The 68,385-nt window shown below is 65.6% G+C and overlaps 1 protein-coding gene across 4 annotated transcripts; it reads right to left on the bottom strand.

Annotated features, from left to right (window-relative positions):
• Positions 1–16,754: 16,754 nt before the first annotated feature.
• On the bottom strand, positions 16,755–63,503 carry KIF26A (kinesin family member 26A). 4 transcript variants are annotated; one of them, XM_046008383.1, is made up of 18 exons: positions 63,373–63,503; positions 62,514–63,161; positions 61,424–61,563; positions 54,570–54,815; positions 43,290–43,742; positions 36,895–37,085; positions 29,348–29,537; positions 25,022–25,231; positions 24,419–24,512; positions 23,868–24,130; positions 23,584–23,749; positions 23,290–23,452; positions 22,847–23,009; positions 19,676–22,496; positions 18,873–19,078; positions 18,725–18,745; positions 18,205–18,355; positions 16,755–17,989 (listed from the first exon to the last, which is right to left on the bottom strand). In XM_046008383.1, the coding sequence occupies exons 3-18, from the start codon at positions 61,454–61,456 to the stop codon at positions 17,808–17,810; spliced, it is 5,553 nt and encodes a 1,850-aa protein (XP_045864339.1). In that variant the 5' UTR covers positions 61,457–61,563; positions 62,514–63,161; positions 63,373–63,503; the 3' UTR covers positions 16,755–17,807. The 4 variants fall into 4 exon arrangements, with proteins under 4 accessions (XP_045864339.1, XP_045864338.1, XP_045864340.1 ...); XM_046008382.1 differs by lacking the exons at positions 61,424–61,563; positions 62,514–63,161; positions 63,373–63,503 and adding an exon at positions 55,158–57,502; XM_046008384.1 differs by lacking the exons at positions 18,725–18,745; positions 61,424–61,563; positions 62,514–63,161; positions 63,373–63,503 and adding an exon at positions 55,158–57,502.
• Between the last annotated feature and the right edge of the window lie 4,882 nt (positions 63,504–68,385).

Below are 68,385 nucleotides of genomic sequence, written 5' to 3'. Positions count from 1 at the left end.
CGGAGCCTCCCCAAGGCCCCGCCCTCTCTGCCCTGCTCCCCGCATGCCCTCCCCGCAGGCCGGGTCCCAGGGGACGCAGACGCAACCCCCGCACCCTGCCATGCCGGTCCAGACCGGCCTCCACGAGCCCAGCCCCACCAGCTCCCGAAATGCGGGGGACCAAATCCCCTCCCTTCCCTGCCCACCCCAAACCAGCCTTTTGCCAAACACAGTCCATAAATTATTCAGTTTGCAAAATGCCATTATGTGTGAGTTTACTTAATTGAATAGAATAATTTATGGTACAACCTGGGGAAAGAAAGATCGATGAGGAATGGCACAGAAGAATGATCGAGTTTCAGTGCGGGCAATTTGATTTTTATCCCTCATTATAATAATGTTAAGGGGAAAACACCAACTTGGCTCAGAATCAATATTTGCAGAGCGCCTGGACCGTGAGTGTAAGCCGGCGGTGGCTGGAGGCCGGCAGAAGCGCCGATAATTTATGCGGGGTCTGCGGCCACAAAAAACAGCTGGTTTGCGTACAGATGCCCGCCACCCGCGGGTTTGCTGGTGACCATAAAAGATAATTCAGGAACAAGTCTGTTCGCAATACGTGTGTAACAACCAGACATGATTCAGGACACACGTACACGTCGGTTTCCCTACAAATCACCTGGGAGACAAATGGCTCAGAGTTCCCGCTCCTTTCCTCTGCGCCATGCCTTCATGTGTCCCCGAAGACGGCACCCCGGCCAGCTTGTCTGCCAGGCCACCTGCCCACAGAAGGCAGCTCGAGGGGACAGTGTGCCCGGCCATGAGAAGCATGGACCGGAGGCTCAGCCACTTGCCGGCCGTGGGACCCTGGGCTCGTCCCGTTGGCCAGGAACCTCGGTGTCCTCCCCAGGCATACAGACAGACGCCCCTGCCTCTGTGTCTGTGAGGACAGCGAGCCCCTGGTTCTGCGTCCGTGGCTGTGCCTGACCGGGTCTGCCTCTACCTGTAGAGTTTCCTGACTTGGCGTATTCGCCTCAGACACCCGTCTTGTGATGTCCACAGGCAAGTGTGGAAGGCACCCGCGGCCCACGTCATCATCGGGAAAATCTCTGGCTTGAGTCCTGCAAGTCTGGGAGGAGCGGAGAGACTCACTGAGCCATAGTCCCCAGGCTTCGCGCATGGCCCTGGAGCCTCCCCGAGCCATTCCAGGGGTCCCTGTGTGACCCATGATACCCGCCCACCCATGGGGTCGGCTGCAGGAGCCTGGGGCTATGCGCACGTAGGTTCGGGAGAGCTGCCCCAGCTCCTAGATAAGAAAACAGGCTCAGGAAGGTTGAGGGACTTGCCTGAGGTCGCTTGCTCAGGTGGCAGAACAAGGCCTGCGTCTGCCTGATGCCAGTCTCCCGCTTCAGATGACCTTGGCTCCCTGCGGGGCTCCAAGTGGAGGCAGGATGAGACAGACATGATACCACAGCCCCCGAGGCCTGGCAGGGAGCTCAGGACACAGCCACCACTCTGGATCCTTTTGGGAGTCGGGGATATCTGCTCCGAATGGAAAGCTATGGCCAGGGGGTGTTTCCAGCGGCCTGGGCTCACTGGTGACCTCGGGCATGATCTCCCTTAGGGCTTCTCCAAAACCATAGAAACAGAGAGGGCAACAGAGAGGCGGGCTGTGGGGATCTACCCTCTCACAGGCAGCCTCGAATGACAACACAAGAATCCCCAGAGTTGGTGCCCTGGCGGGGGGCCACAGTGTCCATCCCCCCATCTCCCCTGGAGTACAGGTTAGCCAGAGTCGGGCCGTAGCTCCGTGGAGATCCAAGTGGCTTGAACAATTTAAGGTCTGCACAGACCCTGCAAACACATTCACCACAGATGCTTCTCCTGCAAGCTGAGGGATCTCCAAGACCAGGGACTGTGTCTCCCTCGTGTCTGTGCCCCATCCCAGCCCCGAGTCTAGCATCAAGTAGCCCTAATTACGGATTACTGCTGGAAGAGGGGGTGAGAGGATGGCTGGCTGGATGGATGGTTGCGTGGACGGACGTGTGGATGCATGGATGGCTGGCTGGATGGACGGATAGAGGAGTGGATTGCTAGATAGATGACGAGTGGATGGTTGGATGGATGGATGGTTAGATGAGTGGATGAGTGGTTGGGTGGGTGGATGGATGGATGGATGGACAGATAGAGGAGTGGATGGTTGGATGAGTGAATGGACAGGTGGAGAGATGGATGAATGGGTAAGTGAATGGATGGATGGATGGATGGACGGACGGACGGACGAGCAGAGGGACAAGTGGCTGGCTGAATGGATTGGTGGAGATATAACAAATAGTACATAGCTGGACACATGGCCAGGCACTGAGGACCTAAGAGACAGCAGAGACAGGAGGGGTACGGTGGTGAACAGAATGAGAGAAAGGGACGACAGCTGAGTGGATGGGCGGGCGGGCACATGGGAAGTAGGTGGCCCAGGAGGGTAAGGACCGGACCTGGGCCAGTTCCTGGTATTCAGTAGATATTTATCGAATGGGTGAGCGAGTGGACACGTGACAGTGGGTCATTGGGACCGCAATTTCACCCTCTCTCCGTATTGAAAAGACACCAGGAGGCCAAGGCTCTGAGCTTGATGCTCCTCTCAGCATCATGGAGAGCAAAGCTGGAACCCCCGGGGCCAGTACCCCAGTCTCCATCTCATCCAGTGGGACGATGTGTCCACACCCTCCCTTGCTTCACACAGAGGTCCTGCCTCTCTGTTTGACCGTGCTCCTGTGGCCCAGGTTTCCATGTGAGCAACAAAGCTTCTGGGGTCAGCTGGAGGCAGTGACCCCGTCCACACTCCTCCTGTGGGTCCCCTGCTCCAAGCAGGACCTGTCTGGTGTCTGGAGCCATCAGTGGGCGGCCCCGTGGATTGCACTGCCAACTGCCCCCTGATTGCCAGGCGCATCGATGTCCCACCACGGCTGGATGAGCGCAGCCGATGTCCCGCCCCATCAGGGTGCTGCACGGGCGCAGCGGTCAGCACGGCGACAGGCAAAGGTGTGCAGAGGGAGGGCGGGCGCGAATAAAGGGGGACGGGTCGCTGCCACCTGTCACAAATCAGACGGAACATGCTTTGGGAGTGAGCCACCCTCGTTCCACGAAGGAAATGCAAGCCGTTAGATCAGGGCCCCACCACCGCCGGCCCTTTCTAGCCAGAGCCGGGGCGGGGTGGGGCATTGCCTCCTCACCCTCCTTCCCCAGCCAGCCATAAGGCCACCTCTGCCCCCAGGTCTTGGCCCCTCTCCTTGGCAAGCCATGTCCCTGACAGCCACCACCCACCCGTCCTCACTGTCTCCTTCCCCACCCGGACGTCCCCCCAGTACGCCCTCTCTGGCGCTGAGAAGCCCCGTCCTCCAGCCTGCCCCGCAGCTGCGCTGTCAGCGGCCAACGAGGGGCTCCAGGGAGCCACGACACACGCAGGGGCCCCGTGTGTTACACACGTCACCGCGATGAGAATGCGTTCCCACAACTTACAGGTGACAAGCGAATGTGCTGCACCCCAACAGCAACGTCCAGCCAGCGGCGGCTCCCATGCGGTCCCCACGCGGCAGCTCGGGAGCTAACAAAGGAAGGGTCGTCCCCGCCGCTGACGGTCTCTGGTCATGGTAATGTCATTCATTCCACGGGGACCGCTTTGGGCTCAGGGTTAGGACCACGCTGGGCGGGCCACTGGCTGGCGTCCCCTGTCATCCCAGGGGCTGGAGCACGTGTCCTCCGACTGAGTGACAACTCTGCTGACCAACCAGCTCACGAGGTCCCGCAAGCTTGGCCCGGACTCGGGCTCCCAGCACTGTCTCCACCCCGCCCCCCGCTCCCACGCGAACGAAGAAGAACCAACCCAAGCCGAGGAGGAACAAGCAAACTCTGTACGCAGGCAGTCCCGCCGTCCCGGGCCTCCCACTCGCCAGGCTCCTGGCCGCGAGCTGCAGCCCGCTGAGCGTGAGCTCGGCACAGGGCCCCGTGCCCCGGCAGACGGAGAGCGCTGGAGCCACGGGGCAGGCCGCCCCCAGGAGGGAATGAGGTCTTGGGACTTGGTAAGGGCACCCCCACCCCGGCGCCCTGCAGCCGAGGCAGCACAGACATGGAACTCCTGGCCTCACCCAGCAAATGCCCCGCAACGACGGGTTGTCCCTTCTGCCTGTCTGCTCCTGTCTGCCCCACTGAGAGCCTTCCTTTCCAGGAAGCCTTCCTGCAGCACCCCGGCCCCAGGGGAAGGACCTCCCTTCCTCGGAGCCCCCCACACACTTTAGCCTCCGTCCCCTGCCAGACCGTAGGTCACTGGCTGGAAGGCAGGTCCTGCCGTGGGGACCCGCGGGCTCGCAGCCAGGTCCGCAGTGAGACAGCCTCCTGCCGCGGGGTCAGCACCGTCTCATTCCCACGCTCATCAGGTTTGGGGGGCACAGCCTGGGTCTCGGTGACGTTGGGCCCCCCGCCACCCCACCTTCACTGGTCCTCCAGCGCTCCGTGCCCGGAGCTGAGCGACAGAGAGCCCTGTGTAACCCCGTGTTTCTCTGCAAGGATGGAAGGTGCTCGGTACATCCCTGAGGAAGGCACCCGACTGGCCGCGGAATGCGGTCCTTGTCGGGAAGCAAGTTGGCAAACAGACCAAAACAGACTAAAAGGAGCGGACCGGATTCCCCAGGAAATAAATGTTCTTTGTCTTATTCCATGTTTTGTTTTGTTTTGTTTTAAGACTTTATTTGAGAAAGAGAAAGTGAGCACAAGCCGGGGGATTGGCAGCTGCGAGAGTTAGAAGCAGGCTCCCCGCTGAGCAGGGCACCTGAGCAGGGCTCGATCCCAGGACCCCAGGACCAGACTCCGAGGCAGACTCCGACTGATCCGGCCAGGCTCCCTCTCTGTCGTGTTGTTGAGTGAAATGCTGAGTCGTGACCAGGAGGACCTTCTAGCCTGACTGCTGGTGAGACGCCCCTTGGGTCCCTCCTTCTGCCGGGACAGGGGGCCTGAGTGTGGCCGCGGGGACGGGCCTGGAGGCATCAGGAGCCCCGCTCACACCCAGCTGGGGGATGTGCAGTGAGAGGTGGATTTGGGGGAGCACAGATTTGAGTCCTGTGGGTCTGGGGGAGTCAGAAGGTCACAGGGCAGATGCAAGGGTGGGGAACAGCAGAATCACAGATCTGGGGTTTGGGGACCCCAGTGTCTAGAGGCAGAGAGAACCCACACCTTTCAGGGGTGGGGTTCCCAGCTTCTGTGGGGAGCAGCCCCTTCCCCTCCAGCTGAGCCCAGGCCCGTCGGTGACTTGATGTCAGGAGGGTGGGGGAGGGGCTGGCAGGCCTATGCCGGGTGCCCCCACCCAGCCTTGGTTTCCCCTCTTGCACTGGGATGATTGCACAGTGAGCAGGGCTGGGGTCTCACCCTGGGGCCCGTTCCAGGCTGCGGGTCCATTTGCAAGTCTAATCACCCTGTTTCAGCGCCGTCGTTCACACCCCATATATTGGCACCCACAGCTGTGATGCCGCCTGCCTCCGCTCGCGGCTGTCTATGAGCTCGCAAGTCTGTGGGCCCCTCCCCGCCAGAGAGCACGGGGCCAGGATGGTGAGCTGCAGACAGCCGGGGTGGGGGGGGGGGGGGTGGGTCATCCCAGGCCCCACTCCTACCCTTGCTCCTGCCCCTCGCTCAGAATGAGACCCCAGGGCTCAGGCAGGAAGGCAGGGGGAGAGGGCCTGGGCAGGGCTGGGGCCCGGGGGCTTCCTGGAGGAGGGGGCTGGGAACATGCGGGGCTGTGTCCCCACCTCCACTTCTCTACATCTCACTGAGGGCAGCGGGCGCATCCCCTCACACTGCCATAGGGGGACCCCACCCTCCAAATCTCAGCCCCTTCCTTCTCCCCTGGCCTCCGTCCTCCAGCTCCTCCTCAGCCCCCCTGACCCACCACCAGTGGTCAGCCCCTGCTTGCTGCCCCCGCCCCTCACGCCTTCCTGCAGCCGTGTGCCCCCCGCCACAGTCCTCTGGACGGCCCGGCCCCAGATGGTGAGCTGCTCTGGGGACACGAGGCCCCAAGGATCATGGAAGACACAGGAAACCAGGCTCCGGGGGAGCCCCTCGGGACTGACAGGTGTCAGGGGAGCCAAGCAGGAGGGCGGCCCTCGGCCTTCCCCTCCCAGGGGCCGACGCCTCTCCACCCTGTACACCCCAGGGGCAAAAGCCTGATTCCCGGGCCCTTGCCATCACCCACAGTCACCCCAGAGGGGGCACCGCCAGGGGACCCCCGCCCAGACTCCCCCATCCATGGCGGGCCTCCCAGGCCAGGTTCTGAGCCGCTTGCACACTGGGGACAGCACACACCGCCCGTGTGGCACGCAGACACGGACACGCAGGCCCAGGCCCTTCACCAATGTTAGGTTCCTTCCGGAGCCCTGGGGGCAGGAGAGACCGTGTGTCCCCGTCCTCCAGAGGAGCAAACAGGCCCAGAGAAGTTCAGCACCAGGCCTGAGGTCACACAGCCGGCAGGGTTTTGGACTCTGCCAGTCTGGCTGGGCTAGGCACTGAAACTAGTCAGTGACCCTGTCTCCCCGCGACCCTGGACGAGTCTCAGAGGCCCCTCTCGCTGCTCCGACTCGGAGACAGGCCTGTCCGACCCAGCAGGTCAGCACCTACAGCCGCCTCCCTCCGCCTCTGTGCTGGAATCGGCAGCCGTGCGATCCACGAACAGCCCTTGGCCTTCCTGTGGCGGCCCCGCTGGGGGACCGACCCTGGGAATTCCGCGGGGCCTCCCCCAGACAGAGACGTGGAGAAACCCTGGCTCAGGGCCCCTCCTCCGGGGACGAGATTCCCACCTGCATCTCCCCATCCCCGTCCCGCAGCCCCCGGCCTCTTCCGCCCACAGCCTCTTCTGCTTTCTCAATGGGGGAAACCAAGCCCTGGAGGGCTAAGGTCACAGGCCAGAGCCAGCTCCAAAGCAGAAAGATCAAGGGTCAGTGGCCGTCCTTTCACCATGGAGAACAGTGATGACCAGAGATGGTTAGGAGCTTGCCTAGGTCACACAGCAGCTTTTGATGACACCCTGGAACGGGAAGCCTGTCACCCTGCCCCTGCCAGAACCCCAAAATCTGACCCGTGACCTCTGGATCCAGCTCACTGGTGGGAGAGAGGTGAAGAGGCAGAAGGGAGGGACTGGGGTTCTTGCCCGGCCCCCAGGGCAGCCAGCTCCCGGCGGAGAGCAGGTAGGGCCCGGCTCCCCCAGGGCCAGGAACTGAGAGTCGCCAGGTGGCCACAGCTGAGCAGGAACACGAACATGAGTGGGGGCCTCGGGACTGCGCCGGTCTCGGCCCCGCCCCCTCCCCTCCATCCCTCCAGCTCCACCCACATCCCACCCCTGAAGCCTCCCTGTCCCTCCCCCGATGCCCTTCCCCCATCTGCCTCCACGGGACCTCCAGCCCACCGCCTCTGGGGAGGCTGTCCAGGGTCTGGGCCAGGCTGCCCGGGATTCTAGATGAGGAGTCCACAGGCCACCCGGGGCTCACCTGCCCCTTGCGTGGCCTGGCTGGTGCCAGCTCGTGGACAATCACGGCCAGCAGAAGCTTCTGAAGGGCAATATTTGTACCGAACTCCAGGTTTCCAAGGCCCTGAGCTAGACCCTCAGATCCCCAGACTCTCGGTTCCCTAAACCCTCCTGCCTCGCATCACAGACCCTGGAACCCGTACATCCTCCTTGTCTCAGGCCCCCAGACCCTCAGAGGCACCGACCCCCACTCAGGATGGTGTCAGTGTACCGGTCGGAGCCAAGTCCCCAAGACCCCAGAGGAATGGCTCTGCCAGACTCCCAGGTCAGCCTGGGATAGGAGCTGAGAGCTCGGAGTGACAAGTCTAGAGCAGAAGAAAAGCTTCTGGAAGATTCTGCCACCATCCAAAGGAACAGCCCCCTCCCTCGGGCCTCCCTCAGACCTCACCTTCCACCCTCCTCCTGCTGGGGCAGCCAGTCCTGGCTCCAGCCCTGGGATGGGGGACCCAGCAACCCTGCTGGCCCGAGGGCAGGAGACACTCCCCTGAAGCCTGAGCCCCAGTTCAGGAGGGTCTCTGATGAGGGTCCAGAGGGTGGGGAGGCCAGGGCCCCCAGACAGCTACGGCAGAAGGAGGCTGGTTCTGAGGGAGGTGGGGAGACCAGTCGCCGGAGCTGGAGCCGACCCCACGGTGCCCCCCTCCCGCCCCCCTCCGGGGAGAAGCCACCTTGTGATCACGATGCCAGGACCAGGCCAGGAAATCAGACTCATGGGAGTCGCTGGTTGTCACCCACGGCCGGGCATGGGGGTAAGTGACCAAGGCTTCCGAACAGGCTGGGGACAGAGCCAGTCAGTGAGGGACAAAGAGACAGAGGAAGCAGACACAGGTAAGGGGACAGGAAAACTGGGGATGCTGGGGTCCAGTACTGACCCCTCAGGCTGCCCAGGAGGCCTCGGCAGTGCCCACCATTCTGCGCCTCAGTTTCCCGCTCCTTGATGAAGGAGGGTTCCCTGCTGTGGCTCCAGCCACCAGCAGGATGAGGGAGGGAGCAGAGGGCCTGTGCCGAGAAGGCTTTAGTTTCTCCAAAGCGAGCTCAGGCCTGAAGGAAGGCAGATCCGGCCTCACCCAGATGAGTGCTGATCTGGGGATGCTGCCGGTCAGGGCACGGGGACGGGCCGAACCCCCGAGACCAGCCGCACCCCACCCTCTCCAGACCCAGGCACCCCTCTGCCCAGAGAGGGGCTCTGGGGAGGAGCATTTCTAGAGAAACAAACAAACCAAGAGAAAGAATGTGCAAAGAATCACGTTTTCAAAGGTGAGCGGCCCAAATCAGCACCCAGCCCGCCAGCTGGACGCCCTCACCCCGGTCAGTCCCACGCCTGCCGCCTCCCACGTCCTCCTCCTGCAGGCGCCCTAGCCCCCTCCTCCCAGCCCCCGGGCCATCCCCCGCTCCCAGGGGCCTCTGGGAAAGGATAGCTCACCTCACCCAGGCCGCCGGGAGCCTAGACCCCCTCCTACCAAGGGACTGTGCCCACCCCCACGTAGAGGGAAGCTGGGCTCCTGGGCCGGCGGGGGGGGGGTCAGCTCGGATCCCATCAGCCTGGGCTGCCCATCAGGTGGACTCTTCAGTGGCACTTAAGGACCCCCTCCTGCTGGCCACAGCTCAGGATGGTCTGGAATCTGGACTTGCGTCCAGACGGCCCCAGATGTCCAGCGGTGCTGAGGTCAGGATGCCCAGCCAACCCCCTCTCTGCTTCCCTGTGACATGCTCCCTGCTCCAAAACTCAGCACGTCTGTCACTGGGCCCCAGGGAGGGCCGTCCCACTAGGACCCGGGGGAAGAGGCCAGGACTGGGGCTCTGGGCTCCACATCCCCTCTGGGCAGCAGGGAGCCGTCCCACCCAGGGGCCCCCAGAGCTCAGGGAGCAGGTTGGCTCTGGGAGCCCAAATGTGTGGGAACCAACCCCAGGGTCCTCCCCAAAGAACTGGAGGTGGAGGGCTGGGGAACAGGACCCCTCCCCCCACACCGGGAGTCCCAGGACTTCGATATAACAAGCACCGAGCACGGGGGCCGCCTGTCCCGCACACGCGTGTGTGTGCATGTGTGTGCTCGTGCGTGGCCATGAATGCACTCCGATTCATAAATCTGGTCTTCTGGGGCAGGCGTGCTTCCCGCCGAGGTCTGTTTGCCTCTGCGGCTTATTAACAAATTGCATGGCCCAACACACATTTCCCCCTGGGACTCCATCCCTCCACAGATCAGCAGGGCGGGAAATGAGTAAACAAGACCCCCACTTCCCCAGCCGGCCCCCTCTTCGCCCTGACCCCATGCTCCTGCCTGGTCCCCTGGGTCCTGCCATGGGACTGAGTCTCCACCCCCTCCCTGCCCCCACCCCCAGAGGGCTCAAAGCAAGCCAGGCTCCCTTCCCAAGCTGTCTGTCCCAGGACGGCCCCCCAGGAGTCCCCGTGTGTTCCCTCACACAACTGCCAGACCTGGGACCTGCCCCCAGCAAGACCCCCAGCCACCCCCGCCCCATGGGTGCGGCTAACTGGGGGGCTTCAGGGGTGGCCCTGGGGACCACGGAGGGTTTGTAAGGAAATAAGGAACTCAGGAAGGCCCTGCCCGCTGCTCACGGGGACGCTCCCTGCCGGGAGTCCCGGAGACAGCTGCCCCAGCGCACCTGCTCCCCAGCCCAGGCAGAGGCCCCCACCCACTCGTGCCAGGACACCCCACTCGCCTCCCAGATCCGCAGTGCTCCCCCTTCTGTGACCGGACGGCTGTCCTCTCCTCCGCCAGCAAGAGCACAGCAGACCGGCAGGGTGGCTGCCGCAGGGAGACCAGAGGACAGGGTGCTCCCTGACACCGGGGACTCTGAGAAGGGGTCACCCGCCCGGGCCGGCCAGCTCAGTCTTCCGCTCTGCTGCTCTGAGGCCCCCCAGAGCCTGTGGACCAGGGTGTGCCTTTGGGGGGCCTCCTTCAGGCTGGAGGCTCCAGGCTCAAGGGTCCGGAGGAGGGGAGACCCCAGCGGGAACTGGCCAGGCACTTGACTGGGCCCAGAACATTCTCCTTGGGAAGTCCTGGGGATTTCGCTGCTGCTGTGCCCCTCGGAGTGGACCCATGGGGGTGGCCAGGGGCTTACGGGCACTGGCTGGAGACCTAGGAACATGTAGGCACCGCATCTCTGAAGCAACCAGTCCTGCTCGGCCTCCAGCAAGCCCTGGAAACCCCCAGAAGCCTCCAGCAACACGAGGCCAAAAGCCGTTGTGGGAGGCGAGGGCGCGAGCTTCCTTGGGGGCTCGGGTGTGCGTGGCGGCCAGAAGGCGGAGGGGGCTCAGGCCGCAGACCAGCCGCTCCCGCGCCCCGTCCCCACCCGGACCCCCGCCCCTCCCCCGACCCGACGCGCGCTCTCAGCCAAGGCTCCTCCTGTCTCATCACGATGCCGGCTTGCCTTGCGCCAGCACAGACAGGCCCACAGAGCGGGGCTGGCCACTGGACTTAGAACACCCCGCTCTGCCGGCCCATCAGCTTCCCCGGCCGGCCACCGAGGGCTGCAAGAAACGCAGCCTCATGTTTCTGCGGCCGGAGAACCAGGAGGGATTTAGTCCAAGTCCGGGAGACCTGTGTGCGGTGTCTGCGCCGACTCGGCACGGCCAGGCGGCACCTTCTGCAGGAGGGGACAGCCAGGCACAGAAGGGGAGGACCCGGACCCACAGGGCACAGACCGTCTGGGCGCCTTCCCCAGGGGTCCAGCCTGTGAAGCCTTCCCCTAGGGACCTGGGCCCCCGCCGCCCAGCTGTGCGGGGCTCCCTTCAAGGGCCCCCAACTTGGGGGCTTTCTCTCGGCAGGCACACGTGTCTTCTTCAGGGGACAGGTGAAGTGCTCTCATTCCCCTAGACCGTGGTGCCCGGGACGGCTGTGCCCTGAGACTGGGGGGAGCAGGGCAGACCTGCTGAGGAAGCAGGGGCCTGGCTGTCCCGGGGCCGGTGGCACATCCCAGCTGACATCATACTTCCCAAGGGATGACAGCGTCAAGGCAGGGATGGGGTGACCTCACCTGGCGCCGCCCCGGGGTTCTCAGAGATGCCACTGCCTGCTCTCCAGCCCGGGGCGGCAGCTACGTGGGGCACAGCGGCCTCACCCCTGCACTAATGCGGCCCTGCACCAACCAGCCAGCAGGCCGCCTCCCACACACCCCTTTCTCCCCGGCAAAGCCTGAGTCCCCTGGAGGCTGGAGCCTGGCCACCCAGCCGTGACCATGGAAGGGCTCAACCTGGCCTCAGGCAGCCCCCAGGGACCCCTTCATCTGCTCCAGACTCCTGGTCTTCTGGGAGGTCTCCCCAGCTGCTCAGAGGTCAGGAATCAGGGAGCTTCCTGCTCAGAGCCCTGGGCTGCCTCCCTGCCTCCCGCATGGTCAGGGAGCCCCAGGGAGGGCCCAGGCCGCCTGCTCTCCCCTCCACCTGGACACGGAGACCGCAGCCCCCTGCCGCCCAGGGCCTCACAGCGGTCAAGTCAGAGAACCCGGGCCTGCGGGCTCCAGGGAGGATCTGCAGAGAGCAGCCCCGGCAGGGACCCTGTGCACCACAGACCAAGTTGTAGGACCCCCGCTCCATGCGGGGCCACCCTGGAGGGCACGGGGTCCCCCCATAATCCTCAAGGACCTGAAACACGGTGCTGGCCAGCGACAAGGGCTCCCAGGGGCCCGAGCTGGACCAACTCTGTAGCAACAGGAAGCTGAAGCCTGGCCTCAGTGTCCGCACTCACGGAAGGCATCGAGGGGGGATGGAGAGAGAGGAGTCTCCTGTGGGGGCTCCATTAACCCAGGGAGGGGCCCCCGGCCACGCGCTGTTCCGGGCACCCTGGACCAGAGGGACACGAGGCAAACTCTGCATAAAAATTGGTCTTTGGTTGCTGACAAGTGACCACTACCAGGTCGGTCACACCCCGCAGGACGACAGCATCAGGGAGACGGAGTGTGCGGTCCAGAGAACCCCGTGCTAACTCCGTGCTGCCCTCAGACTCTTCTGTGAGTCCGGGAGAACGTTTATGTTAAGAGGCGATTCTAAAACACATAAAAGCAAAAGGCTGAGGTTTGATGGGGCTGGATGGTCGGTGTGTGTGATGTTCTTTACTTGTCCCGGGGGCCTGTTGCACAAGGTGAGGGAGGGGAGAGGAGGGGAAAGGGAGGGAGGGGAGGAGAGAAGGGAAGGGGAGAGAAGGGGAGGGGAAGGAGAGGAGGGGAGAGAGGGGAAGGGAGAAGGAGGGAGAGGAAAAGGAGGAGGGGAAAGGAGGGAGAAGGGAGGAGGGAGGAGGGAGGGGAGGAGGGAGGCAGGGACACATACACGAAAGCTTCCCAGGGCCCTGCTATGTAGCAGACATTCAGAAGGCCGAGGCGCCGAGGGGCCTGTGTGGTTTAGTCTCGAATGGGGTGACCAGGCGGGAAGGGCTCTGGTGCCCAGGCTACAGCTGGACCATGAGCCTGGCGGCCCTGGACAGGACCGTGGGCAAGGGAGGGAGGGCCCAAAGGACGGGCTCCAGGCACAGACCAGGTAGGGGCCATGCCCTCCATCCCCAACCCTCCCAGAAGGCCCTTCCCCCAGACCTCAAGTGTCCCTGCGCTCCCACTTGCCCCCTGGGCCAGGCCACCCTAGACTCCGTAACCCTCGGCCATGTCCCGGTCTTACGGGGCCTCAGTATCCCCAACCACAACACAGGATGGGGTCTCAGGACTTGAGGGCCCCCAGCCTTGAGTTGTGGGTGGGGAGGCTTCTCTCTTGGCAGGGCTCCCCCCCCCCCCCACACACACACACACGCACGCGCGCAGACCTGGCCCACAGGAAGTGGCTCCTTGGCTGGCCCGAGGAATTCCTTCCCAGCCCCCTCCTCGCCTCCCAGGCTTCCTGTGTGGAAATGGGGCCTGGATCCCGCCGGTAAACACATTACCAGGAGGGGGAAGTCACCCTCCGGGCTTCCTGTTTGCCACAGCGGACGCCAGGGCCAAGCCCAGCCCCCCCAGGACCCTCGGGAGCCCTGCTCCTGTCTGCAGCCCTGAGACCAGCCCTCCCCCACCCACGGCCGCAGGGAGGCCCCAAGGAGGGGTGCTCAGCCCCCCCCGGACGGTGCACCCCCAGGCAGCCCATGTGCCCCTCGATGGCACCGGGCAGCTGGAGGCAGGTGGGGGCTGGCACCAGGGGAGACCCAGGGCTGGAGAGATCCCCACCGCGAACCCACTCTCCAAGTCTGCGGAGGAGACGGAGGCACCCCTGCCCTCGATGCCTTCTGGGCCCCAGACCTCACTCAGCAAAGCACCCAGTGCCCTGACGGGCGGGGGCACAGGCCCTGGACGGGAACCTACTATTGATTTTGGACACAGCACCTTGAGCCGCCGCCGCCAGGCTGCAGGGCCAGGACCCAGTGGGAGCCCTCGGAGGCTGCTGGTGTGACCTCATCCCTATTTCCCTGAGGGTCATAGGTCAGGAGGGGACAGGGCCCCACAGCTGCCCTCACGGGGCCAGGGGCCAGGAGACAGACGGCCCCCCGGGCACAGAAGGGCCCAGGCAGACAGAAGTTCCAGAAGCTACCAGGCTTACCCATCCCTGCCGCTACCCTCCCCAAGATCCCTGTTGCCACGGTGATGACCCCGCCCTCACCATCCCTCCCGCTGTCACCCACCAGCCAACCTCCCCCTCCCCGTGGCCTTGGCTGTGATCCAGGGGTCAGAAGAGGGGGCGCACAGCCAAACACTCACTCTGGAAGCTCCAGGTCCCCCACAGGGAGGTCATGGTGCCCCTTTGCCCAGAGTAAGGCCCAGGAAGGAAGGGGCAGGCTCTGGACCCCGGGGGAGTCACTGCCTAGGGGCTGCAGGCCAGGCCCTCTGTTCCTGTCCCAGCCGCCCGCCCCCACTTTGGCTCTGGCCTGTTCCCAGCCACTCCTGGTCGGTGTCTGAGCCCCGGGCCGCGGTCATCCAGTCCTGCCTGACCTCCACCTGGCCCCACCTTCCTAGGTGGCTTCCCAGTGCCCGGGGCTGGGGCGGGCAGGGCGGGCAGAGCAGGCCTGGACCCGCAGAGTGAGTCAGGCGGGCACCTCATCCTGGGGAGCAGGCTGGCCGGACGCCAGGCTGGCCTCGGAGACCAGGAGAGATGCCACCTGGGCCGCTCCGGTCCTTGTCCCCAGATGGCCCGGGTGGGCACTTCGGCCCCCTGCACGGTGGGCTGACCCTTGCCCCCCAGAGAACCCTCTCTGCCCGACCCTGAGAACTCTGCACCCCACACCCCACCCCCGTTAAGAAGAAAGAAGGCAAAAGTGGGAGCCGGAGGCGGCCGCGCCCACACTGGGGCTCGAGCAAGATGCCCACAGACCCCGGACAGGGGCCCTGACACCGGCTGCCTCAGCTTTGTCAGAGCTGGGTCCCGGGCGGCAGCAGCTTTCCCATCCATAAAATGGGCACTCCCCAGCTGGGTTCCCAGCCGGTAATGACAGGGCTGAGGGCTTTGATGTCCCAGATGAAAGGCGCCCCCCCCCCCGCCCCGCTCCCAGGCTGCCCCCAGGACAGGGGTTCCCATCCCGAAGAGCAGGCACCGCCCTCCCAGAGCCTCCCCTGGACTGTGGGAAGTAGGCTCCAGCGGCTGGCCCCCAAGGTCAGCCATCTCCAGCCTGGGCCTGCTCCACAGAGGCCCCCCCAGCCAGGACAGGGGCTGGGGTGGGGAGTTAGAGAAGGTCAAGGGCAGAAAGGCCTCCTCCAGGAATGGAGGGGTGGGAGGAGGAGCAAGGGACGTTCTCCGCAGGAGGGAGGGACCCATGCGGCATCCCCTACCACAGCTCCGGCACGGCGGGCGGTCCAGGCAACGTGGCCGGTCTCCCCAGACCCCAGCATGGCCCTGGTCTCTCAGGATGGAGGGGGTCCCCAGGCCAGGCCAGCGCCTCCACAGAGCAAGGTCAGATCGTGGGTCACAGCGAGCGGGAGCAGGCCCACGGGAGCCTCAACCGGGTGGGCTTCTCAGCCTGTCCTCAGATATCCGGTCCCAAAAGGCTCTCTCTCCCCATCCCACACGGAGCTCTGCCACACCCGCCTCGACCCCTCAGACCCTCGCAAGTTCAGAGGTGGAGAAGCAGGCTCGGTGGCCGTGATGTGGGGCTGGGCTCCTGCTGGGGGCCAGACCCAGCTCAGAAGAGAAAGGGGGCCCCCCTGGGGCTGGTCTGGGCCTCCCAGTGCCCCAGAGGACATGGGGCATGGGAGGGGTGGGGGTCGAGTGCTGTTGGCAGCAGGGAGCAGGAATGTGGTCTGGGGCAGGGGGCTCGGTGTGTTAGACTCCAAGGACGGGGGGTGGGGGGGGTCCAAGGAAGCACTTTGCAAACTGTCAGACGCTCTGGGGTCTTGGACCGGCCTCTGCCCCTGGCTGGACCTCCCCCTTGAAGAGAAACTCCACTCACTTGCTCATTCATTCATTCTTTCCTCCAGCAAGTGTCCCCCGAGGCCCCACTGAGGCCCAGCCCTGCACCTTATGGGGGGAGCAGCAATGGCTCAGACCGTACCCCACGCTCTCAAGGCCCCGTGGAGGCCAGGAATACAGGCAGAGGCCACACGAGGTGTGGTGTGCCGGAACAGGAGTCCCAGACCTCACTAGGAAGGGCCCTGCCGGCTGCAAGGGGCCACGGTGCCCGTGCCAGAGTCTGGGGGCCCCCAGATGGGGTGGGGACAGCAGCCGGGCTTGCCCGGGACCCCGGTTCGAGCACCAGCTGGAACAACAAAGGCCGGCGGGGAGGTGTGGGCAGGCGGGGTAGCCACGCCCAGCGTGGGCTCCTGCCAGCTCCGGGGTCCTGAGCCCGATGTGTCCAGTGTGTCTCCTCACCCGTCTCCTGCAAAGACAGGCAGGGCCGAAGGAAGGAGGTGAGGCTCTGTGGGCGCTGCTCCAGCACCTGCCTTCACTTCCCCCGTGAGCACAACCCCGGGAAGGGCCCGGGAGCCCACAGAAAACGCTGCTGCCCACCAGCCTGGCCCCAGGATCCCTGCCTCAGCCTGGGGACCCCAAGAGCTGTTCAGATGGAGGAGCTCAGGGAGGGGATCAGGGAGGGGATGAGGTGAGAGTCCCAGCCTGGCTGGAGGCCCTTCCTGCCGTCTGTCCATCACGGCTCTGTCCCCGCTCGCCTGCAAGGCTGGTCCCCGCTGGGCCAGCGGGCAGAAGGCAGGTCCCCTGCTGTCCTGAAGACATGTCCCCAGTGGCCTGAGGCCCCGTCGCCCTAGGACCCTCGAAGGGCAGCACACCCAGAGAGCTCAGGAGCCATTTTAACAACGGATGTGTCTTTTATTCACAAATAAAAGCCATAGCAAGACGTTATCTACACATTTGTACAAAGGTCTGGGAGCCCCTAGAAAACGCACAAGGGTCAGAAAACAGAGCCCATTGTGACAGGGACACACATACGTCGGCAGGCGCCCTCCCGGTCTGCATCTGGCAAGAAGAGCCCCCCACGGACCCTGCCCCCACCGGGCGCCCCCCAGAAAGAGCCTGGCCTGAGGGATACCTTCCATAGAAAACCATAAAAACATAGATCATTTGTCTCCAAATTCCCACTGCAAATACTGCATTTATAGGCAAAATGATACAAAAATATGAACCTAACGGAACCTTTAAAAAACCCTTACCCGCCCCCAGTGTGTGTGTGTGTGTGTGTGTGCGCGCGTGTGTGGGTTTTGTTTTTTGCTTGTGGTTTTGGTAAGAATTCCTGCCGTAGAAGAAGGCGCCTTGTGGGCGCTGCCCTCTCTGTATCCTCAGGACAGAGCAGGTCCCGGGGGGAAGGGAACGTGGGCCATCCCCCCCGGAGGACCGCACGCCCCACGCGATCCACAGCAAGGACGCACACCGTGGTCTGGTGACCCCCGGGGCCGGCTCTGCCGAGAGGAAACAGCTGTAAGGAAGAGTCCTGCATCCTGACCCTTGGGCCGGTGGGGCCCAGAGCAGTCCGGCTACATGAAGCTGCTTGGCTGGGAAGGGGCCCGGCCTGGCCCCGGACGGCCCCCTGCCGCTGCCCAGGCCACAGCCCGAGCACCGTCTGCTGGTGTCTTGAGTCCTTAGCACCAAACGCAAAAAGAGAGAAGTCGATTCAAGGTTAAAGGCACTTGCGTTGCTGTCTGGGTGGTGACCGTCTCGTCTCTGGCGCACTCACTCGCTCCCCCCTCCGCCGTCCACTCCGCCTGGCCAACCCCTCCCTCATGCTCATCGTCTCGGAGCCCCCCACAGCGGGCCGGCCCCTGGCCCTCCGCACCCTCATCCCTCTGACCCCCGCCACGTCCTCGCTCCATCCCACGTGCCCTCCCTGCGCCCCGGGGCCCAGCCTCAGACGTCCACCTCCTGCGGCGCCGGCGGGCCGGCGGGGGAGGCCGCGCTGATGTCGAAGCAGGTGACCATCATGACGTGGGCCTTGCACACGTTCACGCACTGCTCCAAGGCGGCCGTGGCGTGCTCCAGGGCCGCCAAGTACTCTGCCGACTCGGGCTCCAGCTCTGGGTCCACCTCGACTGGGGAGGGACAGTGAGCGGTCGGTCAGGGGCCAAGGACAGGCGTCTCTCCCCGTCCAGCGTCTGGGTCCCGGTCCAGGCCGAGGGAAGGAGGGCGGCCGGAGCTCTTGAGGGAAGCGCCTGGCTTGGGGATGGGGAGCAGGGGAGGCGAACTGGGGCAGAGGGCAGAGATCAGGGTCCCTCAAGCCTTGCCTCCCCGGGGCCGGGGGACTCACACTGCTCCAGCCAGCGGCCGGGCTCCAGCATCAGCCGGCCCTGGGTCTCCGCCAGCTCCCCGCACAGGTGCTCGTGCTTGGCCTGCACCTCCCGCAGCCGCTGCTGCCTGCGCTCCGCCAGCCGAAGCTTGGCGCTGGTGCACACAGGACCCTGGGGGACAAGGGGCAGGCAGGGGCGCTCAGGCCTATAGGACGACGGGTCTCCCAGCGTCCCGGGCTCTGGCCGTGGCACCCTCCTCCAGCCTCCAGGCCTGGACAAACATACAGTGGGGCCTCAAAGGAGGGCAGGGTCAGCCCCGGGTCCCAACAGGTGAGGCTCACACCAGGCCCTCTCAGCGGAGCCTGCCAAGGCCTGCCTGGGACCCGGGCCCAGGACGAAGGGACGCAGCTATGGGAGACCCTCAGCAGGGCGGCTCCACGGACAACAGTGGTGAGCTCAGGCCCCTTCCGGCTGCCCACTTCACCCAGGGTGGGCATCGGTGGCCCCCCTGGCTTCAGGGCTAGGAGAGCTGGTTCCTACCTTCTCCACGTCCTGGGAGGGCTGCGGGCAGAAGGGGAAGGCAAGCTCAGCTGGCTGCTGGGCCGACCCCCAGGGGGCCCGCCCTGCCATCCCAGGACCTCTCCGCACCGGCCCCCTACCCCAGGCCCCAGGCCCCGCCGGCCCTGACCTCAGCCGGGTCCTCCCTCGGCGGTGGCCGGTGCCGCTGCAGGCGCTCCACGTCGTCGATCTCGTACACCTTGATCTCGAAGGGCTCCTTTAGGGAGCCGGCCAGGGGTGGCGGCAGGTCCACCCACTGCCCAGGGAGGCCGGGCTTGCGGCCCAGGGCAGCAGTGTCCGGCATGGGGGCCGGGATCAGCCGTCTCCGCTGTGGCCCTGAAGCAGAGAGCCAGGGTGCTGGGTGAGCAGGGGCTGGGGCCCGATCCCAGGACTCAGCGCCTGGCCAGGGGCTTGTCCAGAAACCCCCAGGCCCCCTCTCGCCTGGACAGCTGCCCCAGCGGCCCCACACAGGGGCAGCCTCTTGGCCGGCCTTCCCTGGAGCAGCCCTCAACACCCCGGTCACACCGAGGCCCTGCTCAACACCCCCTGCTCCCGCCGCCCCCAGGACCGGGTCCTCAGTCCCCCCACCAGGCTCCCAGGCCCAAGTGGTGCCCCTGCCACGTCTCCCAAGACGTCCCTCCCTGCTCCCGTCCCCAGCCAGTGGCCCACTCCCCCCACCACGTGCACAGCAAGAAGCTGGCCCAGCCCACTGGGTCCCTCCACACTGGCCGGGGGGCTCCCAGGCAGCCAGACCCGAGTCCAAGGGACTCCCGGCCGGGTGCCCTACACCCAAGGCCTCCCCTAACCCCCTATGCCCCACTGGGGTGACCGGCAACGCCAGCCCTCAGCAGCTGGCTCCGACAGGGACTGCCCAAGCCTCGGGGACAGCACGGGGGCAGAAGGGGGCCCAGTGGGGGTCACACCCACACCCACCTGTGGCCCTCTTCTTGAGGGACCTGAGGCTGCGGGAGCGGGCGCCCGGCGAGGCGGCCCCGCTGTCGCTCATGGAGTCGGGCGCGGATGAGGCGCTGCCGGTGGCCTCGCTGTCACGCAGCACGCTCTCATAGCCGCTGCTGCCGCCGCTGTGATAGAAGAGGGCGGTGCGGCCCATGGCGGGAGGGAGCTCCCCGCTCAGCACGCTGCTGTTGTCGCTGCCGTGGCCGCTGCTGCAGCGCTGGGGCCGCCGCGGGGCCGTGACCTTGCTGTAGGGGGAGGGCAGCGCGGGGACAGCGGGTAGCCGCTCCTCCCCCACAGCCACGCCACTGTCGCTGTCCGAGTCCGCCGAGCCCCAGGAGGGGCCGCCTCTGCCGGGGGCACCACTGGCCGCCAGCTCGTTGACGCGGCTGTGGGCGGCCCGGAGCGCCTGCTTGGTGCCCATGATGGTGCCCCGGCTGGCCTTGGCCCCGACACCGGGCATAGCCCGCGGGGCCGCCCGGGGAGCCATCACAGGGCCGCCGGGGGTCCTGCCCACCGCTGGGGTCAGTGGCTTCACGGGAGCACACAAGGCCCTCGACCCACCCACTGCTGGACCGCGGCCCTTGCTCCCGCCGGCCGGGGGCTTCAGGGCCCCCACACCTTTGGCCGGGCTGCTCCTACAGGCTGGAGCAGGCCCAGGCACAGGGCTAGGGGACGGAACGCCCAACCTGGGCACAGCCCGGGCCCTCCCGGGAGCCTCCCTGGCCTTGCCGTGTGCCAGGCCTTCGCACCGCTCCAGAGAGCCGTGGGTGCTGGGCCGGCTCGAGGCTTCCACCTTGCCCGCCCGGGCCTTCAGGCTGGACGTGGCCCTGGCAACGGAGTGGTCAGCCCGGCTCCCGGTTCTGGCCTCCTCCTCCCCTCGGGGGAGGGCAGCAGGCGCAGCCCGGGTAAGGCCCCCACCCTGGGGAGCAGCCAGGGCTGGGCTACTCTTCTGTTCCAGGCTGGACTTGCGCACAGGAGGGGCCGGGGGGGCCGCCCCGCCAGGCCTAGTGAAGAGGCTTCCCTTGGGAGCCACGCTCCGCTTGCCGCTGGGGGCAGCCTTCGGGTTGCCCAGACAGGCGGCCGCAGCAGCCAGGGCGTCCCTGCAGGATGCGGCGGGGGTGGTCACACCCAGCGTGGTAGCCCCCCTCCGCAGCGGGGGTATCTGGGCCACGGCCTCTGGCCTCTGCGCCGCCCTGGCTGCCACTTCACAGCCGTCCACCACCCTCCGGGCACAAGCCAGCACTGGGGCTGGGCTGGGGGTCCTGCCGGCCGAGGGCCCCTGGCATGGGCCACATTCTTCTGCCCGGAGCAGCCAGGGGTCCTCGAAGAGGCCTCCGGGGCTGGGTGGGCTCGGGGCCAGGCGAGTGCAGCCCGCACGACCGGCCGCTGAGGAAGTCCTCGGTTTCCGGGGGAGGCTGGAGTGGATCGTCTGTGTGGGGGCCGCCCCCCACGGGGTTGCGGCTGCGGACTCCCTACCAGGTCGGGCGGGGGCTGCAGAAGCCACGTCCCCAGGGCGAGGACTCCGGGCCAGGCCGGGACTGTCCGGCCTGCTGTGCTCCGGGAACTGACAGCTGCCCTCGTCCGGGGAGCCGCCCGGGACAGGGGTGCCCAGGGGGTCGGGCCCTGCTGGCGAGTCCCGGCCAGCCCGGAAGGTCAGCTGGGGCGCAGGGCTGCGGCGGTCGTCCATGCAGATGCTGACCTCGCTGAGCCAGGAACTGACCGAGGTGCCCTGGCTGCTCCCGGCCCAGCCCACCCCCTCCGAGGGCCCGCCTGCCGCCTGTGCGGTGTAGGCGTCGAACTCATCGTTGATGCTGCTAATGATGCTCACCGGCCTGGAGCCCGAGGCGAGGGCCTGCAGAGAGCAGCTGCTGCCGAAGCTGGCCAAGCTGGCGGGGCGGCCGGAGCCGGCCAGCGCCCCCAGGGACACCTCCTCCACCACCGTGAACACCAGCTCGTCCTCGCCATTGAGCTCCACGGGCTGCTGCACTGTCACCGTGGTGGTCAGCAGGCCCCGCTCCAGACGGCGGCCGTGTGCGGGGGGCCGGGGGCTGCCCGCCTGCCCGCTCCTGCCTACGGGGGGCGTCCGCACCACACCGTCCGCGCTCCCTCCCCCCGGGTCCTCTGGCGCTCTGCTGGCTTCCAGCTGCCGCGGAGGCGGAGGGGCCGGACTGGGCAGTGGCCTCCTACCCCCGACCCCAGCGGCCTTGTCCGGCACCAGCAGCTCCCTCCGGTCGGCACCAGCCTTAGAGGGCTCCAGGGCACCCCGGCAGGCGTCTGGGGCGGGGCTGCCTCGAGGTGTGCTGGCCGCCAGCGGGGAGCCCGCGGCCTTCCTGGGAGCAGCGGCCTCGGGCGGTGAGGGCTTCCTGCCCCCGCAGGCCGGGCCAGCCTGGGCTGCACCGGGGACACCCAGGGCTCCGGAGGGGCCCTCGCTGCCATCAATGCCCTCCAGCCGCTCCTGCAGCTCCGCGAAGGTGCTACAGCGGAAGTGGTCGGCGTCCCTCGGGCCCTCGGAGGGCCGGCGGCGGCTGAGCGCTGGGATGATGGGCACGAAGTCAGGCGGGCCCTCGTTGTCGGTGAGCTCGCGGTCTGACAGTGCCGCGCCGCCGGGCCCCACGTAGATGACTGTGTCACAGGACTGCTCGCTGCTGGAGGAGTAGTCGGGGTCTCCGGGCGAGCTGGAGGCCAGACGGCCAGGTTCCGAGGCCACGGAGCGGGGGTGGAAGGGTCGCAAGTGCAGGGGGCGGCGGGCACGGCCCTCCTCACAGGAGCTGTCCCCGCCTGAGGAGCTGGACGCGTACTGGGGACAGAGCAGGCCTGCGTGAGCATCCCCCTTCCCCACCGCCTCATCCCCCATCCCAGCTGGGGGAAGGACATGATCCCGCCGAGGGCCGCCCAGCGAGTGCCCTGCTGGCTGGCTCAGGAGGGACACAGGCCACCCCCCAGCAGGTACACGGCAGCCACAGGCCCCCTTGGGAGCGGTTCCAGTGACGCCCTGGGTGCCAGCTGATTCGGGGCACAGCCCCCTGCCTTGTCTGGGGCACATGGGGAGCCCAGCCAGGGATGGGCGGCAGGCCCCTCACCATGCCGGGCAGGGGCCCTCACAGGGCTCTCAGAGGGCGGGAGGAGCAGGCAGGAGACAGAGCCAACCTTGACTTTCTTCCTACGTAGCCGGTGGACGCGGGCAGCCAGCTGCACGGTGCTGAGTGTCTCGGCGTGGCGAGCGGGAGCGTCCGAGACGTGGGCGATCATGGTGGTCCGGCAGCTGGGGGCGGCCAGGCACTCGCGCAGCAGCAGGGTGAGCCTGTGCTCCCTGGGGGCGAGGGGTGCTCAGAGGCTGCAGGCCTGGGGAGGGGAGGTCAGGGCGGGAGGCTGGGCATGGGGGTGCGGCGGGGCGGAAGGGAAGGAAGGAGGCAGGCCTCTCCCCGGGACGGAGTCATGCCTGGAGCCCAGGTCCAGCTCTGGCATCCAGCCCTTGGGCAGCCAGGCTCTGGGAGCTCAGGGGTCCCGGCACCCTGGATGCACCTGCCGTGCCCTCGGCTAGCTCCTAGGGGGTCACCTCGCCACTACCCGCCAAGGAGCCCACCGCTCACCTATAGGGCACATGCTTGGCTCCGCTGACCAGGGCCAGGATGACACTGCCCAAGGCTGACAGAGGCAGACACGAGGGTCCCCCGGGGGCCTCCCCGCCCTGGCCAGGCGCCCCCTCACACCCGCCCAGGTCGATGAGGTGCAGGCGGCTGCGGCCTCCAGACACTGAAAGCACAGGGCGGGAAGGTGGGGGAGTGGCCCCGGATGGCCCTGACCCTGGACCCCCGGACCCCCGGGCTCCCCCGACCCCAGGCACCGCAGGGAGGGCAGGCGGGGGCGCGTGAGCCGACACCTACTCCCGCCGCGGCCGCACTTCTCCACGCGGTACTGGTAGACGTGCAGCGTGAAGACCAGGTGCGAGCTGCAGCCGGGCCGGCGGGAGCCGCGGGCCGCCAGCGCCGCATCCAGGTACAGGGCGGCCTTCTCCGCCGTGGGCGCCCGAAGCTCGCTCTGGTTTGGCAGCTGGGGAGGGCAGTGCGCAAGCTGGGACTCGGCCTGCCTCCCGGAGGCCGTCCTCGCTGTCCCCCAGGACCCGTGGCCCTGCCCCCCCCACCCCGTGGCCGCGGGGCCGGTGGCGTACCTGAACCCCACACCCAGGGTCCTCCCGCAGGTACACGCCCGGGGACTGGGCGTCCTGGAGGCTGCCGGACGCCACCTCCGCCAGCAGGTCCCGCAGGCTCTCGTCGGGGCCGCACACCTCCGCCGCGGACACGCGTACTGAGAAGCGGGTGCCTGTCCTCTCCCTGCGCTCCTCGATGAGCCTGAAGAGCCAGGAAATGGCGCAGGGCACGACGCCCAGGCTCTGGGGCGAGCTGTCCTTCCCGATCATGGTGTAGGACTTGCCTGGGGGGCACATGGGCGTGTCAGGGCCCCACACTCACCCTGACATGCCCTCAGAGCCCAGCCACGCCCAGCTGCCTCCCAGGTCCGACCTGGGGCCTTCAGGGCCGACCTGGGGACACGGAGACCAGGGTTCCCCTGCCTCCCGGGACTGCAGGGGGCTTTCTCTCCTCGTGCCCCCACCCCTGGCCCTGGGCCCACCCACTGCCCACATGGCATAACCCATTTCCCCCATCCTGCCCACAAAATGAGGCCCAGAGACTGCGGACAGGAATGATGGGGGATGCTTACCAAGGCTCATGTGGCCAAAGGAAAAAATGCAGCCATCAGCCCCACTGACCACTGACTGGAGCACGTCAGCCACAGTCCCCGAGCAGACCTCAGCCTGTGAGAGGGGCACAGGGCACCAGGCTGGTGCCAGGGTCACGGGGCCAACACCCAGCCTCCCACCACACCTGCCTGTCCCCATCCCATGCAGGCCGGCAGCTCAGAAGGCGGGCAGGCTGGCACACACAGGCCCCAGCTCTCGGAGCTCTCCACACACACACGACACACACGGCGTGGGCCAGTCGGGTGCACAGCTCACACCGCCCTCGTGGGGCAACCTGGGACACGGACCACAGCGCACCCCCGATGCTCACGTACACCCAGACAGCAAACCCTGCTCTCAAAGCTTCCCCGGAGCCCATGGAAAATCCAGCACTTCCTGCAAACGGCCCGACATCTGCGCCAGGAGAAGGGCAGGAGACCCCCAGGCCCGAGCCAAGGAGGGTAACACACCGCAGGGCAGGCCCGGGCCGCTGAGCCTCGCTCTTCGTCCCCTCCTTTTCCTACTGGGCACCAGGAGCAAGCGCAGGCCCCGCACCGGCCCCTGGGGGTGCCCGCCGCCCTCACCTGCTCCGAGTCCTGGGGGAAGACGGCATCGAAGGCAAACATCTTGGGAGCCGCCGCGGAGGCTCGTCGGGGGCCCGAGCTGCCGGGGGGCCCGGCAGCCTGGTCGTACAGGGTCACCTGCTTCTTGCGTGGGTCCACCTTCAGGAAGGACGTGGACTCGGCCGAGGGCTGCACCCCCTGCGCCGGCCAGATTCGCAGCATGACCTTCACCTGGAGGAGGCGGGCGGGAGCATCTGAGCGGCCGCCCACCCGCCCAGCGGCCGCTAATTACAGGGCAGGAGGAGCTCGCGCGAGCTGAGACAGCGGGCCAGGCCTCGGCACGGGGATCCCCACCGCAGGAATGTGGGTGCCTGCGTCCCAGCTCTGGCCACGGCAGGTCCCTTATGAGATCAGCCAGGCAGGCAGAAAGCGAGGCTCGTGGGGAGGGGGCGCTAGCCTGGTGCGGGGTGGTCAGCAGAGAAGGAAGGGCCAGGACAGGGGAGCACACGGGTGTGGCGGGGGGGGGGGGGCAGTGCATACAGGAGCGGTGGGGGGGAGGACGGTGGAGCACCAGGTGAGGGAGGGCAGGGAGGGGGAGGGTGTCCACAGGAGCACTGGGCGGGGCAGACAGGACAGTGGTGGGGGCCGGTGGTGCAACTAAAGTGAAAAAGGCTCCGGGCACCTCAGTGAACAGAGGACAGAAGTGTGGGATGGTACCCAAGGGCACCCCACCTGCCCTTGACCTGGGGTTCCTCCACACCCTCCGCTGCGTCCGAGGCAGAGCTGGAAGCTAAGTGAGCCCAACCCGGAGGCACAGAGTTTTGGTGACCAGAAGCAGCCCCACACCCAGGGCACCGCTCTGCCGGCTTCCCTAGCCGGCCACCCAGCCCAGCCACCCTCCGCGCAGGCCCGCTGAGGAGGGAGCAAACACGTGGACAAGTCGACTGTGACACCGGGTCATACAGCCTGAGAGCGGTTACCCTCCAATCCCAGATCCCAAACCGAGGGCAGAGGGAGAAGGAAAGCCAGAGGGGCGAGCAGAACAGGCCCCACGACACAGCCCCTAGCCCCAGCCAAAGGGGACCCTTCTCGGAGTGCTCCCGAGGGGGGCACTTCCCACCCCCTGGCCCTCCCTGCACCATCTCCCAACCTCAGCTGGCAGCTCCTGCCCCCAGGCCAGTTGGGCCTCTGCCTCCTCCACAGAGCCCCTCTGGCCCACTCCCCAGGCCCCGAGTGCATCTCCCCGCCCTGACACCCTGACACCAACGCCCTGACGGGAGGAACAAAGGCACACAAGGGGCGTGGCCTAGGGGACCGGGGCTCTGACCCCAGAGCCAGCTCGGGAGCCCAACTTGAACCCCAGGCACAGCGGCATCCGGGGCCAACGGGAAGGACACACGTGGTGGTCCTGCCGGAGACACTGAGGCCTGGCCAGGGGCGCAGGTGGGGGAGCACAGGGGACAGAACAGGGCCTTAGCTTGGGGGCCTGGCCGGGGACCAAGCAGCCTCTGCTCCCGTGTGGCCCTAAAATACAAAAACAGACACAGAAGTGTGGCCCCCGCCCCCCACCCCCATGCCAGGTCTGCAGAAGACAGGCTGGACCACCAGCCCCAACACCCTCGGGGGATCTGAGGCTCAGCAAGGAGGGGGGCCGGGACCTAGACACAAGCACACGGCAAGCTGGGCTGCAGACATCCCAAAACCCGCATGGAGAAGAACCAGCCCGAGCTGCATCTTCTGCCCGGCCCCGGGGGCGCCCCCTGACCCAGAGGAGCCCCGGGGCTCTAGGGCCCCTCCGGGGAGGGACACCAGACGCCTCGTTCTGCTGAAGGACACCACCTTCCGCTCCCGATGAAACCTTTGATTTCTCCACTACAGCATAAATCAAATTACCAGACTCATTTCAGAGCCAATATTTTTCACGGGTTTAATTGTAAGTGACAGATACATAACGCCGGCAAAATTGGTTTACTGTGGGCAGTTCACACGAGGCCCCTCTCCTCCCCTTCAGCACGTGGCAAATTGACATGCAAAATCGCTCCAGGAAGGAGGGGACGCTCTCAGGGGAGAAGCCTAAGAAACGCTTTCCCGCTGCACTCCCCGAACCTGGGCGAGAATCGATTCTTTTATTCCCAACGACATGAACAAAACTACTTCATTTCCAAAGGCTGCCGCCAAGCAGGCAAAAATGTGCACTTCCCGGTAATTTCTGGCAATTTTTTTTTCAGCATGAACTCCCAGCCACTTCGGGAGCAAAATGGGTTGTGCGGATTGGGGAGGTTCCTGGGGGGGCTGAGGAGGGGCTCTTGCAGCACAGAAACGGCCCCGGGGGTGCTGGGAGCCAGCCACGAGTCCCGGCGCAGGGATCCCAGCCTGCGGGGAGGGGACAGGGCGGCCCCCGGAGGGCCACCCCGTCCTAGCTGAACGCACGGGCCATTGTCTGCAAGGATCCTTTCGTTCAGGAAATGACAGGGTCTTTGCAGGAGACAAGGGCGGCTGAGTCTCTCCCCCAAATGTTCAGATATCACAAAGCAGTGCTGAATGGCTGCCAGGTAGGGAAAAAACACGTTTTGCATAAAAAAGGGCTTCCACTCCTAAGAGGTGGCCCAGGCGGCGAGGGGGGAGGGGCGCCGCTCCGCACCCACAGAAAGGATGTCTTTTTAATACTGCGAGATGATGATTATCTTAAGTAGCAGGTTAATGTCAGAAATCGAGCGTAAGCTAACTTCTTTTCTGTGACAATATGAAATGCCTTTCAGGAGGCATTTCTGTCACATTCGTGCAAATAACAGAGAGAGAGGGGGCACAGGCTGGGGGGGGTGGGCAGCGGGTGGGCTGGTGGCCAGGGGCTCCCCGTGTGGAGGGACTGGGGCGGGGGGAGGGGGCTCATCTACCACGGAGAAAAGGGAGGAGCCCTCCACCCCGGAATACTTGGGTGGAGACCGGGCCCCAGGAGGAGGAGGCCCGGTGCTGGAGACCCGCGGCCCACCCCTACCCTCCCCTGCTTTCAGACAGATGGTCCAGACCTGCCAAGTGAGCAGGCCAAGGTCAGAGCCAGGCCCCGGAGCGGCTGGAGCCCTTCCCCTGCAGCCGCTCTGCCCTGTCCAGCCGAGTGTCCCCACCACCGCCCAGGCACCTCCACAGCCCGACAGGTGGGGCTGAGAGTCCCTCCTCCCACGAGCTCCCGCGGACACCGTCGCCTCCGTCGCTGTGAGGCTTGGCTGGGGCTGCAGGCTCGGGGTCTCGTGAGGGCTTGGGGGTGACAGGGTGAGAAAAAGTTTCCAGAAGGAGCAGCCTGGCAGAGTCACCATGAGACCGGGGGGGCGGGGGGGGGGTGGTTCAGGCCTGGGGCCCCTCATGGTCTCCAGGAGTCCAAAGCCCTGAAGGCCAGTCCCAGGCAGGGTGGGGCGGGCCTGCTGGGGAGAGCCTGAACCCAGCCAACCACCTCTGCGGGGGGTTAGCCTCTGGGCGCTGAAGAGGCTGGGGGTGTGGGGTGCTGGGGTGCTGGGGTGGGGGCGGGTGGGGGCGGGGGCGGGGGCGGGGGCGGGCCCACCCGCACCCCCACCCCCACCCCGACCCCCAACCACCCTCGGGGGGCATCTCAGAGCGGCCCATGGGAGCAGCGTGGGCAGAAAGTCAGGAAAAAGCTCAGGGTGTGCATTCGGGCAGGGCCCGTCCTCCTGCCCAGAGCTGTGGGGCTGCGCCTCGGCCCCCCACCCTCCATGGGCACAGAGAATGCACCTCAAAACGTACTCACACAACCCACGCATGCAGGACCCTGAGTGAGGCCAGGATGCAGTTACAAGCGACCCGGCGGGGCCCAGACAGAAACCTAGTCCCGGCAAAAGGCCACGGGAGCCAGGGGTCGGAGCCGGGGCCAGCCAGCCTATTCCAAGGCAACGCCCTTCCGTGCCCCCCCAGACTCAATTTCCCCACCTGAACCAGATGACCACACGTCGGCCTGGAGGGGTCCCATCCCTGCCCTGGAGCCCCACCTCAGGGCAGCATGCCAACAGATGCAGAGTATGGGGGTCCCCAGGGGTCAGAGCCCAACCCCAGTCCCGGGGAGCCCTGGCTGTCCCACCCCATTGAGACCAACACTAGCCCCTGGAACCCCCACCCATTTCCTGAAGCCCCACCACAGTCTCTGAGGCTCCTGCTGGGACCCGAGCTTCCAAGGCGGACCTGGGCCTCCGTCTCCCTGTCTGCACCCCACCTCGTCCAACCCGGGAAAAGGACGCAGGATCCCTCCACACCCAGCACCCCTCCCAGCACCTGCTCCGACTCCCCTGGCTTCATCCCACCCCCAAGCCCGCGGGGTCACCCCCACATCAGCGGTGGGTCTACCTTTCCGGTGCTGCCGGGGCTGTCCTTAACCTTGGAGGCGGCCCTGAGCAAGCAGGGGGGTGCGGGGGGCGGCCACAGCTGCAGGACCCCGCTGAAGTCCGTGGGGTACGGGGAGGCACTGCGGGCAGCTGGGGCCGGCGGTGGATGAGGTTTCTTGCGCTTGGAGGCCAGGCTGAGCTTCTGGGCAGCCCTGAGGAGGGGAGGAGAGGGACCAGGTGGGGCCCTCGGCGCTGTACTGGGCGCCTGCCCTGCCCCAGGTCGGCCCCACAGCCTCGTCCCTGCCAGGCCCGGTGGCAGACGCCCCTCCCCTCCCCCCACCCTGCCCTGAGCGCACGTTCCTCCCCCACCCTCCTCGGCCCTGGGGCGCAACCCGGCCACTGGCTGGAGCGTGCTGGGGTCAGCTCCTCCCAGGCTGTGTGACTGGGCGTGGTGACCTGTTCTTTGTGCCTCAGTCTCCCCACCGCTGGCCGTGTGCGGCCCTGAGAAGCCAAGGCGTCCAAGGAACCCCAGGCCATGCCAGTGGCCAGGAGAAGCTCCACAAAGCCCACTTCCCCTGATCCCGAAGCCCCAGGCCCCACCACACCGCCCTCTGCTCTGCGCCCCTCCGGGTCCTGCCCGCAATCCTCCGGCCCCATGCTCAGCCTGGCACGGGAGCCCGCCAGCCTCACAGCGTCCCCAGGGGACCCACAGTCCTTTCCAGACCCCAGGGTCTTCCTTGACCCCAGAGAGGCTCCTGGCGCACCTGCGAGAGGCACAGTTCCGAGTCCCAGGGCGCCCTCCCACACACACGTACACAGGCACACACGCGTGCCCGTCACGGGCCCACCACGCCCCGGGCTGTGGCTCCCACGGACCCTCCCGCCAGGCTCTCCCCACCGCAGCTCCTGCAGCCGGCCAGCCATCTCTCCCGGGGCCCCAAGGGACAGCTGGTCCAGCATCGGAGCCCCCACCCTCCAGGGGAGCCCCCACCCTCCAGGGGCCCCCCCACACCTCCAGCACGGGGGACACCAGGGGACACAGATGGGCCTGGGTCCATATTCGCACTCCACCCCCACTGCCCGGAGGGCCTGGCCTCAGTTGCCCCGTTCCCATGGGCGGGGGCCCCCAGAGAGAGAGAAGGGATCAGGACGCGATCGGAGCCCCGGGCTGACGTCCCTGCCTGCACCTCCGTCCGGCTCCCTGCGGGGCCCACTGCCACCCCAGAGCCCCACCTCCGAAGCACGCCCACAGCAGGGTCTGCCCACATGGGGCTGACCAGCCCTCAGCGAGGACCGCGGCCAGCGCCTTGCTCAGCCGTACTCCTCCTAACTAGGAGCTGTTTTCCAAGAGCCCCCGGGGACGGCTTTCTTCCGAGCGCGGTGTCGTGGCGAGCGCGGTGTCGTGGCGGGAAATAAAAGTAACCCACCATGGGTGGACCCGTATCAGAGCGGGGGCGGGGCGCCGGCGGGTGCCCGGGATGGGGGGTCTGCAGGCGGGGCCCACCCCAGGAGGAGCCCCAGCAACTCGGGGTGCGGGAGCCCTGAGCCGGGGCGCTTGGTCTCTCCGGCCACAAGCCCGCGTGAGCGCAATTCCGACCTACTTGTAAACCTCAAAACTGCCTGCAGGGAAAAAACCCTTGTTCCCCCTCTGCCTGCCTGAGAGTCGCCCAGCAGACCGGGGGCTCAGTGGCGGCGGAGAGCGTCGCCTGGGTGCGGGATGAGGCATGGCAGCGAGGGGACGGCAGGGGCAGCTCCAAGAAGGCCACAGGCGCGGGCCGTGAGGGCTGGGCAGGGGGCTGTGGGAGCCTGGGGCTCCTCCGCCCTGACTGCCGCCCAGCCTCTACGCCCGTCCTGGACCCCAACCACCCTGGGCTACGCCGCAGCCTCCTGCCAACCGCCCTGTGGGAAGGAGCTGTAGCCCCAACCCACACAATGAGCCCCCCCGCAGGCAGCCCAGCCCCCCTGCCTCGCACTGCCCTGAGCCTACGAAGGTCAACGAGGCCCCAGGGACTCACTTCTCTTCTGTAAATGGAAGTGCCATGGGGCCTGTTCCCAGGATCTGGGGAAAGGGCAGCACCAAGGGGCCACCCAGCCCCAGCACGCATGGGAGGGCGTCAGCCAGGCCCTCAAGCTGATTGGAAAGATCAGCAGACGGCCACGGCCAAGGCATGGGCCCCCATCCCCGACAGCCCTCCCTGGGTCGGGCAGGGTCAGCCTGGGCCCTGCAGCTGTGTGAACGCACAACCCGAAGCCTCCAGGGCATGTAGAGGCTGAGATCGACCTGTGGCTGATGGGTGAGGCACTGGGCGAGGCCACAGCAACTTCGATCGGAGCCTCCAGTGTGGGAAGGCCACCACCGAAGGGCAGAGCTTTGCCTGGTGGGTCCCACAGCAAGCCACGAGGGCTCTGCCCCTTCCATGACCCTCTCAAGAGCCAGGGGTCTGCAGGACAGATCTTGGCATATGCAGGCCACCCTCAGGACCCTAGCACTGCGGCGTGGGGAAATGTTCGTCCCCACTGGACACATCCCAGTCATGCCTGGACAGAGGTGGGGCCTGGCACCTTCTAAGGACCGCCAGCCCTGGGAGTCTGGAATATTATGGGCCAGGCGTCTCCACCCTGCAGTCTGATCTAAGCCTGGGCACCTCCTCCCTCCCCAGCCCTGTGGTCAGCCCCCGAGGGAGCTGAGGAGCTGTGCCCTGGCCCGCCCGGCCCTCCGGGTCCTGCTCTCACAGGCTCGTCCCAGCAGGCATGACTCAAAGGCGTGTGGCTGCATTAACAAGGGCCTGGGACTGCGCGCTTCCCTTTGATGGAATCCAGGCCCCTAGTAACTACTGGTACAATCCCAGAGGCTGCACCTCAGTCCATAGGCCTGGGACAGGGAAGGGGGGGCCTCTGGGGGCCAGGCCGGCCCTCGCGCCTCTGGGCCTGCAGCCTTCTGGAGGCCCAGACCTGGTTTCTGAGCAGCGAAGACACAGAGTACAGGGGGTAGTGATGTTGGGCCTCACAGAGCACCACACCCAGGCCCAGAACAGCCTGGGGGCCCAGGGTGGGACCTGCAGGGGGGAGGAGGAGCAGGAGATGAGACTGGCAGGGGAGTGCAGGCAAGTTTGAGCGGCCGGAAGAGAAGCCCGACAAACAGCAACTTCACCCCTCAGAAGACCCTCTTCTAGGAAACCCGCCCTGATGCCCCCACGCTGGGCTTCGGCAGAACCTCTGCCTCCTGGTACTACAGGAACTAGTCCCTGTTCGGAGACATAAGACACAAACTGTGTCCATCCACCAGGCAGGGTCTCCCAAGGGCAGGAGTTTGCCAAGCCCAAGGCAACACAGGGAGCTCAGGATGCCCTGACGTGGCCTGGGGACACGAGTGAGTGAGAGGGTGAGTCAGTGGGCCAGTGAATGCGTGAGCGAGTGCATGGGAACACAGGTCAGTGGGTGCCTGGGTCGGTGGGGGTGTGGGTCGGCAGGTATGTGGGTCAGTGGGTGTGGGGATGCATGGAGGAGTGGGTACGTGGAGGAGCAGAGGCGCGGTGAGCGGGTGCGTGGCGGAGCAGGGGTGCGGGTGAGCGGGTGCGTGGAGGAGCAGCAGCGCAGGTGAGAGGGTGAATGAAGGAGCAGGGGCGTGGGTGAGCGGCTGCGAGGAGGAGCAGGGGCACGGTGAGCGGGTGTGTGGAGGAGCAGGGGTGCGGTGAGCGGGTGCATGGCGGAGCAGGGGTGCGGTGAGCGGGTGCGTGGAGAAGCAGGGGTGCGGGTGAGCAGGTGCGTGGCGGAGCAGGGGTGCAGGTGAGCGGGTGCGTGGAGGAGCAGCGGCGCAGGTGAGAGGGTGAATGAAGGAGCAGGGGCGTGGGTGAGCGGCTGCGAGGAGGAGCAGGGGCACGGTGAGCGGGTGTGTGGAGGAGCAGGGGTGCGGTGAGCGGGTGCGTGGCGGAGCAGGGGTGCGGTGAGCGGGTGCGTGGAGGAGCAGGGGTGCGGTGAGCGGGTGCGTGGAGAAGCAGGGGTGCGGGTGAGCAGGTGCGTGGCGGAGCAGGGGTGCGGGTGAGCGGGTGCGTGGAGGAGCAGCGGCGCAGGTGAGAGGGTGAATGAAGGAGCAGGGGCGTGGGTGAGCGGCTGCGAGGAGGAGCAGGGGCACGGTGAGCGGGTGTGTGGAGGAGCAGGGGTGCGGTGAGCGGGTGCGTGGCGGAGCAGGGGTGCGGTGAGCGGGTGCGTGGAGGAGCAGGGGTGCGGTGAGCGGGTGCGTGGAGAAGCAGGGGTGCGGGTGAGCAGGTGCGTGGCGGAGCAGGGGTGCGGGTGAGCGGGTGCGTGGAGGAGCAGCGGCGCAGGTGAGAGGGTGAATGAAGGAGCAGGGGCGTGGGTGAGCAGCTGCGAGGAGGAGCAGGGGCACGGTGAGCGGGTGTGTGGAGGAGCAGGGGTGCGGTGAGCGGGTGCGTGGAGAGGCGGGTGGACCGGTGAGCGAATGGATGAATGAATGAGTGAGTGGCTGGGGAATGGGCACCTCCAAGGCCCCCCAGGGCGTAATTTGCCTTTTTAGAGACAAGAAGGTGGTTCTGGGGCAGGTGGCCTTGAGAGCGAGGCCCTGACCTGTGGGAGGGTCTGGGGACTTTTCTGACAGGGAGAGCAGAGCATTGGGCGTGGCCAACCCAGAGCTTCTTAACTGGGCGGGAAGGAGGCTGGTGGCCCGGCCACGCCCCACCCACCCAGCTTCCACCCCATGGGAAACTGCCACCCATGGGTGCCAAGAGCCCCCAGATCTGCCCGCGGGGGGCCCAGAGGTGCAGGGCTGCCGAAAGGACCTAGACCGCTGACACCAGGGACCAAGGTCCCCGTGGCCAGACCCCTCCTACCCTGGCTAGCGTTTCTCGTGAACCCTGGGAACCTCACCCAGAGACTGAGGCTTTTCCCACCTGAGCCCTCCCGCTCTGGGGTCCCGGGGCAGCAACCCCCTGGTTCCGGGCCTCTGCCGGGTACCGGGCTGGACATTCCGTGGGCCAGGCCTCCAGGCAGACACCACGGAGGGGCTCCACAGGGGCCGCACTGGGGGTGGGGACGGCTGTGAGTGCAGCGGGCGGTCCTGGCACCGGAAGGAAACCTCCCCCCGCCCCTCCGGCCCCTCCCCGCGACACCCCAGCCATTCTTCCCAAGCCTCTATGTTCAGGGATTTGGGAGGGAGTCCCCAGAAAGGTCCAAGCGACTACTAATGGAGACATCTTGGAGGAGGACAGCCTGCGAGGTGAGAGCCGGAAGGGGAGTCAAGGTCACGAAATCCTCCAGAAAAAATGTAATTCCAGCTGCCCGCGCCATGTAGCCCAGCCTTTTCAGAGCTCTGGTCGGGTCGGCACACCGAGCTCCTACCACAGCCGCGGCCAGCATGCCTGAGCAGCCCGGCAGGCCCCGCTGAGCGATGCGGGTGAGGGGTGCGGGGCGCCCAGCCTCAGCCCCGCTCTGTGGCCCATGAGCGTGAACGAGGTCCTGGACACCTGGCCCCATGCAACCACACTCCACCCCGCTTTCCCCACACTGGGCTGAGGAGCTCGGAGGTGGGGGGAAGGCCTGAGGCCAGGCAGGGGCCCGCAGGCAGTGCTCCGGGAACAAAGGGAACCCCCACGCCCAACCTCCACCCTGTTCTGCCTCCCCTTGGCAAGCGCCGGGCTCCTACTCGGCCCTTCAGGTCCACCTCCGTGGCCCCAGCAGCATGGACAGCACTCGGCTCTGTCCCTTCCCGTGCCACACTGCCATCAAAGCTGTCTCCATACACACCCGTGCCAGCTGGCCAAGGGGCAGGGCACGGGCTGGGCTCGGCTCTGTCCCTAAGGAGCCTGGCGAGGGGCAGAGGTAGGAGCACAGAACAGCGGCCCGCGCATGCCGGAGGCCCCCGTGGGGTGCGGTCTCTCAGGGACCCTAGACCAGCCCCGCCGCTGAGCCACGGCCTCCCCGCCACACGGGCGCTCCCATCCCACCCCATGCTTAAGGGTCCTGCGACCCCAGCGCGCAGGCGATCTCTGACCCGGGTCCGGCGAAAGCTCCGGATGAAGTTCCCCACCAGACACTCCCCCAACCCCTGGCTGGGCCCGTGACTCTTCTAGAAGCCGCTAGATTCGGGGCTGACCGACAGGCTGGAAGTAACGGCAGCCGGCACCGCGCACGCCTCCCGCCCCTTCGGGAAACTTGCCTCCCGCTGTCCCCAGCACTTGTTTCTATGGTAACTTCCCAAGGTCAGCAGCAGCCTTGCTCCCAGGGAGACAAAAGGCAGCCGGCACCTGCTTGGCAGGCTCAGGGTTACTAATGAGCCAGTGTGGCCCCCACAACCCAGGACCACCAGGGCCGGTCTTCCTTCCCGGAAGCTGGAAGATCCTCCGGCAGGTGGGAGCGCAGAGGGCGGCCACCACGGACAGCCCTAGAGACGGAGGTGAACCCCAGAGCGTCCTTTACCGCTCTGCCCTTCTCCTGCCCTTCACAGGGACCCCCAAGCCGCGGGGCAGAGCCCCCGCCAGCCCCACAGCCAGAGCGCCCACCAGCCGGAGACACGGCACCACTCACCCCCCTGGCAAACCCACAGCCCATGCTGATAAGGTGCCCGGCTCCCGCTGCCGCACATGATTCATGGACAAGTTTATCAGTGCCCGCCAGGGCTGCTAATGGGACAGTGACCCGCGGCTGGGCCTGCCATTACCGTTCATTACCACCATTATATCCTGTAAGCCGCAGGCCTCCACACAGGATGAGAGCTCGGCCTCCTGTCTGCAGAACCCCAGCGCCCTGCCAGGAGGGGTGATGGTCCCCGGGGACAGCAGGCGGGGAAGACAGCCCTGCTCCCACCCGCTTCCCACCCCCGCCACTGCCGGGCCTGCTGGGCCTGCACTGCCCCAGCCCACATCCCTGGACCTGGGGCCCCGGGGAACCACACCCAGGGCTCCGGTCCCATGCACACACCAGCGCTTGGGCCGGACAGGACGACATGGTTCCTGGAGCTGATGCTAACCAGAGCAGCCATGCCGGCCGCCAGTGCCCTGCCGCCCGGACACTTCAGGACCCCGCCGCCCGGACACTTCAGGACCCCACCCTCCAGGACACCCTCCTAGCTCTCCCCAAAGTCCTCCATCACCCCAGGACCCTCCCTCAAGCCCTGTCCCGCCCCCATGCTCCCGGACTGAAATCTGCAGCCCCAGCCCACACCCCAGAAGACCCAGGGCTGAGCCTCCTCGGACATCAACTCGCTGCCCTTTGCCGTAACTCTGAAGAAAGTACTGACCACAGAGTAAACCGAGGCACAGACGGGTTGTGAGACTTGCCCGCGGTCACCCAGCTCAGGAGGGGCAGGGACTCGACTCGCACCCTGTCTGTGGTGGCATCCCACCCCCGGACCGAGAGGTCCCCGCTGCCCATGGCCGCTGACACGGTGCCCGGTAGCAGCGGTCCCCCCGTCCGCCCCATCTGCCCCACCGGGCAGCAGCCAGGCCGCCCCTCTCGCAGGAAAGGCCCGTGGGCCACAAGGGTCCCCGCCCACAGCGTTTGTCCCCGCCGCCCCGAGCCAGACCCAGCCCCGCCCCCCAGAAGCCACGGAGGACGTACCTAATGAAGAAGGAGGCCGCCGCTGACGGGCCCGGGGAGCCCCCCGCTGGGGTGCCCGGGGCCGGGGTGACCAGCGCCGTCGTGCAGGCCCCGCTGAGGCCCCACGTCTTCGACACACCGTCGGAGCCCAAGCTGGGGGCGCCGTCCCGGACCGAGTCCGCCACCGCCACCGCAGCCACCGCCGCTTCAGCCTGGCAGGAAGGAGGGAGCCCGCTGAGGAACACACACGTGCTGCGAGCCCGAGCCGCATGCCCCGGAGCCCCGGCAGGCGCCCCAGGGCCCCGCGCTCACGGGACCTGCCGGCCAGCAGGGGCCGCGCAGCAGACACGGACACGCACGCCCCCCAGGGCCAGACTCGCCAGCCCCTCCCACATCGGGTTCCAGAAACACCATGGGCACAGCGGTCGGGACAGATGGACGGGGAGGCCCATGCCCTCAGCCCCCGGCCAGCCACCTGCAAGCGCCCAGGGGTACAAGCCGGGAAGAGCCCACAATAAATATTCGTCACAGGCACTGACTGCCCCGTGTATGATAATGTACCATGTTCCCGTCGTCTGAAATGCTACTCTGGCATTTCCAACTAATTAGCTAAAATAAATTCGAGAAAGGGAGACAGCCCTGTAACGAAGCAGAAATGTAACTGAATGATCCCTAAGTCGGCGCCGACGAACCAGAGGTCTGGCTACACCGTGTATTGCGTTCATGGGTGCTTGTTGGGCCCTGGACCCCCAGGACAGACCTGGCCCCTGGCAGGGCGGGAGGGAAGCAGCCTGCCTCGGCCTGGCCACCCGCAGCCCCATCCACTGCCCCTAGGCCCCCCTGCCCCACCTCCAAGGCTCCCCGAGGAAACACGCCTCGTCCCCAGGCCTCCGGGGTTCCACTCAGTCCCAGGAATTGTGGACAAGCATTGTTCTCTAGGCCCGCCGGGGAGGACCAGGGTCCCCATGCTGACCAAACCTGGGCCTGCCTGGTGACCCTGAGGGTGGGAGCCCAGCAGCAGTCACACCTGGAGGGCCCAACGTCCTTGGGGGTCTCCCAAGGGACACGGCCAGAGCCCAGGGTGGGGCTGCAGAACAAGCCACCATACCCCCAGGAGGAACGCTGTGAAGGCGGTCCTGCCACCACGGCGGAGGGTCTCACCCTGCCCGGCCCGCGGTCAGCACCAGCTTCCAAACCCCTCCTGGGACACAGTAAAACCATGTCTGCAAAGGAAGGTCACAGAGAGCCCCATACTTTCAGCCGGAGGGAAGGCACACAACACCCCTCCCAGCTCCCAGGGCTGCGGCCGCTGCCCGGGGGTTTCGAGAACAGGTCAGTAACAGAGAAGCGTGAACCTGAAACAGCTCAGGCCCTCACCCACCATACCCTGTCCCCTGCCTTGCCTCTGCCTAGAGGGCAGGAACTCCTATGCAGCCCTCAGAACCCAGCCCAGCCAGCCCTCTCCTTCCCCAGGCTACTCCCTGCACCTGCCTCAGGTGCCCTGTCCAGGCCTCTCTGGCCCACTGACCCCACCTCGGCTCCCGTCAGTCTGTCTCGTGCTTCCTGCAGCCCACCCCCGGGAGTAATGGGGCCGTGCTCAGCATCACGGTTTCCCATGCCGATGGCTTTCACAAGCACCTTTCATGTCCTCTCGCACGTACCTGGTCTCCTCCACATCCTTGCGCTAACACCCTGCCAGGCCCATCGTAAGTGCCCCGTAAATGTGTCTCCCAGGAGCACACAGCTAGCAGGGGCACAGACACAGGACAGACCAAGCCCACAGCTGGGAGACGACCCCTATATCTGAGGGAACTGGGGCTCCTGGAACAGTGGGGATACCAGCTCACAGGGAACCTTCCAGAAGGAGGGTAAGCCAGGCCTAGACCTAGCCACCAAGAACCAGAAGCTGCTTCTCCTCCAGGCAGCTGCACGAGGAACGCAGGGCAGCCAGCCCCACGGACGCCCCGACGGCCTGGCCATCTGCCTGTGCCCACTCCCGCCTCACACCCGCCCGGCCTCAAGCGCGGGCTCCTCTTACAGCACTAGGAGCCCTGCTCCCCGAGAAAGAGCGAACACGAATGAGCGGGGCGGAGGGAAGGGACTGGCACGGCCCGCCACACCCGTGGTGACCACCCGGGCCGGCGCTGCTCAGAGCGGAGCTGGTTCCGAGGATCGCCCACCCCGTGCCCGCCCCGTGCCCGCCCTGGCTCCATCCAGCCCCCGGGGCGGCTCTGCCATGGTCCCCAGGCCCGGCAGCCCAGGCCAGGCCCGGTCACTCTGCTCAGTGAGGCAACCTGGACAGCAGGGGACCAAAGCAGGGGTAGGATCACAGAGGGGACGGAGCCGCCGCACCATAGCCTTCCACGGCCCCTCCGTCCGTGCCCACAGAGCCCGGGCCAGCCCACCGTCACGGGCAGCCTGTCCGCCTCCAGCCAGTACGCTCTGGCCCCACCCGGCGAGGGCGCAGGCCGCCCGCACTGACCTGTCTCGGGAGTCCTGCACGCGCCCTGGCTCCACCATCCCACGAGCTGCCGAGACACGGCTCCAGCCAGCAGGACGGCCCCTGCCGATTCCTGCCAGAAGCAGAAGCCGGGCATGCCGAAAGAAGCCGGAGGGGGTGGGAGGGACGACCACAACAGGAGGACAGAAGAGAAGGGGTGCAGGGGAGGGGCGGGCGGGCGGCTGAACAAAGCGAGATGGAGGCAGCTGAGCAGCCACGAGAGTGAAGCACGAGGAGCGGAGAGCGTGAGGCAGGCCACACCGTCCTGCGGGCCCCAGCAGAGGCACCCACTCCAGCCAGCACCACCGGGGCGTGCCGGGGTTCCGCGGAGCACCGTCTGGGAAGCACCAGACTAACCTGCTCAGGAACCATCGGGCCTGGGCTCTGGCACGTGAAGGACCGCATTCGCCTGCCTCTCGGGACGAACACCTTACTGGGGGCCATCTCAGGCCGGACGGTGGGGACAGCCAAGGGGGCAGGGGGCCAGGAACAGCGAGGACGGAGTCGTGCCAATGCTCTCGACCCAGCGCGGGGCACTGGCGGTTCACTGGGCAGTTCACTGGGCAGACCCAGCTGCCTCTCAGAGCCCCGCCTGGTCACCCAGACAGGGCCTCAGGCCAAGGACGTCCTGACCCCAACAAGCGCCTTGTCCCACCCCCCACCTCCCGTTGCAGAAGCTGTTTCCCCGCAGCACGTGGAGGAGGAGGCCGTCGGGTCCAACGTCCATTCTACAGGTGCGTAAATTGAGGCCCAGAGGGAGGGGCCAGATCAGAGAGACAGGCCAGAGCCCTCTACCTTCTGCCACCCCAGACACATTCCTGAGGATGGGTGGACACCTCCCTGAGACCCCACCGGGGACAGCAGGGACGAGGGGAGGCAAAAAGGCTGGTACAGGGGTCAGCAACACCCACTCCCAGGCCCCCACCAAAATGACCTCACCTCCTGTCTGCACATCAAAGACATGCGCAGCACCTCCTCCAGGAAGCCCTCCAGCCTGCCTGTCCAGGCCGGCCCTCCACTGCCCACATCCACGGAGCATCACTGGACACTGGGGAAGTGGAATGAGCCAGAAAGGGCCACGCTCTGTGCTCCCAGACAAGGGAGGTGGGCTTCAGTTTTGACTACAGCTGTGGCTAGCTCTCCAGATGGCCACACCCCCAACCTGACCCCCCACAGGCCACGGGGCAGGCTCCTCCCAGCCACAGCACCCAGAATGTTCCCGGCCCTCTGAGTCTTGGTTCCCTGCCTCCCCCTCCAAAGACCATCCCTGCCACAATCTGCCTCCTCCCCACACACTAGATCGGAGGGCTGCTGCCCGGCCCTCCCAGCTCACCGGATCGGTGTCACGCCCCGGGCTGCGGATGGGCGGTCAGGGACACTCACCGCACACCCTCCGGAAGCATTTCCTCGTGACAGTTGAACATTCCAGAGCCACCTCTAGACACCGATGCCCCGGTTCCGGGGAAATTACCTCATCTGAATCCTAATGTTCTATGATGCGTCCAATAATCTCCCCACTGATTGCCAGCACGGTCTCTGACCATAAATCCATTCTCGCCCACCCTGAACACGATCGATGCGGATGTAAAACAGAGAGAGAACCTTCGATGGCCACGTTTTACAACGTGCGGGCTGCTGGCGGGGCTGCCCAGCCAGAGGCCAGCGACACCCCGCTGCGGGGCCCAAGGAGGCATAAAGCCTGCCCACGCCGGCACAGACCCTACCCGCTCCCACCGGCAGCTCCCATCCCTCCTCTCCCTGCTGGGCACTCCCACAGAGGAGGCCAACTGCCCTCGGCCCAGCACTCCAGGCCCAGCACTCCAGGCCCAGCCCTCCAGACAAGCATTCGGCTCCCTCCCCAGGTAAGGATCCTCCTGGCTATTACCAGTGGCCCCCACAGTCCCTACCGCACCCGACACCACCTCATGCTGGGCCTGCCATCTCCGATGCTTTCCACTGGGCCCAGCTCAATGCCACTTCCTCCAGGAAGCCACCCAGCTCTCCTGAGCCTCCCCCCTCAACTCAGTGCTGCCCCCCCAGCACGTTCCTCCCGGGCAGCCCCGCTCTCAGGCCAGGGGGCACTGCGCACGCTTGGTGGGGGCGGGCTGCCCTCTTCTTTCCTCACCCCAGGACTCAACAAAGGAGGAGTCAGAAGCAGCCAGACCACAGCCGGGGGGCCGTCTGCACACCAACCGCAAGCTAGTTCAAGACCCGAAGTTCTTCCCTGAGCCCCTGTGCACCCCATCCCCAAGCTCCCAAGGACCAGAGAGGCCCCAAGGACAGAGTGTCCTCTGGAGGACCGGCCCTCGCAGCACCCGGCTTCCAGCAAGGGCGAGATCTCTCCGAAGGCCGCGCAGAACGCACTGCTGTGGACCTGGCCCTGCATTTAGAAGGGCCAATGAGCCCAGGGGTGGGGGCAGGGCAGGGTCTGTCCTGCTTCAGGACTGTATGGGACCTTACCCCAGCAGCTGGGGACCCTCCCTGTGCCTCCCTCTGCCCAACCCCATGGGGCACAGTGCCCATAGGGAAGGTCTACCCGCTGCTCTATTTCAGAGACACTCACCGGGCAAGCCTGGGCAGCCAGCTTTGCCGTGACTAGAGAACGGACCAAGCAAAACTTGCTTTCACACTGAGCCACGATCTCTGCCTCTGGCTCCACAGAGAAGCGACAGGTGAAAGTCAGGGCGCTTCTCCAAGCATCCGCCCCCACCATCGCAGCCTGGCCCAGGCCCCCAGCCTCTCTTCCCCCTTCCCTGCTCCCTGTCACAGCCCTACCTCTGGATAAGGCTCTTACCTCCAGGGGGGCCTGAGGCTTCACACCTCTGGGCCTCCACAGAGGGTTCCTTCTGCTTAGAAGGTCCTTCCTACTTGTTTGCCCGATGAACCCTGTGCTGGGCCGTCAGGCTCAGTCCTCCGCTACATGGGTGGGAACCGTCGAGGGCACAGACCCCCGGGAGAAGGTATCCCCTGAGGCTCGGGCAGAGCAGCCTCCCCAGGGCGGCCCCCAGCACAGTGAGCTCACATATTACCCAGACCAGCTCCCTCCAGTGTCCCAGGAGAACCCCCCTCCCAACTCCTAACCTGGACAGTTTCCGCTTGATGAAAACCCGGGGGCACGGCAGACTCTGGGAGAAACCGCCGGCAGCCCAGCCCTGTGACCGGTGGGCATGCGGCCGGCCTCAGCTCCACTCTCCAAGGCCGGCCGGCTTCATCCTGACCCACGCAGGTGACACCGGCCCAGGGCTTTGCCGGAGGACACATGGCCCAAGTCCACGGCACCCACAGCACCCACTGGGGCCCAGAGCTGGTTCCACAGAGGCCGTGCCCCCCGGTGTGGTCAGCGATCTGGTGCACCCGAGAGCCTCTGCGGGGGCCACTCTGTAGCCAACTGAAAAGAGGCGTCTCCTGAGAGGCCGCGGGAGCGGACACAGACCTCCCCCACCACCTACACTCCAAGCTCTGCCCGCTGAGCCACAGCCTCGGGGAGCACCTGGCATGGCAGCCGCTGGGGGCCCATCACAGGGAGCTGCTCCCCGGCCACTCACCCTGAGAGGGAGGGTCCGACCCTGTCCCGGGAGGCCTCCCGCCAGCCCACGGCACCACCCGTGCCCTCAGAAGCAGGGGCGGCCAATACCCGCCCCGGCCATGCCCACGGGTGCCGCACAAAGGGAGGCCGCCGGGGCACGGGAGGACGCGGCCCGCAGGGACCCCGCCGGCCGACTGGATGCGGCCTCCCGCCACGTGCTCGGCGCCTTGACGCAGCGGGAAGCCGCCGAGCGTGTGCAGCGCGGGCCATGCAGAGACGTGGACGGGACCCTCAGGAGGGAACCCAGAGGTCGGACCCCGCGGCCCGGGGGCACCAGGAGGCCAGCCACCCAACCCGGACGCGAGGACTCACCCGGCCGCGCGGACTCACCAGGCAGGATGGCGGCAGGAAGCTGTTGACCCTCGAGACGCTCCACATGCCCTCCAGGCACTGCTGGGCCTGGATGGTGACGGTGCTCAGGGCTCCGCCCAAGCCGGCCGGGGCCACCGACACCTGGACGCTGGGCCCAGACGGCCAGGCCAGCCCCTTCCTCTTGTCCGGCCCTGCCCGGCCCGGCTGCCTCCCCGGCGGGCCCGCAGGCACGGACGCATCCCGCGGGCTGGTCCCGGCGCTGGGACTGGAGGGCACGAGGCCCGGGCCTCCATGGGGGGCGTCAGGGGCGTCGCGGCCGGCGGGAGCCTGTAGCAGCCGCAGGGCCTCCCGCGTCAGCTGGGTCAGGTGCGTGGCGCAGACGTCACAGCGGCGCTCAGCCTCCGGGCGGCAGGCGGGCAGGACCCCGGGGGCCGGCAGCTTGTCGAGGAGCAGCGCAGAGAGGCAAGGGTCCTGTGGGAAGGAGCAAGGGACAAAGCGGTCAGTGCCCAGGCCCCGGGACCCTGCCCTGCGGCCTTACCCTCCATGGCACAGGCCGCTGGGCCCCTGGGCACAGCCAGGGCCACTGCACCAGCCCGACCGATGAATGAGCCCCCAACGGTTTCGTCTGCACGAGCCCAGCAGGAAAATAATTACCAGAGCTTCGCAGGGAGGCCAGCGGCGCCCCTGACAGCTCCCGGCCTCACCCGCCCTCATTACCACACTCGCTCCCGGCTAACGGGGCTTTGGCAACGCCGCCCCCCGACCAAGAGCCAGGCCACCAGGAGCCCGGGCCAGGGGGTCGAGAAGCAGCCGGGAGGCCGACAGAAGCAGCGCCAGACCACCCCCCCCCAGACTTGATGCGTGCAGTTGGCAACCCGGGGGCCCCCCCGCAAGAGCGACGTCCGTCCAGAGCCATGAGGGGCCCCCTGGCTCACAGCCCTGCTCCAGACATGCGGGAAAGAGAACTGCGTGCGGTCCCATGCTCACCGCGCCCGCAGAAGTCACCGGTGACACCGGGAGGGGTGAGGACGGACACACCGGGGCCAGCTGGCAAGGAGGAAGGAGGCTCCGTGCCCACCCTGCTCGCTCGACCACAGGCACGGACGTGGTTCCCGCGGCCCGTGCGGCATGGTGGCTGCCACTGCAGCCCGGTTCCCCCCGCTGTGCACTGCACAAGGGGGACATATGGCTCTCCCGGTGAGCCTGATGCCCAGAAAGGGCGAAGGACGGGAGCCAGGACAGCCCAGAGCCTGGAGGTCAGGGAGGGCTTCCTGGAAGAGGTGGCACGTCTGGAAGGAAGAGGAAGAGAGCGCCAGTCCTCAGAAGGAACCTCTCTGGAAAAATGCTATCCAGAGTCCTAGTCCCAGGGTTCATGCCCTGTCCCTCGACCACCCCACCAGGCTCTGCCTGGGTGCCTCCCTGGGGTAGCTCCGTGGGGATCAGGCTCTAAGCCAAGGCCAGCCCCTCCACATCCTCCCCTCCCCTGAGAGGTAAGGCCCAGCCACAGGTGCCTGCCCAGGGCAGCCCCTCGACAAAGCACTGGCCCCGCCCAGCCATGGCCATGACCACCCAGGACTTTCCCAGGGCTCTCCAGAGAACCAGCCTCAAATGCAGGCCTATGTCTTCACTGCAGCCAGCTGGGCCACTCAGCTGGACCTCGAGCTGCCCCCTCCCTGACCCCAGCAGGGGCCTGCGACAACTTCCCAGGGCTGGAGCCTTCCCCTACCTGGCCCCAGGCCGCTCCCTACAGCTTCCTCCAATACACCCATTACTCAGAAGAGGAAACAGAGGCCACCATCCCACCAGGTGCATCTCATTCACCCCAGCCAGGCTCCCCAGGCCTGACCTGCGGCCCGCCCAACCCTGCGCACAGACCCTGGGGACCAGCTGCGGGGGTGGCCTTGCAGAGAGGGGGCGCCGGCTCTGCTGCCCCTTCCGTAGGACCTCCTGCGCTCCCTGGAAGCCCCGCTCGGCCTCGGCCTCACACCACAGCTGTCCCCACGTACCCCAGGTAGGTCAGTTCCCATGGAAGGGTGGCCCCTGGCCAGGCCCGCCACACCAGCCACCTGACTTGCTGGTCCCTCCGGAAGGCCTGGATTCTCTCTGGCGAGGTCCGGAGCGCGGCACGTCCGGTCCCGATGAGCGGACACCCCAGCCCGCCCCGCCGCCCAGCTTCCCTGCCACGCTGCGGAGGCCCAGGAAGCTCAGCCGGAGCCCCCGCCCGCGCTGGCATGCGGGGCCACAGATGGAACCCAGACGCCCGTCCCCCAGCCACAGGCCAGGCTCACACAAGGCTCGGCCCCTGTCACTCCCTTGCCTGTTTTCCAGGGCCCAGCTCTGATTGCTCCGGCTTTTCCACTCAGCAGGAGACTGCTAATGCGGACGGGTGTGAGGGCAGGAAGCCCTGCTAAAGCCATTAGCGACTTGAAAGGCAGCCCAGCCCCACCCAGCCCCCCCCACCGACCCCCGCCAAGCCAGACCCAGCTGCCCATTGTTCCAGTGCCTCTGCCTAGCCTGGGGACCTCAGGCCTCTGGGGGAGCCCCGTGGCACCCCCTGCGTGGCCAGCACAGAGGAGGCAGGAAGGAAAGGCAGGGCAGGGGGTGGGGGAGCTCACTGACCTAAGCCCGCGCCAGCCCCCCACCAGCACTCGGGCAGGGCCCCCGGGGGGAGGGGGCGCGGGGGGGGGGGGAGGGCGACAGGAAGCCAGAGCAAACCCCCCTCCCAGCTGTGTCATCAGGAATTCTGATGGCAGCTGGCAGGGAGGCCCCAGGCCTGACAAGGCCTCAGGCTCTGGGCATCGAAGCCCCAGGAGGGACCGAGGAGGTCTGCTCCAGTGGGGGGGCGGGGAAGGGGAGCCCACACCAAACCCAGGTCCTGCTTCGCGAGCCCCCAGGAGGCCCAGCCCAGACACACCTGGGGCCATCCCAGGCCAAAGCCCACCATGGGGCCACCCACCCCTTCCCCACCCTGGTAGCCAGGGGGCCCCCATCACTGGGGAAGGCCCAGCTGACACCCCAGGGCCACAGGGGCCTCGTGGCACATCCAGGGCAGGGGGTATCTCTAAAATCTTTGTCTCAAGTCACACACACGAGACAGAGACCCAGAGCCCTGCCCTGGGTGGCCACAGAGACTCCACCGGAGGACCCTGAGCCCCTCCTACAGAGGCTGGGCCAGCGCAGGGCAGGGCAGGGCAAGGCAAGGAGCGCTCGCTGCTCAGATAAACTGGGAAGGCTGGCCAGGGCAGCCCTTCTCCTCTCCCAGACACGGGGGCCTCCGGGCAGCCCCCAGTGTCCACAGGCCCGAGCCCCCGAGGGGTTGCTGGCCCATTTTCAGGAATTTTGACCCCCGAGAACCCCAGCGGCCACGGTATTCATCACCCACCCCTTCTCTGGAGCCCAGCACCCTCAGAAAGACAGTGATTACCCCACTGCAAAATATTACTTTTCATTTCCTCTCCACAGGCTAATTAAACAGATATTTTACTTGCATTTGGAAAATGTTTTTCTTAATTTGATTCAATTTAGCATCGCACACCACCCACCCATCATGCCGCTGGGGTTTTAGGGCGCCTCCCCCCCTTAAAAGTAAGGACTTGCCATGTTTCATCTCCTTTCTGGGTTCCCCAAGTTGCTTTAAGTAATCCTTCCATTTTCTCCGGCATCGGAGGCCCGGAGGGACTTCTCGGGGGACAAGCCGCCGGGAGAGGCATCTCCCAGCCCAGGCCCAGAGGAGCCCACCCACAGGGCGGGATGGGAGCTGACCAGATCCCCAGGCTGAGGCCAATACGGGAGCAACGAAGGGGCTCTGCTCCCCGGTTGGGAGACACCCCCAGACCTCAGAGCTACAAGACGACCCTCCCTGGGCCGGTCACCCTGTCTTTAGAAGGGGGGCCGCTGGCAGACCCTCTGGGGGGACTAGCAGACCCAGACACCACGCCTGGAGGAGTGCCCTGAGGCCTGGCGGTGCCCCTCCCGGGCCCCTCCCACCAGCCAGGCACCTCACCAAGGCCCCAGCTGTCAGCCAGAGGCCCTGCCACCACGTCCACGGGGTGCAGCACAAAGACCTGAGACCCCTGAGCCAGACCCTCCCCCGTCTGCCAACCAGAACCCTGGAGACCACTCCAGGCCCATCGGTCTGCAGTTGCGAAGGCCCCAGAGCAGCCACCAGCTCCCCTCCTCTGCCAGAGGCCAGGGTGGGGAGAGCGGGGGAGGCGTGCAGCCCGGCCCACCCAGCGCAGACTGGCACCTGGCCCCGAGGCCCCGTGCCAGGCACCAGCCAGCTGGGCAGCTCAGGACACACACTAGTTCATTGAGACCCCCTCCCTTCAGTGGCCTCCCCTGTCCTCCACCCAACACCATGATGCCACTCAAGCACGGTGGGGACCGTGGCAGCCGACGGCAGGATCAGCAGGATGGCCTTGACCGGGGGCAGGGGACGGAGAGCCTGGCATCCCGGGAGCGTCGCCACTCAGAGGAGGCGCTCCACGCACGTCCGGGAGCCCGGGGCTCACCCAGACGCGGCTCTCAGTCCGAGTCTGGGGGTGTGGCCACAGCCCCAGGGGCCTCATTCTCATCCAAGCAATGGGCACAGCAGCGTCTCACCACTAGGGTGGGGCCCACGCTGTACCCCACAAGCCAGGCCGTGCCCAGGGCTCCCAATGCCACTCAGCAGGGCTCGGAACCCCAGGGAGGCTGGACGCTGACCTGGGTGGCCTGGCGAGCAAAGGGCAGGTCCAGATGCGGGGGGGCGGGGGAGCCCGCCCTTCACGCTCTCCTGCTGGGAACCTTGGCACACAGCCCCTGGCTGCAGCTGTTGAATCAAAGCGCACCCCCGGACACTCCAGGCCCCAACCTCTGCTCCAGGGCTGGAGTCTGACTCCCCTCCACCACACCCTGACCCTTGATCCCATCCTGGTTTCCCCTCTGTGTCTACCTGGTACCCCGGGACAGTCTCCATGCATGCTCCAGCCACCCCCATCTTGGAGCTCTTCGTGTTCCCTCACCCGAGGACCTCCACCCCATCTCTGTGGGTGTAATTCTAATGGAGATCAAATGCCACCTCCTCCAGGAGGCCCTCCAAGACGCCCTACTGCAGAGCCCTCTCTCCCAGGCCCACAGCACTTCAGTTATCCCCATAAACCCTGGAGGGAAAGCAGCCAGGGTGAGTGGCCATGGGCACCGTGGGCACCCCCGCCTGCTATTCTTGCCCTCACCACATAGGGTGGTCGGGCTCAGTGTGCTTTGCTCAGAGGCCTGTAGCCCTCCTGTTGGCCCAGCGCCCTGCCCCCTCTCCGAAGCACGGCCCCACCGGCCAGGTACCCTGGGTGTCCACCCTGAGGCTTCTCTCCCCACCAGGCCTCAGGGGCATTCGGAGAAATGACAGGTCTCCCTCCCCATGGGGCAGCCCCTCCCACAGCACAAACCCAGCCGACCCTCTTCACTGATCCCCCAGCGGAGAAGATAGACACGAGGCAGAACAGGTCCCACCGTCACCTCGGGATCCAGCACCCAGACACACCACCTCCAGGCACCCCCAGGCCTCCAGCCGGGCCACTGCACAGGCTGGATCAGAGCCAGAGCCCAGGGGCCACGGACCCATGTCCACACACACCCACGCCGCTGGGAACCACGTCACTCCCCCTGCTACACTGAGCCTGAGCCGGAGGCCCTCGGATCAGCGAGCTTGGGCAGCAAGGCTGTGGATCAAAGTGTGGAAGGTTTGAGAAGGAACGGGGCCCAGGGAAGGGGACCCCAGGGACGAGATCAGGGGACCCATGGCCACATTAAGGGCAACCACCAAACATGCCACACAGAAATGGCTTCCAGACAATCCCTTGGGTTTTAGACAGGCCAAGTCTGTGCGGCTGGGCTATGGCCTTGTGCTGTAGCAGTGAAGGGGGACAGAGACTTTTCGGGACAGACCGACCCTGCAGCCCTACCCCCAGCAGGGTATGGGGCAGGGCCCACGACTGGCAGGTTCCGCCTGGAAACAGGCAGCGGCGCAGGCCAGCATCCATCACACAGGGCCAGAGGGGAACGCAGAGCCCCTGGCCCTGGGCCACGTGGGACCATAAATCTGGCAGCCGCAGGCGCCCGGCAGAGCCCACCCACCCCGGCCCCAGCCCAGCCGCAAGGGCTGAAGCCTGGGTGCTGCCAGGGGCTGGGGGGCCGTCCAAGACCAGACCAGATGAGGCCAAGCAGCCCCTCCCACGGAGGGCCAAGGACCCTGCACATAGCCCCATGGGGGTCCCCCAGCCACAAAACGTGGCACCAAAAGTGAAACTCCCCCTTTTTAACCCAGGACAGCAAGGGACTCAGCCCTCCCTGACACTGCTCCTCTCTGGGAAGAGGCAGCGAGGCCAGTCACTGCCGCACACCCCCCGGCTCCGCCCTACCTCCGAGTGCACCCAGAGCCCCTCAAGCAAACTCCGTCCTGTGAGGCATGAGGGCTGGGACTGCAGGGCCCACACCCGGCCAGCTCCTTCACCCTGCCCAGGCTTGGTCCCCTGCAGTGGCCTGGGATCCTCCGAGCCCCACAGCTGAGACGTCCGAGCCCCTGCCAGTTGGGAGACCGCCCAGCCAGCAGCCCCGGGGAGCTCCCGCCCCTGGCACACTTCCCCGGCTGCTCCCGGGGCACACTGTCCACGCCAAGGTCCCGGTCTGTGGAGCCCCAAGGCGGTCCCAGAAACCAGCAGAGCTCAGGCCAGGCTTGAAACAGTGCACCGAACAGGGGTTCAGGGAGCCAGAGCAGGCAGCAAATGTCCCACACCAGCCAGGCTCCGCCCCTGCTCTCCCAGGACCACAGGCCAGTTGGGACGGCAGACCCAGGACCCCACTCTTGCATGTGAGCGCAAGCAGAGCTGGAGGCCGAGGATGTAGCCTGGACGGCTTCCTGGAGGGGGGAGTGACAGGGGAATGCTGAGCTGCAGAAGTGCCGCCCCCTCCCCGGAAGCAAACCGCGGAGACAAGCAGGAGGGTGTCCGGGACACCAGCCGTAGGAGCCTGGGTATAGGATGGCAGCCAGCGCCCCTCCCCAGGAGCCTTCAGACTTGGGGCCAGCTCAGCGCAAAGCCAACGCCGGGGGCTGCACGAGCAGTCAGGGACCAGCAGCAGGTGTCCTGGAGCCCACGGGGGCTAAGACGAGGAGACCCCCGGCCAGGTGAGCGAGAGTCTGCGAGCGCTAAATGAGAATTGATCCCTGCCCCCCTCAGGGGCGCTAATCGGTTCAGCAGCAGCAATGACGCGGGACCGTCACGGGTCTCCGGGAGAGCACCACCTCCGCGTGACCCGTCTGATGGCGGCTGGAACAGGTCCCCAAGCAGGATCCGGGCCCCCGCCACACCAAGGAGGGTAAGGGTCGCCATCCTCCACGGGGGCTGTCACCCGGGGTGGGGGAGGGGAACGCAGGAATCCCGCCAGGCAGCGGTGAGGGAGGAAAAGCCTGGTCACTTAGTCATTCAACAAACGTCTCCGGGTTACCTGGACCCCATGCCTGCCCTGACAGAGCTCCCGGCCTCGGGGCAGCACAGAGGCCACAGAAGCCACACAGAGGCCAAGGGGTGTAGAAGGGGCTGAGAAAGGACCAGGTCGGGGGTGGTTTCCCGGAGACAGGGGAAGGGGAAGCTCACGGGGTAGGCGTAGGCTCGCGACCACGGAGAAGCCGCGGGAGCTGGGTACTGAGTGAAGCCACCCAGCGCGTCTGAGGGTCCCCACCACGGTCAGCCGCGTGGGCACCAGTCCCAGGGATGCTGGAGACTGGTGGGGGGGTCTGCCGACAGAGCGTGGACAGGACGAGGGCCAGGGGTCTGCGAGAGCAGCGTCTGTGACGGACCACCGGGAGGGAGAGGGGGGGCCTTCAGGCAGAGGGGACCCCAGATGCAGGGGTGCGCCTGCTGGTGAGCCTCAGTCGGACAGGGCCAGGCCAGGCCAGGCTAGCAGGACTGGGACTGGCCAGAGACCCCTCCTAATGGGTCCGCGGTTCAGCAAGGCCCCTCTGGGGGCCCTGAGGGAGGGAGCTGGGGCCGGGCGGGCAGCGGGCAGCAGACAGAAAGGGACGCTGACAGGGTCTGCGGGAACCTGGTGACCAGTTCACCCTAACGGGTGAGGACACAGAATGGGCAAGGCCAGGGCCTGGGGTTCTGGGCGAATGAGAAGGGCGGAAGGGCCGGTGCTAAGCTGGGGGGCACTCAGGTGTGCGGAAGAGGAAGTCCCGGCTTTGGTCCCTTCAAGGGAGGTGTCGCGAGCCCCCAGCCGACTTCTCAGAGGCAGGGCCCCCTGGGAGGGGGCACAGGGAGCTCAGAGCAGGGAATTGGCAGGGTGGTCTGGGGACGCTGGGGGCCCAGGGAGGAGAGGGGTGTCTGTAGCAAGGCCCACAGTGGGCAGGGCCCCGGGAGGCTGCAGAACAGTCCAGAGGCCATGGCTCCAGGCCATGCAAGGGTCCCGAAGGGTCACCTGAACACAAGACCTGGGGAACCCGGTAAGAGGAGAGAAGGGCGCACTGGGGCGGGGGCAGGGAGGAGGGATCAGTGGGGGCTGTCCAGCCTGAAGGCCCCCGTCTGGGTGTCTCTCCACACCCAGGCCCGCTGCCCTTCCAGGCTCGGGTAGGACACCCTCCCAGGTTACACTTGGGCAGGCAGAACACGTTCCCTGCCCGTGACCCCCAGCAGCATCAGGGCACAGTGCTATCTACTCCCCACAGAAGACCTCCCTCGTTGGGGACCAAGGTCACCCTCACTTTCCCCATGGGGAAACTGAGGCAGGCACAGATTGCAGAGAGGACAGAGGCAAGGGAGAGGCAGGCCACCTAAAGCCTGCGCAGGACTCCAACTGCCCCCACTTGACCCCAGGGGGGCCAAGACCCAGGCACAGAATGACCCTCGAGCCCACACCCCAGCAAAGCAGTGAGGGATGGGCTGTTCGAGCCGCCGTGTGCAGGCACTGCTCTACCTGCCCATGAAATGGGTACAAACACGGTCCCGGGGCTCAACAAACCTGCACCAGATCCCAGAGCAGACAGCTGTCTGCCAGTAAGGAGGGAGGGCAAGGAGCCAGCTGGGCGGAGCCCTGGCCAGGACTCCAGGGGCACAGGATGGGGTGACCCGGGGCTGGCTAACACCCGCTGTCCCTCTACCCTCGCAAGCCTCCCTCTCCACCCGAGATCAAGCCGGGACCCCTAAGGGGAGTGCCTCCAATAGCCAGGCTGGGGTCTGGCTCCAGCCCTGCAACGGGAGCCCAGCAAGGCCCGCCCCCACCACCGAGTCTGAAGTGCCGTCCTTATGAAGTTCATCTCTGCATGATGAACACCAAGAAAGGGCCCCTGCGGAAAATCCTAGAACACCAACTCCGTATCCCAGTGCCATGCTGGCCTCAGAACAGAGCCTACGGCTCCTGGACATGGGCCAGGCTCGAAGGAGCACCGGGCTCACCCACAGCCAGTCACACACAGCACCCCCCCCCCCCCCCAGCTACCTCCCTAACCAAAAGCAGAAGCAGGTCCCTGCACAGGTCCCAGAGCTCACCTCGCAGCCCTCCCTGAAGCTGTTCTGGGCCAGGCAGGCCGGGTCCCAGGCTGAGAGTCAGCCAGGATGCCGGGGAAAGCCTGGGTTGCCCAGGTCAATGACACCTACCAAGGTCCCAGGGTCTCAGGCCCAAACCCCCATGTCCCTTGGCTTCGGTGGCTCAGCCCTAGGGCCTCGAGCCCCCCAAGACCTGCTTCCACCCTCACAGGGAAAACAATGAATAATGCTTGGGCAAAGCATCCTCCAGGTTGGATCTCAGCCCCAGAAGGGCCTCAGGAGGCTACACCCATCTGACAAGGGAGGAAACACAGCAGGGGAGGGGCTGCAGACCAGGAACAAAGCGCGGGACCCGTCTGCTGGGTGAGCATGCTGCTGGGTACCAGGGGCAGCCAGGAAATGGGGTGAGCCCCCACCTGGCACCGAGGGGTACTGCCAAACTCAGAATAGGCTCAGGCAGGTGCGGGTGCGAGGTGAGCACTCTGGGTGGTCAGGAGGCTTCCCTGATCAACGTGAACAGGAGGAGACCACAGAGCCCCGCCCCTGCCCCCATGAGGGGCTCTCCCCACCAGGACCCCAACCCCCCAACCAGCTAGCCTCCCGCCCAGCACCACCCACAAAACCCAGCTCAGTCCCTGAAGCCCCTCCTCTCCCAGGCCTATTTCCCCTAATGTGTAATAAGAAGGCCCGGGAGCTCCGACAGGCCCCCAGGAAGTCCGTCCCACATGGGAGCCTACAGGTCCTCTGCTGCCGTCAACCAGATTCAGGCCATCTGGGGGCACAGAGCTTGGGAAGGCTGCACCCCACTCCAAACAGCGGATCTGGAGGCTGCAGCCCCCTCCTCCACCCGGGGCAAGCCACAGGTCCCCCCTCCAGGCCACAGAAACCAGACTCGCCTCCCTTCCCCGCCCCTGCCCAAGGCTGGAACACCGTGGGACCCCCCAGGAACCCCGGCTCTCTTCCCCATCCCAGCGGTGCCAGCTGGGAGAACTATATTTAGCTTCAATGGGGATTATGCAGACTTCCCAAGAAGGCTTTCAAAACGACTGAAGGTCCGGCGGGAAGGGCTTCCTCTGGAGACCCCCACCTTCCCAGGCTTTGCAAACTTCCAGGGCTCATTGTTCCTTGAACAATGGTCCCAGCTCCTTCCAAGACCAGGGTAAGCCCATTGGATGGAGAATCTGGCAGAGCCCCCTTTAGGGGCAAACACCTAGACTATTGGAGCCCAGTCCCTCCATTTCCCAATGGGTGGCCGCCGCCTAAGGTGGCAAAGCCCCAGGCTGTGTCCCACACACAATTCTTATTCATAACCCAGGGAAAGGGGGAAGGCAGGGCCCCCCTGACAGCGGCAGGAACCCCTGTGGTCCTCCAAGCCCTCCCCCCCCAGGTGTGCAATTTCCAGACACCTGGCTGGGGGCCCAGGAGCCCCAAGGGCAACAAGGCACAGAGTAACCTCTTGCTGCTGGCAGGGCAGGAGCTGTCCCGCCCAGGGCGGAGTCCACGCCATCCCCCTCTCCCTTCCCCCTCCCACACAGACTGGGATTCCAGCTGTGGGACATCTGCGGCTCCGGGGAGAAACGCCCGCCCAGCCCCCCTCCGATCCCACCGCCGAGCCTCTTAGAACTGCTGCAACTCACGCACAGCGCGTCACAGAAGGGGAAACCGAGGCCCAGGGAGCAGAAGAACTAGCCGAAAAACGCTCGGTGGAAGTCGCCTCCCTCCGGGATCCTGGGTCTCCCAGATGGCAGCCCGGGAGAAGGCGGTCCGAGGAAGGTCCACTTACCCGGAGGGGCGTCCCGGGCCCGCTGACCAGCTTCCACGCCTGTCGCTTGAGCTCGGCGAGCTTCGTGTGGCAGTGGCGGCACCAGCCGCCTCCGCCCGCCGAGTGGCCCTGCTCGGCGCCCGCACCGGCGCCCTCGGGCGCAGGGCGGCTGCCGCATGGGTCCTGCTCGGGCCCGTTGGGCAGCCTCTTGCGGGGGGACACCTCCAGCAGCTGCAGCGGCTCGCGGGCCGGGCCGCCCTCGGCCACCTGCGGGGGTGGGGGCAGAAGGGGACGTGAGCCTGGGCCCCCGAGCAGCGCCGCCCGGGATCCAGCACCGCGGACTGTAGGACGCAGCGCGTCCCGGACTCAGAGTGAGGCACTCGGCAAAGTTCGGGGCGCGGGCCGCCAGCCTGCCGCCCACCCTCCCCGCGCAGCCGCGAGGTCGGGATCGGGGTCCCTCCCAGCAGGAGGCCCGGCGCCCCCCCCCGCTCCGCTCCAGGCGCGGCCCCCAGGGGGCGCAGCGCACCCCGCGAGCGAGCATCCTCGGCGTCCGGGACTCCGGCTCGGGGCGCCCGCCGCCACCTCCCTCTCGGGCCCGGCCGTGCGTACCGCTGGTGCTGCCGCGCACAGGGGGGAGCCGCGGCCGCCCATGGCCTGCGCGCGGGAAGGGCCGCGCGGGCGCTTCGGGCGGCGCGGGCTCTCCGGGGTCGCCGCGGCTACGTGATCCGGCCCGGGGGAGCCCCCATGGTCCGGCCGGCCGCTCCGAAGTTGGCGGCGCGGGCGAGTGCGGGAGAGCGCGCGGCGGCGGCGGCGGCGGGAGTGCCGTGGAGGCGAGGGCGGGGCGAGGTGGGGGCGGGGCTCCGGGGGCGGGGCCGGGGGAGCAGGGCTCCGGGAGGGCCGGCCCGCCCCGCCCAAGCCCGGCGCTCCCCGGCGCGTGGGGGAGGGGGCCCTCCTCGACGCGCGGCCCCTCCCACTCCCAGGACCCCAACCTGTTAGGCGAGTCCCCGCGGGAGGGAGGGGCGCCGGAGGGCCTCCTGGAGATAGCCGGTGCACTGGCGCGCATGCGCTTCCCTGCTCCTCTCCCGGGACAGTGGGGTCCGCGCGTCCCCGGGGACGCACCAACCCGCGCCTCACTTTACGCGCGAGGACACTGAGGCGGCAGAGAGAAAGGTCTTGCCCAAGGTCACCCAGCTAGGGAGGACGAGGAAGAAGCTGAACCCCGACCCCGACTCCCCCTCGCTTTTTCCCGCAAATCCCGCATGCCCCGCTGGTCGCGGGCCACCCTTGGGGTCTAACAATCGCACGTAGGTGCTCGTCGCCGCGGGGTGCGCCTCGGAACGTGCAGCGCCTGCGTCCGAGTCTGGGCACGCGAACGGGGCAGCCTCGCGTGTGCAGGAAAGTGGGTGTGCGCGCTGCGCGTCCGGGAGGCCGGAGGCGGCGGCGCGGCGGGCCCGGGGGATGCGCGCGGGACCTGTTGTCACCGGCCTGGCAGATGGGACTTAGCTCCGGAATTAATTGCCTGTTTGTCTCCGGCTGAGAGGTCGCCCCCCTTCTCGGCGACCGGTTGCTCCCGCTCCAGCCCGGCCGGAAGAGGCGCCGCTCTCCGAGGCGCAGGCAGCTCCGGGTCCAGGCTCCGGGTCAGCCCGACTGCCCGGGTCCGGCTCGCAGGGCGCGGCCGCGAGCTTCCCGTGGCGCGAGCGCCCCCTGCCGCCCGCCGCGCTCTCCGTCCCGCGGCTCCGGAGAGACCCGGCGCCCCGAGTCCCCGCAAGACGGTCCGGGGCCCAGGAAGGGCCCAGCCAGACAAGGGGCCGCGGGCGGGCCGTGGTCCGGTCGGAGACCCCGGCCCGCGGCTCCCCGCGCAGGCAAACCCTCATGCAGTTCGGACTGCTCCTTGCCTGGCCTGCGCCCCCCAATTACGTCTTGCCCCGCACCCTTTTACTTGGAATGTCCTCCCGGTCCACGCACGCACTCCCCCAAAATGAACAGTGGCTCGTAACACCTCCCCGCCCTGCTTTCCAAGTCACTTCTGGTCCGCCACGTGGTGGGGTGCGGGAATAAAGTGGGCAGGGGCTCCCCACTCTGTCTCCGCAGTCCCACGGCCTCCAGCCCCTTCCCCCCTCCCCGAGCCGGGGGCCGGAAGCTCGGGCCGTCTCCTATCTCGTCAGCCGCGGGGGGGGGGGGGGGGGGGGAACGGGCGTCAGCCCCGTCCGCGTCTGGGTGCCGCGGGCAGTCCGGCGCCGCATCGCCTTCAGACAGCACCGGTCCCCGCCCTTCAGTTAGTCTGGGACACACGCGCGCGCACACACACGGGCCCAAGGCGTGCGGCTCCGAGCCACGCACACACCCCGCACAGGCGCCCGCAGAAACGCCCTGTTGCGGACGCCCGGGGCCAGTCTCGCCAGCAACTTCGGCGGGTCCGCACCGCCGCCGCGCTCGGGGAAGCGCACGTACGCACACCCCACACCCGCGCTCCGGGAGCCCGCACACAGCCCGGCAGAACCCGCAGGCGCACGCAGGACCTGGAGTCACCTCGGGGACCTCGGGTCTGCCGTGAGACCCCTGGCCCCCAGCAAGGCGCGCAGTGGGACCGAAGTCCCGCGCTGCTCTCTCCGCGCCAGCTGAGCGCCTCGGGGGAGAGGGAGACGCGGGCAGCGCTGACGGGGAAAGTGTGGCCGCGGGTGCCTCGCGCGGCCTGCGGGACGCCGCGGGACCTGCTGCCTCCCTCCCGGCGCCGCCTCCTCGGCCGCGGGGACCGCGCGCGGCAAAGTGGCGGGACAGCGCCTCTGCCGCCCTCGGGTCCCGCCGCTCGGCCCTTACCTTGGCTCGCCGCCGCAGGAGGTGGCTGGTGAAGCCCAGGATGATCTCCGAGTCCAGACAGAGCGCCCCCATCTCCAGCAGGCTGGGCGCCTTGCGGGGCGCGCCGCGGGGCGGCTCGGGCGGCCCGGGCAGCGCCATGGAGGAGCGGAGCGCCGGGAGCAGAGCGCGGGGAGCCGCCAGGAGCTCCTCCCGCCGCCGCCGCCGCCGCCTCCCCGCTCGCGCGCTCACTGGCCGCGCGCCCGCCGCTGCCGCCGCCGCCGCGCCCCGCACGGCGCAGGGCCGCCCGCCAGGCCCCCAGTCCTCCGCGGTCCGCGCCCGCGGCCCCCCGCGCTCGCGCCGCGCCGCGCGCCCCCGCGCTCCGGCCCCGCCCGCCCGCGCCGACAGCGCCCCCTCCGCCCGGCGGACGAGCCAGACGCCCCGCGGTGCGGGCCGGAGGAGGAGGAGGGGCGCGGGGAACCGAAGGCCCAGTTGCTGTGCTGCGGAGGACGGCGGGGGACCAGGACCCGGCCTGGGGCCACACTCCCTGCTTCGTGGGTCCCTGCCAGGTGCCGGGCCCGGGAGCTCAGGGCTGGGGGAGGCGGCGCTGAGCAGGACTTCCGGAAACCTCTGTGGACAGGGGACACATCTCCGCTCTTCCCCTCTCGAGTCCGTCCCGGGGAGTCCCAGTCCCTGAAGACGTGTAGGGAGTCAGCGGCTTTGTGCTCCCCACTCCGGCCAAGCCCCGGAACGCCCGTCTAGGGTGGCTGCATGGAGCCCGCATCCCAAGCCCCAGCCTCGGCCCTTGGACAGAACCCCAATCCCGCCGCCACGAGCAGCTTCCCTGCCCCTACCAGACCCCTCTGGCCGCTCCGGTGACTCCCCGTGGGCTGGAAGACTCCTGCTGGTCGCCTGGCCAGGCCAAATTATGGTGGGAGCTGGGGATGGATCAGGGGTAGATCTGCACAGATAACAACGCCAAGCCATGCACAGCTCCTATTGTGTGCGGTCCCCAGGAGGAGCGGACAGGAGGGGTTGGCGGGACACCTGCTTGGGGGTGCGGGGCATTGGGCAGACAGACAAGGTTGCCTACATAACCTGGGTCCCTGGGGAAGGTCTTCAAGCATTAAGGGGAGGCGGTGTCCAGAACAGAGCTAGGAGGGTGGGCCTTGAGCAGGACCTGGAAGGTAAAGCACCAGCGGAGAAAAGACTGGAGAGCAGTTGGGCTGGGGGTCAGCATGCTGGCCTTCCAGAAGCCCTGCTCTGCAGATGGCAGGGCCCAACAGCTTGGCTGAGGGGCTACCACTGGGCCAGCCAGGCCATCCCCTTAGCCCCATGGAAGGACCATGGACTCTTCCCACCCCCCAAATTCCCTGTGTTCCAGGAGACCCTGGTGCTCCCCAGGTCACTCCCCTGACCCCCACAGATGGCTGCTGAAGGACACAGTTTCCACCTGACTGCACCCAACAGACACATGGTCAACACCTTATCTGTGGGCCACAAGGCCAGCGACAGCACCCTGCCCCGACCCAGGCTTCAGGTCAGGGGAGAAACCCCAGGAGGAGCTGTCCCTTCTCCACCCTGGGCCTGGGACAGAGATCAGGACAAGCTGTAGGAGGGGCCTGAGTCCCCCCCCCCCCAGCTCCCCAGCTCCAGCCCCCTCCTCTGGGTTCCTAAGGTCTAAATTTAGGGGGCACTGAGCTCCAACAGGCCACCCTGGGGACCTCCCACCTTCTCCCCTCCCCCCACGGGCAGACGCTGGGGAGCACTGTCCTGCACCCCCTTCTAAGACCCCAAGCCTGGGGATGGGGCCCCTCCAGGAGACCCAGCTCTTCTGGGAGGAGGCTGCCCGCCATCTCAGCGGATTGATTAAAGTCATCGTGTAGATTTTTTTTTAACCTTTAATTTACCAAGCACGCCGCGCGGGTCAGAGCTGTCCCCGGGGAAATCTAGGCCAAGGGAGCAAAACAGAAAACCCCCTGCAATCGCGCGGACTTCTGACGGGATTAATTGCTGGACTCAGCTTCCCATCTATTTCAGGGAGGCAGGAGGACACTGGGCTGGAGTGGCCGGATTCCGGCATCAGGTGTGGGAAGCCCTGAGCCCAGCATACCAGCATCTTCCCAGGACTGCAGGGACAGTGGGAGCCCTTCCTGCCCCCGCCTACTCACAGACTAGTCCCTCCTAGGCCCAACGCCCTGTGGTGGCCTCAAGCTCAACCCCACGGCAGGCTTGAAAAGAAGGGGCCAGTCCTCTCAGTCAGCAATGGGAGCGCTGGGCAGCCCCTGGCACCCTGATGCGCCCCACGGTGCCTTCGGGAGAACCAGCGGTCTCTGCGGTGGAGGAAAACTGGACCCGAAGCCTAACACTTGACCCGCAGTGACAGCGCATGCAGGTCAAAACCCAGAGCTCTTAGAAAGGAGCCCCAGACCTACTGTAGGGCAGGGTCGAGTTTATCTTTCTAGAGATTTCTGCCGCTAAAGGCCTGGACCCTTTGGGGAAGAGTCCTTGCCTCTGAGAAGAGGAGACGGCGCAGGCAGAGAGAAGCTTACACCTACCCGTCACGTCCCTTCGCGTGGTTTTACCTCCCGCGGGACCGCGACGGTGGCTGTGAGTGTCTAATAAAGAGGGAAGCATCAGAGGGGCTGAGGTCAGATGATCTGAGGGGCACGCCCTAGAGATGCACTCATCTCCTCCGAGCGGGAGAGAAGGAAATTTCCCCCTCGTCTCAAGGGGGCCTCGGGACTCTCCCACGCTTCCTCGGGCCCGGTCGGGTCAGCAGGTTCCCCTCGGCACCCCTGCTGAGGCCTGGCTGGTGTCTGCAGTGCAGGAAGGATGCCCCGGAGAGCAGCCAGGGACGACCGCCCGGCCGTGTCCACGAGGGAAGCCCCTCAGCCCCAAGGGCATCTTTAGGTTGGGAGAAGAAGGCCACTTGGCCCAGCCCTCCTTCGGGGCGCCCGTGCGCTGGGGGGAAGGGAGTCTGCTCTGCTGGCCTCAGCTGTGGACCACACTCTGCATTACCCCCTTGACCGTCTTCTTGTGATCCCTGTTTTGAAGCAAGGGAATAGGCACCGAGTGGCAAAGAAACCAGAATTTGTCCCAGACCGTGCCCCCATAATCAAGAACCCTTATGTCCTGCTGCCTCTTTGCCCTCTTTGCCCCCTTCGCCCCCAGGACCTGGCCTACGTGGCCTCAGGAGTGCCGCTGTGGAGGGGCAGAATGGCCGGGGCCCTCACCAGGGAGCTCCCAGCCGGGGGCAGATGCAGGAGCCCAAGGCGGTCAGCCCCACAGCGTTTTGCGGGATCAGGGTCTGTCAGGTAGAGAGGGAGACTGGCAGTCCGGCCAGCTCCCTGAAGAACGGGGACCCTCACTGTGCCAGCCCCATTGTCCCCCCTGCTGTGTGCCCGCCCCTGCTCGGCACCCCGAGGCCAGGCGGGGCCCCAGCCCCAGCCCCAGGGCACTCAGACGGCGGCAGGCGCTACGGCTTCAGCACCTCGGCCAGCGCCCGCAGAGGAGCGGAGCTGCTCCAGGGCCCCACCGACCTCTCCTGGGCTCGGTGGGGCTGGGCTCCGGGAAGGGGGACCCGCTGCGGGGGAGGGGTTCTCCATCATTCATCTGCTCATTCACTCGGTGCAATCAACCTAGAGTCGGCCTTGATTCCTGATTGTCCTCACCGCCCCCACGTCCTGTGCACCGGGACCTCCAGTCCCCGCTACCTTGGCAGCATGTCGAGTCAAACCCCACTTTTCACCGCCTCCATCTGCCAACATCCTATCCTGCAGCAGCAGCCCCCACCAGGCGAGCCTGTAAGAAGGTGGGCGAGACCACACCACCTCTCTGCTCAAAAGCCCGGCTTCCCACCTCTTTCCCTGTGAGCCCTTGTGTCCCGCAAGCCCTCGCCGACCTCCTCACTGTTCCCAAACTCAGGGCCCAGCGATGCTGGGGTGAGTGCAGGGCCTGCTGCCCCCCACACAGCTACAGGGCTCTCTCTCCCTCTTCAGGAGTCTTTGGGCAGGTCCCTCAGCAGAGCCTTCCCTGCCCACCGCACCTGCAACTCCAGCCCCTCCCAACCTCTCCCGGACCTCTTGCTCTCCTTTCTCCTCCTTAGCTCCCATGGTGAATTACTACAACAGTTTCCTCTCTGTCTTGTTCATTGTCCATCAGCCATTAGAACATCAGCGGTCCCCCACGTCCCCGGCACACGATAGATTCCGCCTGACATCTGTTGAAGAAATAAAGGCATGAGTGGATCCCGGGTACGGTGTTTGCGGCCAGTTCCCATGGGAATTCCCATTGCAGGAAGGCTCCTGTCTCCCCATCCCTCATCTTGGCCCAGCCCCCCTGGACCCCTGGTTGGGATCTCTGTCCCCCTCCTCGCTGCCCATACTGACTGCTCTTCCCCCACCCCACTATCCCTGGGATGACTGGACCAGGACCACCCAGCTGCCCCCTTCATGTCAGCCAGGGTGACGACCCTGAGGACACTTCGGGGCCCAGATGGAAGCATTACTGGTCTGAGCCTTCCCATAGCGGCACCAGGTGGCCCCCAAAGCCCACAACCAGCGCCCCCCTGTGGCCACGGGGTGCCGGCCCTCCACCCAGCCTGCCAGCGTTCCCAGCCCCTAGCAGAAACCTGAGCCAGAAGTGGTTGTCCCTCGGCCAGCTCGGACCTCCTCCTCTCCGGGCTCAGCCCCCCTCCCTCCTACTCTCATGCCCCAGGAGCCAAACCCTGCAGGTCTGTCCTTTTCGTCTGGACGTTGCCCGCAGAGCTGGCCAACTCCTCCTGCAGGTCACATCAGATGCCCTCTCTTCCAGGAAGGCTCCCAGCCCCAGACAGCTCCCGTCTCCAAGCCCTGATACTCCCCCTGCACAGGCCGTGTGCCCGTGCCCCTGCAGAGCAGAAATTAGACTCGTGTCTGGGCACCCGGAGCCCTGCTCAGCCCAAGCAGTGACAGGTAGCCGAAGCAGACGCCCGCCTCCCCGGACCCCAGGCTCCCCGGGGTCACAGAAGAGGCAGGCCTGGGGAGCCACAGCGCCGCCTCTAGGACGGGGCACTGCCGCCTGCGGCCAGCAGATGGCGCGTCTTGGCCACAGTCTAGGGGGACGGAAAAGGAAGACATCACCTGTTTTGAAATTTCAAATCAACACCAAGAACCAAACGAAGATACTTACGCAGATAGAGAAACTGAGGCCTGAGAGAGGCAGGGGCTTGCGCTAGACCCCCGAGGGTGAGGAGCGTGCTAAGACGCCCTGTGGCCTCACGAGCCTCCTCTGGGGGCCTCCTGGGTTCCTCCCACCGCGCCCCACAGGCTTCAGCCCCTGTCCCACACCGCCCACTCCCTTCTCGCCTGGCGCTCTTGCTCTCTCTCCCTCCAGGCACAGGCAATGACCAGCACGGGCGGAGGCACACGTCGGGGCGGGAGTCCTGGAAAATGCAGGGCAGGATGGGCCTCACCGCCCCCAGGAACTCATCCAAAACACAGCCACCACCTCTCCAGGGGCGGGGCGGGGCTCAGCACAGCTCTGGGACCCAGGCTGGGCACAAAGGCGGCCTCGTGAATGTAAGCTCTGGGTGTGCCCGTGTGCACGTGTGTCATAGTTCTAGCAAGAGTGCACAACACTGGCGAGAACAGCGTGAACTGAATGATGGGGGGGGGCTGAGACAGCCACTCCCTCCCTCCAGACCGGGGACCTGCACCACTGACCATGGTTGCCATGGCTGCAGGGGGTGGGAGCGGTGGGCAGGGGAAGAGGAGAGGGTATCCGGCCCGGAGCCCCGAACTTCAGCACAGACGCGATCCAGAGAACGGTGAGGAAGCCCTTGGAAAACAAAAACACAGCAACAGCAATAAAACTCCAGAGAAGGGTTGGAGGCCAAAGTCCAGAAGATCTCACGGAAAGCAGAGGAAAGAGACGAGGAGGGAAACAATGACAGGATTAGAGCCACGAGTGTGACGTCCAAAAAACAGGACAAGAGAACAGACGAAGTCGCAGTGAGGAAATAATAATTTAAAAAAACAAACAACAGTACCAGAACCGAGGACTAGGGATCTCCCACGCCTGGCACAATAAAGGCGGGCAGGGGCAGGAATCACGCGTCCAGCCAGAAGCACGTTGGCATCCGACGCCGTCCCAGCAGGAACCTCCGGGAAGCTGGGAGACGAGCAAAGTCTGCAGCCCTCAGAGGGAAATGACTCTTCACCTGGCCCGGCCCATCACCATCACCCAGCAGGAAAGTACCATAAAGACAGACAACTTGACCTTTGATTTTTTTTCCCTTTCTCAAAGTTCCTGGCAGACGGACTCCCCCAAGACAAGGAACTGAACCAAGGAAGGAGAGGCTGTGGGAGGAAGGAAATGGGACCTCAACCCAGAAGGGGACAAAGGACATCTCGGAGCAGTGGTGACAGGAGGTTAAGGGTGTCAGCGAGTCCTGTGGGGTGCAGAGGGGAGCCGGTGCTCAGAGCACATTAAGGGGAGGCCCTCGGGGAAGGAGCAAGGAAGGGAAGGAAGGAAAGAAGAAAATAAATTATTTACTGTATTTGAACACATTAGGAAACATTTAAACTTCAAAGGTTTAAACATCAAAGAGCATGGAGTTACTCACAATTACATAGAAAACTATGCACATTTTTTAAACGAGGTGATTATTTTTTGAAAAAATCCAGCAGCGGAAGCAGAACACATAAGAGTACGATCGTGGTGAACACAGGACGCCAGCAGGGGCGGGAAAACAGAAGGCGGGAGGCTCCTGTGTTTCTCCACAAGCCTCATACTTACTGTTTGACGTCTTAAATGATATACGTGTTTACATTTCAGTTTTCAAAAATGATTTGTTTCATTCAAAAAGGTCGATAAGAGGAAAGCTATACTCCCGAATAATCGCAGAGAAAATCCCAACGGGGATTACGAGGAGAACAACCGACCTGGACCCATCTCCATGTTCTCGGTCCGAGCCAACGTGGCTCCAAGAGAAAATCAATCCTCACACACGCTAGTGTAAAACAAGGAGAAAGACGAAATAAGCCCGACTTAGCAAAATGCATGAGCAAGTGGTGTCTTGGCCACGGGGCGTCATTCCCAAGACCCCAATCCTGCCCGGGGCGGATTCCAGTAAGATTCCGTCTGCAGCGCAGGGAAGGCTGGTGGGTGAGTCTCAGGGCAGGAGAGAAGTCACCCAGAGTGTTCCTGGGGAGGGGACGGAGATGGCTCTGCCCCGAGAGGCCACCAGGGAGCCCCTCCCAAAGGCTTTGGGCGGCACTTCTGCTGCCCCCAGGCCGTCAGGGCGGTCATGTGTCTGCGCCGTGCCGCCCCGGACAGAGCTGATGGGGGACCACAGGTGCCACTTGAGCACGTGGCACATCTGAGCCCCTGGGGGAGGCCAGGACCCAAGGTCAGGAGGTGGCCTAGTGGCAAATGAGGGCCTAAAGTATGTCCGTAACGACCGTGGCACACCTTGGGGACAGCCAGAAGCGTCCCCCGGAAGGGAATGTGCTGGGAGCACCAGCAGTCCACAAGCAGAGGCTTGAGCCACGGCTGTCCTTGGGGTCACGAGGAGAAGGGGAACTTTCACTTGGGGCCAAGACAGAGTGACAGGGATAGAGTTACACTCCCACCAGAAACAACTTTAAAATGAGCCCGATATGCCAAAGAGCAGTGCACGGACGCTGGACGCCAGGCGGGGGAGGAAAGTGGTCGCACGAGCCGGGCAACAAAGGAGGGGAGCCCCGCCGTCGCCCCAGCTTGCGGCCTGGAGAGAGGGAGCCGATGGTGCGGCACGGGAGGGTGCACCCGGGAGGAGGTCACGGGGGTGGCTGGACAGAGACAGGGTCGCAGTGGTCAGTATGGAGAAGCCAAGCTCGCTCGGGTCTGTGGTGTCAGAGAGAAGAGGGTGTGGCTCTGGGGATCTGCCGGGGCATCCCGACTCCTCAGCCGAGTGCGGACCGATGCCCGAAGGAAAGCAAACCCTGCTCCCACCTAAGGCCGGAGAAGGGACCACCTGGAAGGAGATGAGGGAAAGCCTGTGGGCGCTTCAAACCATGCCAGCAGCTCAAACAGGCACAGGCACACCCATGCCCTTAGCAGCATCGCTCACAGTAGCCGAAAGGCGGAAGCAGCCCCATTTCCATCGTTGGGTGAAGGGATAAGCAAACGGTGGTCCACCCATACAACGGAACATTGCTCAGCTCTAAAAGGGGGTGGGCAGGAAATTCTGACACCTGTTGCAACATGCTTGAATCTTAAGGACACTATACTAAGTGAAATAAGCCAGTCACGACAGGACAAATAGTGTATGGTTCCCTTTGTATGAGGTACTTAGAGGCATCGCATCACATCTATAAAGACACTAAGTAGAAAGGTGGCACGGCGGGAGGGGACTTAGTGTTTAATGGGGCAGAGTTTTAGTTTGGGAAGATGAAACGTTGAGATCGATGCTGTGGTACAACACTGTGAAGGTACTTAACACTACTGAACAGTACACTTAAAAAGTTAAAATGGTAAATTTTACATTACATATATTTTCCCAGTTTATCTTAAAAATACATGCTGGGAACAGTGTGTGCTCCCATCCGTCAGAAGGAATCAGCCTTCACAAGACAGGGGGTACGTACTCCTTGCTGGGGAAAACTTTACCCTAGAATCAAGGTGAAACTGATCCTAACAGATCCTAATGAAGGGGTCGTTGACAGGATCAGACACAATTGGCTTCACCATGTCCCAGAACAAAGCTCACACACACTTACAGGATACAGAATTGTGCAGCATGCAACAATATAAAGTTCACAATGTGTCAACCAATCAAAAATTACCAGGCATACAAAGAAGCAGAAAGTCACACAACAGAGAGAAAAACCAATCTATAGAAGCAGACCCCATAATGACACAGATGCTAACATTAACAGACAAGAACATTAAAACCATTTTTGTATTTATATTCCAGTATGTTCAGGAAGATCCCAGAATGCTCAGATACATTAAGTAGAACCATGAAACTATACATTGGACCCAATCTAACTTCCCTAGATGGAAAATACAATGTCCAGGATGGAGATTACACTCACAGAATTCATAGCAAACTGGCCACTGCAGAAGAAGCCAGAGTCTAGGGTGCCTGGGTGGCTCAGTGGGTTAAGCCTCTGCCTTCGGCTCAGGTCATGATCCCAGGGTCCTGGAATTGAGCCCCGTATCAGGCTCTCTGCTCAGCAGGGAGCCTGCTCCCCCTCCCCATGCCTGCCTCTCTGCCTACTTGTGATCTCTCTGTCTGTCAAATAAATAAATAAAATCTTTAAAAGAAGCAGCAGCAGCAGCAGCAGCAGCAGCAGCAGCAGCCAGAGTCTAGGTAGAAACAGAAATTATGCAAAATGAAACAGAAAACAAAATACTATGAACAATGAACAAAGTTCAAATGGCCTGACACACACCACCGTAAGAAACTAGAAAATCTGAGCAAAGAAACCCAAAATGAGGAGAAGGGAAAAAACCAAGATCAGAGTGGAAATCAAATAGAACACAAAAGATAACGGAGGAAATCAAACAAGCCAAAATCTGGTTCTTTCAGAAGATCAGTGAATGAAGGAATGCATGGGTGAATGAACAAACAAACCTCTAACCAAGGCGACCAGAACAAGAGAGAGAAATCACAAGGCACCAATCTTAGGAATGGGAGAGGAGGCAGTGCCACAGACCCTACAGATATTAAAAGGATGATAATGGGGTATCATCCACAAGTTCATAATCTGACAACTCAAGTAAACAAATTCCTGGGAAGACACAGATGGCAGAAACTTAGCTGAGCAGGAACAGGTAACCGGAATAGTCTGATTTCTACTAGAGATACTGAATTTGCATCAAGCTTCTCCCAACAAAGCAAGCTCTGGGGACAGGGAAGTGCAGAAGGGAGGAGCGAATGACAAGGGACTGAATGAATCCTGACCAGTGGCAGATGTGCCACTGCCTTGACTCCGGCAAGGGCTTCGTGGGTGTGCACACACGTCCCAAGTCGTCAGACTGCACACTTTGAAGGCGCACATCCATTATACCCCTATAAAGGGGGAGAAATGAAGAGAAGGAAGGCCCGCCAAGACAGGAGGGCTGGCTGTGTGCCCCTCAACCCCACACTGGATGCTCAGTGGGCCCGCAGCAGCCAGACCCAGGCCCATGGCCGCAGGCACTGGTCTGTTTCCCATGGGGCTCTCCAAGTCGCCGAGGGTGTGGAGAAGGTAAGAAGCCACCATCTGTCCTCCCCCTTCTCTGCCCTCAGGAGCTGCACAGCCAGCTAGACGCACATTTCGGGGGCCTGGTATAAGCCCCAGCAGGTGGCCTGTGGGGTAGGAGCTGGGACTCACAGGCAGGCTCTGCTTGGGGGCTCCCACTCCCCGGGGCTGTCGTGGCCCAGGACAGCTCCAAAAGCTACAAGTTCAGGGTCTGTCTCCCTTTTTTCCACCCCATTTCTCTTGAGGAGGCCTCCTACTTATGACGGCTGTTCTCAGCCTCGGGCCTCTGACCTCAGCAGGGATGCTGACTCCTTGGCCCATCCTAGCCCTCCCAGCGATTTAGCCACATGGCGAAGCCTGAACACCACTGACTCAGAACACTGGTTTAGCTACTTTGACAGAGACCAGAATAACCAAGGCTTGAACAAGACAGGGCTTTATTTCTCTGCGGAAAAGAGGCTGGTCAGCCTTGCGAGGAGCAGGGTGGTGTGTCTCCCGAGCTGGTCCCAGGCAGAGCAACCAACTGTGTGACAGCCTGCTCGGCTGTCAGGGGCAGGGGTTCTCCCCGAGACCAAGAGACTCCCAGAAAGTCCCAGGCAAACCGGGATGGTTCTGTGGCATTGTCCAGGGAGGCTCTGCTGTCCCCATGGCCACCCTCGGCGTAGCCAGAGCAGGCTCGGGACCTGAGGCCAGGTTCTGCCAGGAAAAGGGAAAGGGGACGTGGGGACAGAGGGTCCAGTCTGCGATGGCAGCTGCCTCATCTGTCACCTCGCTCCGGGCGGAGCTGCCCGCTACACCACCGGGGGCCGCGGGCGCAGCTAACACGCGGG

This window comes from Meles meles, chromosome 6 (assembly GCF_922984935.1).
Source record: "Meles meles chromosome 6, mMelMel3.1 paternal haplotype, whole genome shotgun sequence".
Classification (NCBI taxonomy): Eukaryota; Metazoa; Chordata; class Mammalia; order Carnivora; family Mustelidae; genus Meles; species Meles meles.
The sequence above is the reverse complement of the archived record's forward strand: the minus strand, read 5'-3'. Positions and strand labels throughout refer to the sequence as shown.

Excerpts from the sequence above, each read along its gene's own strand:
- KIF26A (XM_046008382.1), bottom strand. The coding sequence starts at position 55,199 with ATGGGCGGCCGCGGCTCCCCCCTGTGCGCGGCAGCACCAGCG. Across the intron at positions 25,232-29,347 it reads GCCCCGGCAGCACCGGAAAG|GTGAAGGTCATGCTGCGAAT; the intron begins GTAGACCCACCG and ends CGCCTCCTCCAG. Across the intron at positions 24,513-25,021 it reads TCCCCCAGGACTCGGAGCAG|GCTGAGGTCTGCTCGGGGAC; the intron begins GTGAGGGCGGCG and ends CCCCTCTCACAG.